This window comes from Ostrea edulis, chromosome 6, assembly GCF_947568905.1.
Source record: "Ostrea edulis chromosome 6, xbOstEdul1.1, whole genome shotgun sequence".
In the NCBI taxonomy this organism is placed as follows: Eukaryota; Metazoa; Mollusca; class Bivalvia; order Ostreida; family Ostreidae; genus Ostrea; species Ostrea edulis.
This window is the reverse complement of record NC_079169.1, coordinates 25,188,888-25,243,527: the sequence shown is the minus strand read 5'-3', so window position 1 is coordinate 25,243,527 and position 54,640 is coordinate 25,188,888. Positions and strand designations below refer to the sequence as shown.

Here is a 54,640-nt window from a genome sequence, read left to right as displayed (position 1 = left end):
AAATGAACGTAAAAATCACCTTTTATAACGAATTTATTTTTTTCATTTTAAACTCTTTGTGATTTTTAACAATCGTTTTCCATTGACATAAAGGATCCACACTTATTACAAAATTTCTGTTTGTATTTTTTCAAAAAATGTTGTTAACGCAAAACAATACTTACACATACGATTAGGAAATATATTGTCGGTATTGTTTACTATTCTCATTAATTAAATTTGAAGTTTGATTGCATTTATTTTATTGTACACTCCTTTATTTGTGTAAAGCAACAAGTGAATGACAATTGCAATAGACTGTACATGTATGTATTGCGCAAAATTTTGTTGACATTTCTCTCTCGACATGTTCTTGCATGACTTAATAATCCATCAAGATAAATTTTCATATATAAATCAATTTGAATATTTCTTGTATAAAAATATTTCTTCTCGAAAATATATAGGCTTCATTTCACTTAAAGACAATACAAACGCAAGTATATCGATTGCTGCTTTCTTATATAACTGGTATACATGTAGAACAAATCAGTTTTATAACGAATTCGTTATATTTGAATTATGAATTCGCTATAAACGTATAGCGAATTACGCTTATAGCGAATTTTTATAGAGGGTCCCCAGAAATTCGCTATATCAGAGTTTTACTGTATATCGAAATCCCGGCGGCGACACACCTAAGTCGTTAAAATAGGTAGTGACAGTTCCATCGCCAAACGCTCGGCATCAGACGTGAATGTTAAAAAGGGATGACCGGTGTCACAGTAGGTGTGGTACGCTAAAGAACCCTCACTGCTCAATGGCCGTAAGCGCCTAAATTTGAAGCCTTTCACCGGTCTTCGTGACGTCTCCATATGAGTGAAAAATTCTCAAGTGAGACGTTAAGCAAGATACCATCGAATTCAAAGATTGACTAGGTCAAGAGATAAATTGTCACCCAAATTTACTTAAAAGGTGGAATGAAAATGGTGAGGTAAAAAATCTTATAATGTCTTTAAAAATGTTCCTGGATTAAAAGATTAACAAACAGTCACAAAGTATGGGTAGATTTTTTTGGCAGTCAATGTCAACGAGGTTGTAAAAATGATATGAATGAAAAGTGAAGAAAACAAACAGTGATAAATCTCACAACTTCTATAAGCAATACAAAGTAGAGAGTTGGGCAAACACGGATCCCTGGATATACCAGAGATAAGGTAAACAGAGTTATCTGTATGTAGTCAAAAGGTAAACGGAGTTATCTGTATGTAGTCAAAATAAGTGTGCCGAGAACGGCCTGACAATCGGCATGAAACACGTCAGACATCATTTGACGGAATGATAGGTTGTATTGGCAAACTAGATGGTTATAACGACTATAGAATTTGCGAAATGCTGATTTTAAACGAGACTGTTGGAACCCCTACACCATCAACTTGTTTGTTAGTAGCCTGGTTCGATTTAAAAACTGACTATATGCAAAACAAGCTCGTGCGCATCGAATCTGTTGAAAGATATACACACCATATGCAGATGATGATGGAATATTGCTATATAGATATGGGAAATTGACAATGAGAAGTTGAAATCATCCCGTTTGTCATAGGTGCCTGGGTCAAGGATATTCAGGGGTGTGATTTTTTCTCTTCTCAGAGGAAATCCTCTGATTTGCTCAATTTTCGAAAAAATGAAAAATTGATATCAATTTCGCAAATTCTATGGTCGTTATATCCATCTAGTTTGCCAATACAACCTATCATTGCGTCAATGATTTGATCTAAAATGGCAGAAAATGATATTTTTCCAGGTAAGGTAAGGTGTTTTCCTCCCTTTTTGACCGGTTTTTCTCTGATTTCAGAGGAATGCAGTCACATCCTTGATATTGCACTATAACCTATATGTTAACAATGGAGGGAATTCGAACCACGAATAAATATTTCTCTCTGATCTATGGTGTCTCTTTTTATATTTTTTCATGTTCCAGGAAGCTTAAATACACGTGTCATTATCACAGAACACTAATTTATCCACGTTTTAAAAAATGTCATATCCCACTGATTCATAATATATAACAAGGCTTGCAACTCAATATACCCCTTTCCGTACCCCATGTCAGATATTTGTCGATTAAAAGTTATTTACACTGCTTACCAGCCAGTTTCAGGGCCCCATTCACTCCCAGTAATTCTTCTTTAATAATTAAAATCCTCTAATAACAGCTGTCTATCCGTTGTATATTTTTAATAAAAAAAATTCTGTCCAGAGTCATCTCATTCAAATCTCTAATAGATAAAGACTATCATAATTACCTTCATATCAATAATCCCAAAGCAAGAGATGAGGTGTTAGAAATTAGTTTATCCCACAATTTATCTGATATCTTAAGAGAACTTCATCCTGAAAAAATAAGGTTAATATGGTGCAAACAAATGGAAAGGAATTGTGGAAATTCAATAATTCTTTGTTGCATGATTTGGAATTTATAAAAACTATTAATGAGGCAATCGAACAGGTTAAAGACAATTATGCACTACCTGTGTACAGTAGAAATCATATCGCCAACATACCAAATTCGGGAATACAATTTAGTATCAATGACCAACTCTTTTTAAAAAAAACTCTTCTGATGGAAGCCTAAGGGAAAATCATATCTTACTCAAGCTTTGCCAAAAAAGGAAGAAATAATGAAAAGGAAAAAATCTTATATCAGATATTTTTTAAAAAAAATTATAAGAAAAATATGACGAAAATTTTCAACAAATATATGAGAAAAAGAAGGAATTAGAAAATATTCGAAACCACAGGTTAATGGGTGATATAATTAGATCCAGAGCTAAGTGGACAGATGGAGGAGAAAAGCCTACTAAGTATTTTTTTTAACTTAGAAAACAGGCACTATACAAACAAAATAATACCAAAATTGAAAAAGGATGAAGAAAGTTTGGATGAAATTACAAATCAAGATGCAAATTTGACTGAAATTGAAATTTATTATAAAAATCTTATGAAAAGAAAGATGAAAGTGTTAATTCTGATCTTAAAGACATTCTTAATGATGCAAGGTGAAGATAACGAACAGTGATCAATGTCATAACTCCTACAAGCAATACAAAATAGAGAGTTGGGCAAACACGGACCCCTGGACACACCAGAGGTAGGATCAGGTGCCTAGGAGGAGTAAGCATCCCCTGTTGACCGGTAACACCCGCCGTGAGCCCCATATCCTGATCAGGTAAACGGAGTTATCCGCAGTCAAAATCAGTGTGCCAAGAACGGCTTAACAAACGGTATGAAACACGTCAGACAGCATTTGACCCAATGCGAGGTTGTATTGACGAACTAGATCGTTATAACGACCATAGAATTTGCGAAATGCTGACTTCAATCGAAACTGTTGAAATCCCTGTGCCATCAACTTGTTTGTCAGTAGCTTACCTCGATTTAAAAACTGACTATACCCAGAACAAGCTCTTGCATATCGAATCAGTTGAGATATATAAACACCATATGCAGGTGATAATGGAATATTGCTACATAAATGTGGGAAGTTGACGATGGAGAAACTGAAATCATCCCGTTTGTCATACAGTTGAGTTGTCAGTTTGCCGTTAATGTCTACTTTCAATAAAATATCTAAGTATGAAGCAGAAGTGGACGACTCTGTGGTGTCGTTTATTTCGAGCTCACATGGATATATCAAATCGACATATGAATGAAAGCTATCATTGTTAATAGACAAAACGTCATCGATATTGAAGTAAGAAAATTAAATGATACCCAAAGATACTTTGGAAGGTGCAATAACATATCCTGAAGCAACAGATATTTTGAAAAATATGGCAAACAATAAAAGCCCAAGTAGAGATGGCTTAACAACATATTTTTATAAAGTCTTCTGCAGTAAGATAGGGCATTGTTTTGGTTCGATCCTTAAATTTTGGATACAGTATTGGGGAATTTTCAGTAACTCAGAAGCAAGATATTATCACCTGTATCACAAAAGAGGGTAAAAGCAAATATTTCCTTTAAAAAACTGGAGACCAAAGGTCATAGGAGACGGTTTTTAACAATACCTTTTATCTACATAATTATCAACTTTGTTTCATAGACTCCTCATAAAAATGCTTTTTTAAGATTAATAACGATATTAACTTGAAGAAATTGAAGTGCAAAGGTAGTCGGAATAAAAAATCGTTACCCGATTATCGTTCCTGATTTCCTGAATTTGTGACGTCATAAGAGACCACACTCATTCACAACTGGAGGAGTTTTTGAATGGGCAACCATAGTTTGTTATGCAAAGATATCACTTTGAACTCATAATTAATGCAAATGCCAGCCACATCGACGATTTTCATCGGAGGACGAATAAGATCAATCACTTGAGGTCCTATTTATTCCGAATCGGTTGACTTGAAATAATACTGACTGGTTAATGATAAATGTGTGATAATTTCATATTACATTCTCTGATGACAATAGGAGAAATACAATTGTATAGATAGTTATTACTTGCGCTATTTCTAACCCCTTGCAGACACGGTGACGCAGCATCGGGTTTTTTTTCAGGGGTGTGTGTCAAATTTAAGGTTGACTGACAAAAAAGGTGCTTTGGTTTTATGTGCCAAAGTCCCACCCTGACTCGGATATACTGTGTAGCCATATCAGAATGTCCTTTGCACACATCGTGAGCGACGTATTTTGAATTTATTTTCATAGGATTTTTGCAAGTATCGTGAACTATTTTAGTTTAACAGGTGAATATAACAAATATAAATCGCTTTAACATTCTTATAATACAATAAAATTTGCGACTTTAGGGCCTATATGAAGAATAATTTACCATCACTTTAGGGCTCTTTCTTGCGTGTAACTGGAAGCCAGAGGAAGAACGAATTCTTCGTCTGGACCAGTTATAGAAGGAGCTGTCGGAAAATCCGAATGTCCTGGCTGTTTTTGTTGGCCATGCGTTTTGGATGAGTCACACAGACAACTTTAGGTAGCCAAAAAATTCTGGTGTGCGGTCCAGAAAATCTAATTCAAACAGAATAAAACCTTCTAATCTAAACAGTTTTGGAATATGTTGAGTCATCGTGGGGTGTGGGAACATGATCAGTTCATAAGCTGTACATAGCCAGAAAATCTACACAGTACACAGGAACTCCCGTCGGAAACTGTACGTTTGGCAGTCATACATCGTCGGATACTGGGTATCCGACGAAGGATACAAGAAAACTTAGACAAAAGAATAATCTGCCTAATTTATCAATGGCTAACGTTCTCATTTGTACAAAATCAATTTATCGAGCTTTAATTTTTACATGTTGATTTATTAGATTTAATCATCAACGTTTCAATTAACCTGCGCAAGAAAAATTACTCCCATGAATTATTCAATCCTACAAAACGTACAGGTAATGCAGGTAACACAGATAACACTCCGTGTATTTGGGACGGTATATACAAGCTAGCAGGGTTCCCTCGGGCTTGGGGCTTCACATCTGCCTAAAATTAGTCCTGCCCCGCACTTAACTTACCGCTCCACCATTTGCTTTGAACATTCTTTTTCAGACAGAAAAGAGGGGGGGGTGTGATAATGCAACTTTCAACATATAAAGTTAGTAGACACATTCATCTTCAATTTATTTACTTATATACTCAGAGAAAAAGTTTTTGATCAGGAGAGCTTCATATGACTATTTCATAGTCAAATATCATTTCTAAACCAATCAGATCGTGTTTAAATACTAAATTATAAATATCTGTACTACCGTCATTATACAGTCAACGTTTTGCAGGATTTTCTCGTCTTCGCCGTGCTTTAAGTTGGTCTGTAGTCGAAAATAGTTAGAACTGCATCTGGTCGAAGATTTAATTTCATAAATCCATTACTTTTTGCCAAAGTAGAGTGTATACAATAACGAAACTGATCCTCATCAACCCCTGTAATCGCGTAAAATGATTGTCAAACAACTTCGAGTTTTGTGTTCTCATTGTAGATTTCACACCCAAGTCTTTTTGAACGTTGGATCATTTAGACAAAAGAATATAGAAATACCTGATTTGCTACATTACAGTTGAATGTAAGCACATTGAACATTTTGACGGCTGAAACCCGCAGTTGTTAGTATAAACAAATACACATTTGCGTCAGGCTGGTCTCTTTTGACGTCATCAAGAAAGGGAGATAAGTCATCTTACTATTTTGATACTTCACACCACAGCAACATTTGACGGTCTTGTAGCGTCTGTTACCTTACGAGTTTTTTCTGAATGACTTATTTACATATGTTAAGTAATTAAAGAAGAACACATTTTCTAGACTTACTCAAGTCTCTATGTTTAATAATCAGTGCTCTCTTTAATACTTTTTAATACATTTGTAATGCCAAACATAGAGACTTGTAAACCCTGCAAAATCACCGATCAGAATACGGTCGGTAAAGGAATCATATTACAATGCTGCAGTGTGGTGCTGCAGAATCGCTGATAAGTTGACAGGTGATGTATGGCTATAGGGATTTCCAAAATGTTACAAAGTTGAACAATTAAAACTTCTCTGAATTAAAATGAACACGGAAATATCTAATCTTCTAAAGCCATATCATAAGATATAAATCACTTCAGTTGTCTATAAGTGATTTAAAATTCAACCAGAAACTAATCTCTTAGATGTTCCATGTCCATAGAATTGCAACAGACTTCCTATTGTTCACTTATAGTTTGTCTTAAGTTTCAAAACACTTTCATTCACCTTATTGACTTTTCTTACACACTTAAGGCAAACTTTATTAGTATGGGTGTCTGTATTTATGTCAATGTGCAAGTAATATCTTTCAATTAACACACAATATTCTGTCTTTGATGATCCTTGGAATAACTTTGCAAAATTCACCATTTTTTGTACATTCTTTTCTGCTTTTCCAACTTATGCAATTAGTTTTTATACTGCATCAATAAACTTAAAGAAGTCCTTCAAATGAGATGTTTGTAAAACACATATGCCCCCCATGGTGCAAAATTGAAAAGGGTTATACACACACATCATTTAATTGAGAGTAGTATCATCAATTCAAAATAATGAGCAGACAATATCTTCCTATGTCAAGAGTGGATTGACCATAGACCTAAAAATCAATAGGGGTCATCAACTCCAGAAGATGTACCAGTGTACCAGGTTTGATGTCTGTTAAGCAAAGGGTTCTCAAGATATTGAATGGACAGTATATTCCTATGTCCAGTGTGACCCTTGACCTTTGACCATGTGGCCTCAAACTCAATATGGGTAATCTTCTCCTGAAGACGTATCTGTGTACCAAGTTTGATGTCTGTCAAGATAAGGGTTCTCAAGATATTGAGCAGACAGAATATTCACATGTCTAGTTTGACCCTTGACCTTTGACCATGTGACCTCAAAATCAACAGGAGTCATCTTCTCCTGAAGATATACCAGTGTACTAAGTTTGATGTCTGTCAAGCAAAGAGTTCTCAAGATATTGAGCGGACATGATATTCCTATGTCCAGTTTGACCCTTGACCTTTGACCATGTGACCTCAAAATCAATAGGGGTCATTTTCTTCTAAAGATGTACTGGTGTACCGAGTTTGATGTCTGTCAAGCAAAGGCTTCTCTAGACATTGAATGGTCAGTATATTCCTATGCCAGTTTGACCTTTGACCATATGACCTCAAAATCAACAGGGGTCATCTGCTCCTTAGGATGTACCAGTGTGCCAAGTTTGATGTCTTTAAAACAAAGGGTTCTCAAAATATTGAACGGACATTATATTCCTGTCCAGAATAGATTGACCCTTGACCTTTTGACCTGTAAAATACTAGGGGCCCTCTTCTACTCATAACCAACCCACATATGAAATATCATTATCATCAAGTGAATGGTTATCAAGATATTGAGCGGACATGTGGTCTACCGACCGACCGACAGGTGCAAACCAATATGCCCTTCTTCTTTGAAGGGGGGGGGGGGGCATAATAATCACTATAGTAATTTTGGCTCCACCATGAAACCAAACCCTTACCATCTAGAATCATGGAATTTACAATTTATGTCCCCCTTGTCCTGAAGATTGATTGATATTTTACGACATGTCCCGAAGATGCTTCATACCAAATTTGAAAAGAATTGGAACAGTAGTTATCAAGAAGAAATTAAAATAGTTGTATTTTTCACACATTTAATAACTGACCATTTTGGCCCCACCCTGATACCAAAACCCCTACACCCTGAGATCATCAAATTTACAATTTTGGTAAAGGACTATCTTTTCTTTCTAAATATCCATTGAGTTACAATTTAGTATCAATAGCACAAAAGAAGATGTTATCTAAACGTTTTACACATAAACACTATATATCACGGTTGGTTTTCCCTGGGGTCAGAAACTCTATCCCGGGGATGATGAAATTTACAGTTTTGGTAGAGTCCTTCCTGCTCTGTATCACAGTGCATTTAGTTTTTCTTACACATGTGTGGTGTTCTAAAGAAGATTTTTGAAAATTGGCCAATTTTTGCCCTGCCCTAAGGTCCCAGGGGTGTAGGAGTCCTGAAAATTACAATTCATGTCCCCCTTGTCCCAAGGATGCTTCATACCAAATTTGGAAAGAATTGGAATGGTAGTTATCACGCAGAGCAGTTGCAATAGGTCACTCGAGTTTACTAAGGTGACCTAATAAAACTGAAAAACTTTCACAGTGTAGAAACTGCCATGTGAATTGACCATATGGAAACACTACAAATGCAACAGCTAAACTTGGGGAAAGGTCATAAAACACCCTACAGAGGGATACATGATGACAGATTTAATTAGGAGGCTGATAAGCCCTGTGCAGGGTTTACAAGTCTCTATGTTTGGTGACATTAAGTATGGTAGAGAGCAGATATTTAGACTTCTGAAACACAGAAAAATTTGAACGAAATGATAAAGTAATAAAAACAACATAGAGACTTGAGCAAGTCTACACATTTTCGTGCAAAACAATTTTGTTTTGAAACCCGTCTCCTATGACCTTTAATGTTGCTTATAAAATTGGATCTAGATGTATTGCTAAAAGATTTAAAAAATATATTAGATATCATTATCAGTCCTGATCAAACGGGCTTCATACTAGGCAGATACATGGGTGAGAATACTAGACTGATTTATGATCTTATGCATTACACGGAGGAAAATGACATTCCTGGAGTTCTCCTGATGATTGACTTTGAGAAAGCATTTGATGCTGTTTCTTGGAAATGTATTCATAAATGTGTAGATATTTTTACTTTGGACCAACCATTCAAGCATGGATTACAACCTTCCAACACAATATAGTATATACAGTTACCCAAGCTGGATTCCTTTCAAGATTTTTAAAACCGGGTCGAGGTTGTCGCGAATGTGACTCAATCTCTCATTGCAGAGTGTACTTATTTTTATTATGCGCAGAAACTTTGGCTTATAAAATTAAAAATAACAAAAACATACATGGTATTAAAATAGATGATATTGAATACTTAATGTCTCAATATGCAGATGACACAGTATAAATTCTAGGTGGCTCTGAAGAGTCTCTAAAAGCCACCATAGATAAACTGACCAATTTTAATGCAAAATATATGGACTTAAAATTAATTTGTCAAAAACACAATTTTGTATGGATAGGTAGCAAAAAATACGCAATGAAATTTGATGTCAAGAAATGAAACTTTCATTGGACAACTCAAAGCTTCTAGATATCCTTTTTGATGTTGACCTCAGTAAAATCCTCAAACTCAACTATGATAAAAAGTTACTTAAAATCAAAGAAATTACCAACCAGTGGAACAAAAGACACATCACTCCTATGGTAGGATTACCCTAAGAAAATCCCTTATCATCTCCCAAATGAACCATTTATTTATCTCACTACCAACACCATCAAGTAAATTCATAAAAGACCTAAGTATTATATTATATAAATTTCTGTGAAACTCTAATATTGACAAAATGAAGAGAAAACAAATCACACAAGAATATTCACATAGTGGATTGAATATGATTGACATCAATAACTTTATACAAGGTCTTAAATCTTCTTGGATTAAAAGATTAATGAATGGTCAAACTGCAAATTAAAAAAAAACTATTGAGTAAATCAATTAATACTGATATGATTTTAAAAACTGGATCAGACTATATCAACAACAACAAAAACGCCTTTTAAAATATCCCTTCTGGATAGACACATTGCTTGCCTTTCAAAATATTCAAGATAACATGAAGTTACATACATGGGAAGATTTTTATATCCCAGCCAATTTGGTTATATATATATATATATATATATCAATGATCTGCTTGATGAAAAGGGGTCTTTTTTAGAAAAAAAAATGTAATATGAAAACCAACTTTCTGACATACCTAGGTTTACAGAAAGCAATAGAAGCTAGCATGAATAGTCAGAAAATTTTAAAGGAAGAAGTGAACTATAAGCCTTCTATACCTTTTCACATCAAACTCTTTTGTTCATCAAAAAAAGGTATTAGAGCTATGTACGATATCTTAAACTTAGATGAAAATGCCACATCATTCTACAAACCAAAATGGGGAGCAATATTTTACCTTGTCAGAATTAGATTGGAAAAATATTTTTTCAGTTACCTTTCATCAATACTAAGAATAACAAGCTACAATGGCAATAGTTTATAATCAACCATCATATACTAACAACTATTACCATTTTGTTTAAAATAGGATTGAAAGAAAGTAAATTATGCAGTTTTTGTAATACACAATCATGAAGAGACAATATGTCATATACTTTGGGAGTGTCCTGTTGTTCAAGACTTAATCAATATATTCTATGAGTATTGTCAGACAAGGGGAATTGTTCTTCCAAGAAATCCATTAACATTTATCTTTGGACTAAACCTCCATCCTAAAACTAGTGGAACATACTTAATCTTTCTGATTTCTAAATCATATACTTATAGAAAGCGCAGTTTAAATGAAAAATATCTATTCATGAATTACTTATAGAAATCAAAACACACATTTCAACATTAAAATATATGGCTACAAAAAACGGTAAACTCGAAGATTTTCAAAAGAAATGGGAAACTTGAATAAATATTCTGAATATAAACAGGGGATGCTTACTCCTCCTAGGCACCTGATCCCACCTCTGGTGTGTCCAGGGGTCCGTGTCTGCCCAACTATCTATTTTGTATTGCTTATAGGAGTTATGAGATTGATCATTGTTCGTTATCTTCACCTTGCATAAAACACTGATAGCATTTTACATCAAAACATACAGACCCTGACTATTTGAATGATTTATCTTGTATAAAATCTCAATGCTTCTAACTATAACAACTCTTATTATTTAAGTACCTCCAATTTATGAGAGACATGTTTACTCTCCAACCATGACAACCTCAACCTCTCTCTCTCTCTCTCTCTCTCTCTCTCTCTCTGTCTCTCTTTTCCTCTTGTATATTGTTATGATATGTAGATTGTGTTGAATTGACTCAGTATTATGTTTAATGGCTATACTGCATTGTGTTGACTTTTGAAATAAATATTGTCCACCAAAAAAAGAAGATTCGTGTCCATGGGAATTCCAACAGACTGTTGGAAGCCTGGAAGACCTGATCACCAAGGACTAAAGATTACGTCTTAAGGTATTGTCAATGAGAAACTCCAGCATATTTTCAACTTCGGAGTACTTGTGCGTGGAATCAGAGTGGTGTTCAACAAAGTAATTTTTGGATGACTGATCCCTGGAGACGAATATTTCCTTTTCCCATTTTTGTTAAAGAAGCAACTGTCTATGGTGTCGAAAAGTCTAGTCTTTTATTTATCGTGAGGAATGGTCGTGTAAAGTGTTGAAAAGTCATAAATTCATAGGCGGATCCAGGACTTTGTGAAAGAGGGGGGTAGCATTTGGTCTTTTACGTACTTTCTACATCCTTCACCATACCCCTTTTTCACCCATTTGCTAGTGTATGTATAAACGTGAGAATGAAAATGCTTTGTTTATTTACTACTTGTTTCCAAAGTTCTAGTAATACTAATCTCCATACTCAACTGTATGACAAACGGGATGATTTCAGCTTCTCCATCGTCAACTTCCCACATTTATGTAGCAATATTCCATTATCACCTGCATATGGTGTTTATATATCTCAACTGATTCGATATGCAAGAGCTTGCTCTGGGTAAAGTCAGTTTTTAAATCGAGGTAAGCTACTGAAAAACAAGTTGATGGTACAGGGATTTCAAAAGTCTCGATTGAAGTCAGCATTTCGCAAATTATATGGTCGTTATAACGATCTAGTTCGTCAATACAACCTCGCATTGGGTCAAATGCTGTCTGACGTGTTTCATACCGTTTGTTAAGCCGTTCTTGGCACACTGATTTTGACTGCAGATAACTCCGTTTATCTGATCAGGATATAGGGCTCACGGCGGGTGTGACCAGTCAACAGGGGATGCTTACTCCTCCTAGGCACCTGATCCCACCTCTGGTGTGTCCAGGGGTCCGTGTTTGCCCAACTATCTATTTTGTATTGCTTGTAGGAGTTATGAGATTGATCATTGTTCGTTATCTTCACCTTGCACTCAGACCGTATCTGGCAATGACAAAAAAGGAGAAAAAAATAAGCTGATTTAAAAGTTACTCCCAAGAGGTTTCGAGTCTGGGGGCTGCCTAGACCCCAGAAGCTCTGGGGTAAATGGTGCAAAATCCTGCATTCTGAACATTTCATGCCACTTCCTTTTCATTTTCAAATCGCCTACTTCTTTAAAAAACATTTATGTTACATATACTATTTAAGAATTCTTAAGTGATACTTGTATCTGGTGAAAATATCGTAAATATATATCTGTGGTCTCATTTGTCGTAGAATTAAATGATATACTATTGTTGATAAATATGAGTGATGAAAGTACCCCATATCATTTTGACTTTAAGATTCGTTAATATTGAATAACTCTTACACTTTTTGCTCCGCAAAAAGGGGAGTTCCGGACCGCCTGGACCCCTCTGGATCCGCCCTTGCATTTGATGTTATTCATTTGAGAAAAGGTTTGCGATTATAAATTCACTAAAAGTTCTTTGGAATCCACATTTGATTTACACCACTTCTGGCATATGTAGTGGCAAAGTTTGAAGTTTCTCCTTCACAGCTGTTAATATTTTCGTGACAAGCAACGATAGGGACTAGGTAGAACATGTACCCTATCCAGCAATATATCTTTGTAAGAGATTTGTGAAGTTTAGGAATTGAGTATAGGTATGGTAACTCATATTCATCCATCCCATTGACTGGGATATTAAATGTGTCTAAAACTGAAGCCTGGTTTTGAAGAATTCCATCTTTTGAAAGGGCAATGGGAGTATAAGTAAGATTACCAAATGCGAAATTAATGTCAATCTCGTTTGAAATACAGTTGTAATAATAAGCCTTACAAATAGAGACAATGGTATTACAAGCTATGTCAGCTCAAACCAAAACATTTTCCTCATGTAACCTATTTAATTCTTTGATCACTTCTGATTTATTAAACACAGAAGAATAGATGATATGTACTTTTGATTTGATATGTGTAATTCGGGATTTTAATATTCCACTTACACTTATCGATTCTGATAAGGTATCAAGTTCTTCCTTTTTTAAGCCCATCGACAGGATTCGTAATAGAGATGAAGTTATGTCGACAATTGAAAGACAGAGGTTCTCTGAATTTAGGATATTTTAAAATAAGTTATTCCAGGCTCTTATTTTCAAATATATCAACATCACTAGTAATGTCATGTCCAGATGGACTATAGTTGAAAGAAGACGAAGAATAAGAACACATAGGTTAATTAAGGTATTCCATGTATAATGAAAGAATAATGAACAATTTTGAAGGATTTAGTTCAACATAAATGTTTATTGTTAAATAATGATGAAAGTGAAGCAGATGAAATTCACATGACTGGTAAATGATTAGAAGCTGACCTTTTTGCACTCAAGACTTTTTGGAAGAGTTGTCTGCCCTTTGTAAAAATAAGAAAAATCTAATTTTCTAAAAATGTGTGTGGTCAGTGATTAATTTTATTTCATATTTTCACTAAGAGAAAGTGTTTGTAATTTTCTACCAAGAGATTTGTATGAAAATATAATTTCTTTTTAAAATATTGTAATAAAACATGCTTTCCCCATATACTTCAATGTTAAATTCTAGGTGAAATAAATCAAGCAGAAAACAAAATTTTGAAAATTTCTATGATGGATTATTTCTATTTGATGAACCCTTCAAAATGATACCATGATTACAAAAATTCCACCATCCATTTATTAGATATGAAATATGGTCATTATACATTGAATACCTTAAGTATAAGATGGTCTACATCTAGGCACTGCAAAGTTTGTAATTAAGGTTTCCATTGTATAAATGGGTAAAAATAGACCCCTGGTAACCCTATGATTTTATGTTCTAAAATTCATATATGGGTCATGACAGATAAAAAAAAATGAGGTCATCAAGGATAATAACTCACAAGGGGAGGTAACTCTTGATTAAAATCAAAATATACCATAAATTGCAAAAAACCCGATATATTTTACTGTTCTAAAGTTTACTTATTCCTGGGCAGCATTCATCACATCCATTGAAAGAGTAACAAACGTGATTAATTTCAAATTATGATCCTGTAACACTGAAGGACGTCGTATTTTTCTGAAACGACCCTTTCGTATGCGACCTTTCATGGCATCTTGGATTGAAAAAAAATACATTATGTATGAAAACACATTTGTTCGGAACATTTTACAAATCTGAGTTATCTAATTTAGTTTTGCTATAAATCTAAACATTAATATTTAGATTTCCAATTTTAATAGTGATCAAAGATTTAAAAGAATTGCATTCCGGAAATTCCCGCGATCTCACCGATGATTACCGATAATTTTACCTCATTTTTACAATGGATACCTTAATATAGAACAAAATATGTTGGCATGTCAATATCATGAACATTGAACGACTTTACAATGACCACAATTCAAAGCGGAGAGAAACATAAGTACTTTTATTGGTATATACACGCACTGCTCATATCATACAAAGCATTTTCCATACTTGAATAAATTATAAATCATAACCTATTTACAGAAACAAAGAAAAAAATATTAATGCCGATATGCTGGTATTATGAATATTTCATTATCTTTACACTAACTTCTGCCTTCTTAGCAGAACTTGCAAAAAGGGAACTTCAAATGCCGGAGTTACGATTGGTTTTCAAGAAAGAAGAATCTTGATAGAATTTGATGGAATACTGGGATGTCGACAAGAAGCAGATCAACTAGGTAATCATGGGAACATCCGATGATTGAGTACAAGAAATTCGATTCAAGCATTCAGAAAATCCATAAACGTGCTGATTTTTTCTTTTCATTTTTAACGTTAACAGAACATGAAATTAAAACTTCCTCTGTTGATTATAAAATTAAAACCTCCTCTGTGGATTATAAATCTTAAACTGCACCAAGTTACCTCATATCGTATAATATAGGTCAAAATTAGCTTCATTCCTTAAATAACGTTTTTGTTTGTTTTGAACATATTTTATTGATGAAATCAAAAGGATTGGGAACAAGTTCTGACAACTTACAAGTCCCTCTCCTAGACGTACAGAATGAACAGATGAAAACAGCGCTATGCGGTTTTATATCGTAATCCTTATTCTAAGATACTTAAAAAATATGTACTTGTGAGATCCAGACCAAACAGTTTACTAGTATCTCATGATATTCACCACAAAAACACTGTTATTGTTTCATGTTCAAACTATTTTCTGGCACACGTGTTTCCGGAATGCTTTCACATTTGTTTCGAAGTTCGGTCATCTTTCCATGAGAGATTTCTAAGATAGGTTGTATTTCATTTACAGATTTCATTATTTTCGATATTATATTCAGTCTCGACTTCTCTTTTATCCAGTCTGGTAGCTCATGCCATGAAGAAAATCTGACTAGTTTTTCAAAATGATACGTACCAAATACTACGAGTACCATTCTTTGTATGACGTCATGCTGAAGAACATATACTCCCTCTCCTTCCCTGAAGACAAATTCTTCAGGTATGATTGATGATAATTGGACGTTCTTAAGAGAAATGTCACATGCCATAAAGAGTTCATTGAGCTCAGTGTTTGATTTGTTTAGGTTTATTGTCCTTTTATTAAGACTCATAAATACTAACATCACAAATTCAGAACGTTCCATCTCCTCCGAAGACTTGCATTTTCTTTCCAAATACATCTTCAGATATAACAGCGGCCGATTTGAAAAGAGAAGGGGACCAGGCTTGGTCTGAAAGATCCTGCATCTTGACAACAGTGTATATGTTTCTGCGTAACCAAGATATAGTTCGTTACCACTAGCTATGTTTTCTACTTTCCCGAAAGCTTGTTTAGGATTGTAGTGACCAAATATGGAATGTAGAATTTGATTCCTGTCACCTGGACTCAAACTATCGTAATTTAGACAAATGTCATGCAAAGGCCCAATTCCTAATTCCAATAAGATTTTCTTGATTTCATTTATAACTTCTGTCCATTCTTCATCAGACATTGTAAAAATTGCAAAGTTGTCTTTTGTATTACCAATGTTTGAGCACAGGGTTTTAATCTTAAGCATTATATCTTCTACATTTGACAAATGCTTTGAAAATGGGTCTTCAACTATGACGCAATCGGCACATGAACTAACATCAAATTCAGCTATGTCCTCTATGACCACTGGCTTCCTTCCGGTTACAGACAGATAGACTTGTTTTGCTGTTGTCGTTTTCCCAGATCCCCAGCGTCCATGGAAGCACAGAAATTTTCCTCCATTTTGTAATATATGTACTGCGTCATGAAAGGCTGATGTTTTAAAGAAAGGTACTTCTGGAAAACAATATGATTAAAATACATAGATATTTGCACTAAATATAGGGGGAAATGTATTTGCATATAATACTTTAAAAAACGTATGTTAAAACTTAGTTATTTTTAATCTACACTAATACCACTTCTATGGAGTAAAGAGACTTCCTCTTCCTGCCGTCTCCCTGGTTCTGAAATAATAGATTTGCTCAGTATGACCATGACATGAAATCCGCAGCTCAAGTTTTGAGTCGGCATATTAGATGAACTTGATAGATGAAATGAAATTAAAGACATATTATGGTCGTAATGCTGTAAAGATGCTTCCTCTGCGATTAACTCTAATGTCCAAAATTAAGCTTGTATTAATTTAACAGAAAACTGGCTTGCTCCTCGAATGTATAATAGGAACAAATGACCACTAGTTTTCCGAAACTGCCAAGAAACACAGGATGTATATGGTGGACAAAATTTTATTGAGGTTTTCACTATAGATAACATTAGCAAACAAATCCCATATTTACATAATACAATTGTAACAAGTCGGCTGACGCGTTACGTTTCACACAATGTCATAACAAGCACACACAACAGTCTGAGTGTCTAATTGAGAGAGTGGATGGTATGGCCGCATTGTAAATCCGAACCAGGGGAGATAACCGGATACCGACATAACGATGTAGAACGGGCAAACCGGTGGCCCCATGGTACACACAGGCGCCGGAAGTCCAAATGCGTGTATGACATAATGGACTTGGAATGGTTTTGGACCTACCTGATGTCCCTGTTCCTCCGGGGGATTGCTGCTAGGTAATAGTGCCGGTACTTCCTCGTACCACACAAGGCACTCCAGACACAGTCTCCCCTCCGTTTAAAAGAGGTGGAGAGAGAAACCAAGCCGTACTGAGGCTAGCGATTCTTCAATCCATATTTTACTTTGTACCGTAGACAAATTCACTGACTTAGAATGGCGACCAGCTTCGCACACTGACAGCCCTCCGTCGTAACAGACAACTGGGGGAGGAACAACAGGCCAGATGAGATCCAAATATTCCTTTTTATCTCCCCTGGTCCGCAGCACACCGACAATGCGACGAAGAAGGCGGTTAGGGAATGCCAAGGGCATTTTCTTCCCTGGTTTGTGTATATTGCTGAAATACCAGAGGCGATGAATCTGTAAAGATAAAAATGCTAGGCGCAGATTACTGCAATACACGTGCAAAGTAGCATGTAAAGCATTAAAATGGTAAGAGGGTGGGTGGGTGGGTTTTTGGCTGTTCATGTTTGACGATGATGCCGAAAAAGGAAACGTTGGGCAAATGAGGTTAGACAACTCGTTAAGGGTTTGGCTGTGCTAACCTTAAGCTGTACCTTAGCTTATTCCGCTTAATATCATGAATTGATGACGGCCGGTATGACAAAAATACACATGCTTTATCGTAAATTAATAGAGATTATTTTGATACGAGGATAAAATAATCGGCATTAATTTAACAGAAAACTGGCTTGCTCCTCGAATGTATAATAGGAACAAATGACCACTAGTTTTCCGAAACTGCCAAGAAACACAGGATGTATATGGTGGACAAAATTGTATTGAGGTTTTCACTATAGATAACATTAGCAAACAAATCCCATATTTACATAATACCATTGTAACAAGTCGGCTGACGCGTTACGTTTCACACAATGTCATAACAAGCACACACAACAGTCTGAGTGTCTAATTGAGAGAGTGGATGATATGGCCGCATTGTAAATCCGAACCAGGGGAGATAACCGGATACCGACATAATGATGTAGAACGGGCAAACCGGTGGCCCCATGGTACACACAGGTGCCGGAAGTCCAAATGTGTGTATGACATAATGGACTTGGAATGGTTTTGGACCTACCTGATGTCCCTGTCCCTCCGGGGGATTACTGCTGGGTAATAGTGCCGGTACTTCCTCGTACCACACAAGGCACTCCAGACACAGTCTCCCCTCCGTTTAAAAGAGGTGGAGAGAGAAACCAAGCCGTACTGAGGCTAGCGATTCTCCAATCCATATTTTACTTTGTACCGTAGACAAATTCACTGACTTAGAATGGCGACCAGCTTCGCACACTGACAGCCCTCCGTCGTAACAGACAGATGGGGGAGGAACAACAGGCCAGATGAGATCCAAATATTCCTTTTTATCTCCCCTGGTCCGCCAACAGCCATCGATATGATGGACTCGCCATGACCCGAGTACACATTTCACAAAAATATACACCCCAATGCAGGGGGTTAAGCTTAAAAAAGGAACTTAATGACCCGAGACACATTTCACCCCCCCCCCCCGAAGCGGTTAAGGCTTAGATTAACTGGTTAACCTAGTACATGTACACTGTAACACAAAACCACTGACCCCCCCCCCTAATAATGTGTGTTAGGGCTCACCCCCTCCCCCCCAATAAAGTGCGTTAGGGCTTATATTAACTTAATTAGCGTTTGTATTAGATCCTGGACGAAAATGTCATTGCCAGAATTAGACAAGTGAGTTCCATCGTGCCTAAACAAATTGTGATTAAGTATTGAGATATGGGGGTGGCTAATGATGGATCCCCCTACCTCTTCAATGGCAGTAGCCGCTCTGCGGTTGACCTTTTTTCGCTTCTGATCAATTTTCTTATTTCTGGCCAGAGGCACACCGTGCCAAAAAAAAAAGTCTCGGCAGAATATGGACCAGACAAGTATGGTTTGGGGCATAAGCGCATGATACCTGAGAAACGTGCATTGAATTTCCTGTCCCAGAATTTTGTTGTTTAGCTCTTCTGAGACCAGAACATTTGATCCCAGGTGAATCACCAGGATATATGGAAGTGGGAATGATTTAAGCAGATGAAGGACGAAGGGATCGAGGTCATGCCACTTCATTCCACGCCTGGCGTGCCACTGGACTGTTGCTTGCAGACCCAGGTTTCTACTTCCGTGTTGACTCGCATACTCGCCTGTCCAATATGGAATTGAGGATCCCATGATCCAGATGGTTTTGTTGCCTAGAATGACTTTGTATGGGTCAGTGAAAGTAGTATATTACTAAACTGTATAGAAGGTAATAGTATATATATGCCGTGAGTAATTATATTCTAATATATGTGGTAAATGCATTTTATTTCCATCCACCGGATTTCATTATCTCAGAATCATAGGCCCCTCATAAAGCCATGTCAGTGGCCCTGCCGATTCTGAAACTATGTGTTGCAAAATGACCCTGAACCCCAGCAATTACCAAAGGTTTTAGTAGAATTGCGTTAAATTGATATCTAGTAAGGGGAGCTGCATTTATTGGCAGGATGGTTTCCGCCACATTCTCTGCATTTGTGGTTGAATCTGCAATTGGGGGGAAAATTACAAGCTTTACCCTGGTTGAAAAATTTGCATGTGCCTAGTGGTTTGCTGTCGGCCATGTTAGTTGACCGAGACTGGCTCTGTGTGGGGTTTTGTTTGTACCTTGCTTGCTCAGTGTTGCTGCTCTGGGAGAAGGGGTTGGTGATATACAAAAGCCAGAGCTCATTATTTATTTGACCCCAGGGGATACTTGGGTTACTGGCCATTCTAAGTCGGAATTGTTCCTCGTATTTGAACCAACCAGATGAACGGTTTGCTGCCAGGCGTATGTCCCTAATATATTTAAGTAAGCCTTGAGCTTTGGTGGGGAATTTTTCTAGCAACACGCTAAAAAATATCAAAAAAGCCGACGTCCATCTATCTATTTTAAGATAGACGTTGGACCTTTGTTTTACAAGACACATGCGGCCATTTTTTATCTGAATTTCCCCTTGCGAATCGGAGTAGTCTTGTAACTCGCGTGCAGATTTTAACAACAAAGATATGTCAATAAATTTTCCTTGCCAGATTTTTTGTTTTAGATTGTGGGGTACATGGGCCGACAAGGGGTCAAAATAACTAGGGGTTGAGAGAGGTTGGTAGTCATCAATTTCGAGGGCGGACTGAATGGGAAGAAAATTATCGGAGTCTAATTGGGGGATGTCAATTATTGACTCACCGCTTGAGGTGTTATCCCCCGCCGGTGGTTCGGCCACGTTGACAATGGCGTCTGGCGTGGGTTGTCTGTGATGCTGCCTAGGGGGCGAAATCCGAGTTCTCGGTCGGCTCCGGCCTCTGGAAGGGGAAACCCTCTGCTCGGCTGCCTTTCTTTTTGAATGCGTTTGCACTTTTGTGCGAATTGGCGGCATGATTGGGAGGATTTAAACTGAGAAATTCTCTAAGCGATTTTTTGGCTGTTGATGTTTGACGATGATGCCGGAAAAGGAAACGTTTGGGCAAATGAGGTTAGACAACTCGTTAAGGGATTGGCTGTGCTAACCTTAAGTTGTACCTTAGCTTATTCCGCTTAATATCATGAATTGATGACGGCCGCTATGACAAAAATACACATGCCATATCGTAAATTAATAGAGATTATTTTGATACGAGGATAAAATAATCAGCATTAATGGATGCAAATATGGCATTCATTTCTTCCAGTTGTAACCGATGTTAATATCAACAACATGTAAATTATCAGTATGCAATTGGATTTTGTTTTCTAGCATTTCACTCTCACACTTACTTTGTCGTCTGCGAATATAACAGACGATAGCTATCACAAAGATAATGGCCACTACTACTACTACACTGATTCCAACAGCGGTAGGAAGGGGGAAGTACACGGCATCTACCTCTTCCGCAGTCGGTCTATAAAATAGTGAAAAAATCAAATTAAGATTAATCGATTATATCACTGAAAATGTGTTCACAATATTGCGATGCAGTGACCAGATATTTTTTTAACTCATTAATTTTTAATATAAATCCACAGTCTATTGATTAATATTAGACATGTCTTTTGTTAATGAGGGAAAGAATCGTTTTGTATCTTTAAAAAAATGCAGCCTTCGTTCTGTTGTACAAATATCCATACATACATGTAATTAAAATAAATCCTTTAAAAACTCGATAGGAGGGTAAACTTGGACTGGTCGTCAACGAAGTTGAATAGAATATTTGAGAAGATTGATTCGTAGACCCTTTATAGACTCGAACATTGTCATCGGAACGGGACAGGAATAAAGATTATATTACATCTTTCATTACATCAATAATATGCTTGTATATATGTATGGCTCAGTCTTTGTCCGTTATTCCCTTATTTTCCGTCAAGTCGGGTAAAAGTATTAAAAACCCGTGTTAATGGAAATTGATTATTTACCTTGCTCTCAATCATAGTGTTTACAACACTAATAAGATTGATCTCTGTTCCTCATCTCCACGTGTTTTTCACGTACAGTTTTTAATGTCCTTATATACATACAAATCTTAAAGAATATTCATCTATCAATTTTGTTAGATTATTTGTCCTAGATAGTAACGAAACAGTTGCCTCACCTTTTTATTCATGACAAAAGAATTAACACATAAAACTAAAATAATGCACATTATCAAGCGCACTTGATAGCTAAAATACAATGAAGTACAGGTAGTAATACCCTTTGCAATGCGTTTTCTATAATTAATTAATTCACATAAACTGTCGTCTGCGAAGTACAAGATAAAGAACATAACGAACATGACCACCACTACTGTCACACTCAGTCCAATAACGATAAACCGGGGGGGGGGGGGGGGGGGGGGGGGGGGGGGGATGGGGATTCTAAATTGTCATCTGAAATCCTTAGTCAATTGTAATTATTTGTTTTATAAATATGACCATGTTTTCTATCTTTGATAAGAAATGAAAAGGTGAAGATAACGAACATTGATCAATCTCATAACTCCTACATAAAGCAATACAAAATAGAGAGTTGTGCAAACACCGACCCCTTGGCATACCAGAGGTGGAACCAAGTGCCTAGGAGGTGTATGCATCATCTGCCGACCGGTCACACCCGCCGTGAGCCCTATATCTTGATTAGGTAAACAGAGCAATCCGTAATTAAAATCAGTGTTTAAAGAGTGGTCAAAAAATTGATATAAAACATGGAATGCTACTCAAATGGCTTTTATTGACAAGTTTCAAACGGTGTAAAGATAAAAGGTGTACTTACTGACCATGATACGTTTTATTGATACAAACTGGATCTGAAAATTTAACATAAAATATATGAAATGTGTTTACGGAAACCAGGTAACAACTCTCATTGCAAAATAGTGTGTTTAATTACCTAAGAATATTTTATGATACACTGTATATTCATTCAATTCTGGGGTTATCAGAAAGATCTAAATGATATCAGTTTTAACATTTGCAAAAGACATGTGAAAAGTCTAAGATTTGGACATTGACGTGAGGAAACACAAGCGCAATCCAACGTTATCTTACATTGGTAGACCTCATTGGACTGGAATGGGTCCTCAGGACACCCAGCTGACTGATCACAAGGGACTGTGTCCACTGTGTTGGCATCGGTGTTATACTCCGGACAGTAACCTGTACAACGACATAATCCATCCTCAACAGTCTCAAATGGTAAGGTAAAGGGTGGGGGTATAGGAAAAATTTTATCCGAAGGTTATTTGTTTAAATGATAAGAACTGCCCTAACGCAGATAAAGTTTTCATTCTGGCATATACATTATATTATAGATAGATGGATGGAGTGAGATTGACAACACATTTCTTCGCAATATTCAGAATTATGGTATATTCCAAAGCTTATATAACAAGCCATGTTGATTACTTCCGTGAAACTGTCCATTACTGTAAGTGTAATTAATTTAGCGGGATTCAAATTTTAGCAGTTTTTGGTGGTGAAACAAGAGCACTAATTCATAGTTGTGCTAAAATATGAAATTCCCAATTTGTCCATTATCATACATAGAATAAGCGCTAAATCATTAATATGTCAAATTGTGCATCATTGTCGAGTGTGCCAAATGTTGAATTCGCTAGAATAAGTACATATACAGAACGTTTCAAGTGTGTCCGGGTGATTTAATCAAAATCTGATGCAGTTTAAACGAAACATCGCAAAAATACTTTTTTAAAAAGCATTGCCTTTCAGCCGATATACCCAGTTTGTTTATAAAATCATTTTTATATAGATTTTACAGACATTATTGGTCTTTTCACCGCTTCTCAAGACTAACAATTCCTATATCAGTAATGCATACATGTATACCGTATAGCCTAACGTACATCTCGTGGCAGATTTATCATTTCTCGTACGAAGTAATAATTTCCCCGAAAATCTTGACAACACGGAGGCTACGTGGAATTTAGGGAGTTTATATGTAAGGTCAATTGAATTCGACATAGACCCCATCCTTGCCAACTTATCAGATGAAATGTTTGTGACTGAATTCTGACAGAGACTCCGCCTCTCCACAGTCAGAAACCAAGCCCTTTTACAATGAGGCAGGGCGGAAGTGAGCGTAGAATATTCATTCAGTTCAATCATCAATGTTGAATGTTCTACATGTATCTGTATTCAAATATTTTCTTTAGAATGCATTTCATTTTCACTTTCGATTAGGATATTACCCGCACTGCAGGACAAATTATAAAGCATTTCTGGGATAATTGATTGATATTAATGTCAATTGCAAATTACTATTCCGGTTTACTTATTATATTTTCACACTTCAGAACAATCTCCAAAACGAAAGCAACTAAGTAATATTTATGTGTATCTGTACATGATAACGAGATAAAATATGTCGTACACCGCCCCGATACGCACCTGTCTGGACCCACACGGGCTGTATACAGATCTCCCCGGACCGGTTCCTCTCGTCCACGATACAGTGGTACACATTGGTGGCACTGGGACAATCAAACTTTTCCTTGTCCCGATTCCAATTGTCTCTATCAAATGCGCATAAGTCTCCCCGAATTTTAAACATGGTTGTCTAATTTTCAATCTATGTAATGTAAAACATAGTCGGCTTTATGAATTAATTTCCTGTTATGAGCATATAATACAAAACTCAATAGTTGTTGCCCTACATATCGCTGGGCTTTAAATAGCACATTGTATTTTAAAGATTCGTCCTCTATAACTTGAATTATGAAGTACCTCACTACTGCATAGATAATCACAACCCTGCCCTGTCCTTTCAGCGCTTACTGTCTATCTGATCAGCATAGTGATTGATGTGCTTGACTGTAAACCTGAATAACATTGTTACAAGTTCAGCAGGGATTATTATTTGTTCCTCTAGTTAGTCTGTTTGCTTGTTATTTCACGTCCAGGTTCGAGCATTTTTCACTCCTGTAGAGACGTCATTAGGTGAAGTGTCACGAATGCTGGCCTTTACAAAGCACTTACAGCCGTAGCAGTGATAGTTCTTTATCGTATCATCGTCTCTTGTTTTCAAGGTCATATCCAATAGATATGTGATTGGCAAACGAACCTCCATTGCCAATGTTAAACGTCTAATGTTGCCTATTGCATCATGTAACATAACGATTTGGAATAATCTGAATTGCTGTTTCCCACTGTGTGTCTATAGAGAGGAATAACAGATAGGAAGTTTTATAAGCACATGTCTTATTCATATGGTAGAGTGTGTAATATCAATTGTGTTAGGAATTGGGGATAAAGTACTGTCAATCAGATTTATAGGTAATGAATTTACGTACTCATTGATTAATGCATCATTAGTGTTATTCATCCGATCGCTTGATCTACGTTGTGTATGTTCTGTGTTGGTGTCCTGTCGAGGTTATTCTGTGATCATTTCAAAACACTGCTGCTCCAGACACTCCATATTGCAACAAATATCCTGGCTACAAGTATTCTTTTAAATGACCACACTTCGTGTAATTGGCTTTTAAAAATGTATGAATACGCGAGTCACAATGCGATACATTATTGGTGTTTTATAATTACATTGCATTTTATTGAAATCTACAAAAGCAGGTAATTCAATCCATGTTTTACAAAATGCCGATCTACGCTTTATAAAAAAAGACACGTCATGATAAGTCACATGCCTCAAATGTCACGAGATTAGAGCACGTGTCTGTTACAAAATCGATATGCAAGGCATGACTCAACGTTTTTGAAAAATCATATTTAATAGCATCCTTAAAGTAATGATTTCCGATTGTTTGACTGAATGTGTCTACTTTCAGTTTCGTTATCATCCTGTTCTTTTAATCCAGGAAGAGAATGCTTCACATAAACGCGTAGTAGTTTTACAACATTTACGCATAGGTGCTTGTGTCAAGGATATTGCATTAACCTATATGTAAACAATGAAAGAAATTCGAACCACGAATAAATATTCCTCTCCGATCTATGGTGTCTCTTTCTACATTTTTTCATGTTTCAGGAAGCTTAACTACATTTTGTCATTACCACAGAACACTAATTTATACACGTTTTAAAAATGTCTTATCCCACTGATAATCAAGTGGGGGATATTTGAATCAAGCAATCGATGAGCAAGTCGCAAAAGGTGAGCAAACTACTGTTCAAAGCAAAACGCCATAGCGAACTGCTATTAAAACTTTGTTTGAACTTTCCAAAAAAATTGTGAATGGTAAAGGCGCTCTATTTGCAAACTGCACGGCATAATGGCCATTTATATGCGACTTGTTCTATTATGAAAGTACTTTTGTCAGAGATGAAAAGGGCAGTGATTCTGTGTTTCAGCCTATCTATAAACCATATTCAAATGAATATCGAAATTATTTTGAAGTTAAGAGTTGTGGATGGTACATACATTAAAACCAAGATAATATGTAGCGGATACAAAGGTGTAAACATTGAAACTTGGGAAAATGTTGCTGTCAGTCAAAAACTAATTTATCTCTAGAAATGTTAGCCTTTCAAGATAACTGGGAGATTGTGCATCAGTAAAGTGATCCATTTGTTCGTACAATGTTTGCATATGATGCAGAGCGATGTTTGCGCAAACAGGGAGATCAGTGAATCTGAATTTTGTAACTCTCTCGGGATTGGCACGAAGCAGAAGACATGACCAGATTAAGTGCGATGGAAAGGTGTAAGAGAGCAATGTCACGGCGGAGATGGATCCTTGACGGCTATAACATTTATCAGTTCCCTCCACCCACTAAGCATAAAAAAGGAACTCGCAAAGTTACTTTTGAAGGTTTGACGCAAGACGCTCGTGTGTTACTTTATGCGATGTTGAAGATTGGGACATAAAATTGGCGATCTGTTTCAACTTTGGTTGCAGAAAATTTTATGAATGAACTTGCTGAATATGCGAGATCCAATAATGGTGTTCCAAATGGGGCTATGTTGAATAATGATACGGGTAAAATGTCCCAACTTCATGGAATGAGGATGAATCCCAACAGGTGAATAGCAATCCTTATCGAGTGTCTCATAAGACTAAAACTCGCAATCTACCGCATTAGTAATTCTATTGGCCAGAAAACAATTATGATACTAGCACACTTAGATATATGTTTATGATATGATGTTTCGTTAATCATGATATCATGTCATATCTAAAACCTGTAGTTTCTACTGATGTACTTTTACTATCGTATCCAAACTTTTTAATTACAAACTTTGCAGTGCTTAGATATAGACCACCTTAAACATAACCCACCTTCATGTTCTTCTGTCAACTATAGTCCAGTTGGACATGCCATTACTCCCTGGTGATTTCGAAATAGTTGAAAATGACGAAACCACTGATTTTAAAACATCATAAATTCAGAGAGCCCTGATCTTTCAATTTGCGCCAGAACTTCATCTCTATTATAACTTCTTATGACAATTGTGCCAAGCGGCTGACTTAATTTGAGAAGGAAGAATTTGCCACCTTGTCAGAATGGATATAAAGTATAAGAGGAATATCAAAATTCCGTATTAGACACATCAAAACAAACGTGTGATATCTATCATTATGTGCTTACTAAATCTCAACTGATAAAAGAATTAGAAAGGTTACATGAGGAATATTTATTGGTTTCATCGGACAAAGCTGGTACAGTCACAAAATTTTAGGCTCATCATTACAACTGTGTTTTAAACGACCTATAATTCCACATTTGGTAGTCCTACTTAGACTCCACGTTCCCTTTCAAAATATGAAAAGCTCAGTCATTTAATATCTCAGTCAATCAAAAATAGATTTTGTCACGACAAAAGTTACTTTTGTCCAATGGAAGATAATTTTTGTGATATGTTATACATTTTGATAACCTGAACTTGTTGGGGAAAATCACTTTTGTCCTCACAAACTTCAATCTAATTGAAATTAGATGTTAGATCCGCTCGCGTACTCGCATACATATACGTTATGTACGCGAGCGGATCTAACATCTAATTTTAATTAGATTGCACAAACTTGGATTTCGAGTACAAAATCACGAGAGTCTCATTTGGTGCCCCGAAGTGTTTTCCCAACTCTACATTTTGTATTCCTTATAAGAGGTATGAGATTGACCACTGTTCGTTGCCTTCACTCTTTCTAGAGACCATATCGGTTTGATGTATTCGACCTGACTAGACGTGGTATTTTGCCTTAAAATAGCTGATAAATGTAAAGTTAATTTATGGCTTTTATGTGATTTGCTAATACAACAATTCCATCGGTAGTTGATAATTTCATTTCATTATCATAAGAATTAATCAATCTATATTACAAACACATAAATGACCGAAGTACATTTTACATTTAACTAAAAAGCAACCGTCTATGTTCCTAGATCGATATACAGGTAAACAAACTTAGCAGTTGATCGTCATCCATGGGTGTTGTAATTTTGTTGAACTGCGTATCCAGAGCAAATAAGATAATTACATCCCATTGATATAACCTGTCAACATCAAACTAAATAATTGAAATATCTTTTGAAATATCTCCCCTTTTTCCTCAAAGCAAAAAAATAGATATTCCGTTTTGGAAGCTGCCATAACGTCACGAAGTGACCTAATTCCTACATGTAGCTGTATAGGGAAACAATCGGATGTATATTTCTGAGCCTTAGTAAAAGAGAAATTTCTTTTTTTATGGTTGATACATGATAACCTCCTTGGTCTCGAAATGCCGTGGTTATCTGATATTTCAAAACATTTCTCAACATCGGAAGTTGTAATCCTGCAACTTCCACAAAAACGTTGCCTTCATGCAAACGTGTGTGCGAAATATTATACGGTACTGATGTAGGGAAAATACCATAGATACGCAAAATTTCAATGTGGCATATCAAGTGGATAAAGGGTCTAGAAATCTGTTGAATCTGACTTATTCATTGGAGACCCTAGGGGTCTTTCTGAAAAAAAGAAAAGAGGGAGACTGGTGTAAAAACAGACACGAAGAATTAACTTTTACACTACTTGCTGCTAACTTGTGTGATATCATGAGAATTAAAACGATTTCAGACTATATTTTTATTTTGACAAGTTGTTTATTTTAATCTATTTACATTGTGCCCATGGTTATACGTGTTGAGCACATGATGACAAGTTTGAAATTTCATTCAATTTTTTTCCCTCATCCATTCATGCCTTGTGTACGTGGTGTCACGTGATTGTCTTGTGGACGGTATTTGTTTTTAGGGTGTGGTGCTTGTGTATGAACTTGTATAAAAAGATAAGGTATTTTGAAGACGATACTTCGTCAGCATGGTATAGTTAGCGGCAGTTTGAGTCTCACCACTGAAGTACCTAGTGATGCAGTTTGGTATTTTTCTTACGAGAAACCAACAATTATGTTACTGTAAAAACTAAATTCTAAATCATTTAATCTCTTTTTAAATCAATTCATTGCTACGTATACATTATCGTATAAAATATTCGAGAGAATTTGTATGTGCGAATAATTTATTTTTACTTTAGATCATTGTCATAATGGAGTTGCACAAATAAAATTATTATTAGCCATCTTTCTAACTACAAGACCCATTGACATGTCTATCTACAATGTATCTTAAATCTTTATGATATTCGCTTTGTTGAAAAAATCATATTTCAATAAATGAGTCTTATATTGCCACCACTCCCCTGTGTTGAAAGAGAGAGCAAAATAAATTGCTGGCGTCTGAGTTGTTTGTCTGTGCATTTCTTTCAACTCCTCTGAGATTTGCTCTAAATGATATACAGAATTTATTCCATCCAAGGGCTGTCGAAAAAAATATAAACTGGTGTCATCCTCCAGTTCCCACATACTGAGAGAGCTGACAAAAATCGATTTACCGAATCTTCCACAAGAATCTAAATCGGTCATCTTTATCCCGACGGAGGATTTGTTGTCGGATATATATAGAATGACTCTATTCTTCTCCAGGATATCGGCATCTGAAGCTTGGTGATCCTTAGTGTTACGTTCCAAGAGTTCTATAATGCACACAAAAATCGACGTAATTCAAAACTGCGAACATTTAATCATTGAATAACTATTGTTTGAAAAGTAAGGCGTCACAGCATGGTGGCCATACAAATTTTCAAAATGAAATAATGCTTATATTTCCATTGATATTTCAGCTGATAATGATAATTTCTACAGTTGATGCCATACAATTAGACAAAATTGAGAAATCAATAAAAAAAACGATACTGGTCTGTCATAAAAAAGACGCTATTTCGATTGCAAATAGTAAATTTCTATAGAACACTAAAATCATTTTACCTCAGATACAAGAACGTTTATATCGCAAAATATTGTAAAACCGTCCAAAGAAAACCACTCACATAAAATATCAGGCGTAAATTGTGGACTGCGTGATGCACTCCGGGACACATACACACGCATCCACACACATACACACGCATCCACGCACATACCCACGTACCCACCCACATACACACGCATCCACCCACATACACACGCATCCACCCACATACACACCCACACCAGTGACAATATCTCTCTTCCGTTCATAGCAGTGTCAGTTTATGTCTGCTCCAAAATGTATTAAGGTATTTTTCGTGGTAAAGAACTTTATTCTCCGATTTGTGTACACCGGTTTCTGCTAGAGCAAGCTTAACGAACATATGAACTTCTGTGTAATGCTTGGAAAAATGTGCTTCATTGCCGTGTACATACAAATACAGCAAACGAAACCTTCATTTAAGAGATTAAATGCATAACGAAAAGATAATGAACAATTTCGAAGGATTTAAATCAACACAAATATTTATTTACCAAATAATGATGAAAGTGAAGTAGATGAAATTCACATGACTGGTAAATGATTAGAAGCTGACGTTTTTTTTTCCATTGAGATTTTTTTGGAAGCGTTATCTGCCTTTTGTAAAAATAAGAAAAAGCTAATTTTCTAAACGTGTGTGTGATAAATGATCAATTTTATCTGATATTTCCATAAAGATAAATTGTATGTAACCCTACCAAGAGATTCTATGAAAATGTAATTTCTTTTTAAAATATTTTGATAAAACATGTTCTTTTCATAGCCTTCAATGTTAATTCTAGGTGAAATAACTTAAGAAGTAAAAAAAATGTTGAAAATTCCTAGGTGGATTAATTTTATTTGATGAAGCCTTCAAAATGATACCATGATTACAAAAATCCCACTATCCATTTACTAGCTATGAAATATGGTCGTTATACATTGAATACCTTAAATATGTTTATACACATGTCGTCTTTATACATCAATGTGTTAAAGTTGGTCAAAAAGTCAAAACGTATTGAACAAGATTGTTCTTGTTTGTTCATCGTTAGGCTACAGGTAAGTGATTAGGACCCACGTTGCAAATACACAACTAAGAATCCTAAAACTTTACAACAGTTGTGATAAATAAACTGTTGAATGTAAAATAAAAATGTATGTTAATAACATGTTTCTTCTTATAGAAATGAATGAAACATACATTTTCAGATGCTTAAAATGAAGACTTACTGCGTTCGTCTTTTATAATAGATGTTAATGGAATATGTTTAGCGTCATGGTTTTCGAGATTTGCTGTGCCTATAAAACAGAAATATGCAATTTCATAATTATACATGTATTTCTAATTCATTCAGTCATAAGGCCTTTCCTATATAAAACAGTCATGATTGAGAAATTGTTCCAAGAACGAAACAAAAATTGAACTCTTCGGACTATTTTTGCACAAAACTAATGAAAGCATTGATTACGTTTGTAACATATTCGTTGAATTTAGGAGTGTTCATTTTTCATTTCAGTAACCATGTGTCCTGATTAGTAGTTATGGAATATATCTACCTCTATTCCGGAGTGTGGGTTATATCTACCTCTATCCCGGAGTGTGGGTTATATCTACCTCTATCCCGGAGTGTGGATTATATCTACCTCTATCCCGGAGTGTGGGTTATATCTACCTCTATCCCGGAGTGTGGGTTATATCTACCTCTATCCCGGAGTGTGGATTATATCTACCTCTATCCCGGAGTGTGGGTTATATCTACCTCTATCCCGGAGTGTGGGTTATATCTACCTCTATCCCGGAGTGTGGGTTATATCTACCTCTATCCCGGAGTGTGGGTTATATCTACCTCTATCCCGGAGTGTGGGTTATATCTACCTCTATCCCGGAGTGTGGGTTATATCTACCTCTATCCCGGAGTGTGGGTTATATCTACCTCTATCCCGGAGTGTGGATTATATCTACCTCTATCCCGGAGTGTGGATTATATCTACCTCTATCCCGGAGTGTGGGTTATATCTACCTCTATCCCGGAGTGTGGAATATATCTACCTCTATCCCGGAGTGTGGAATATATCTACCTCTATCCCGGAGTGTGGATTATATCTACCTCTATCCCGGAGTGTGGAATATATCTACCTCTATCCCGGAGTGTGGAATATATCTACCTCTATCCCGGAGTGTGGATTATATCTACCTCTATCCCGGAGTGTGGGTTATATCTACCTCTATCCCGGAGTGTGGATTATATCTACCTCTATCCCGGAGTGTGGAATATATCTACCTCTATCCCGGAGTGTGGGTTATATCTACCTCTATCCCGGAGTGTGGGTTATATCTACCTCTATCCCGGAGTGTGGGTTATATCTACCTCTATCCCGGAGTGTGGGTTATATCTACCTCTATCCCGGAGTGTGGGTTATATCTACCTCTATCCCGGAGTGTGGATTATATCTACCTCTATCCCGGAGTGTGGGTTATATCTACCTCTATCCCGGAGTGTGGGTTATATCTACCTCTATCCCGGAGTGTGGGTTATATCTACCTCTATCCCGGAGTGTGGATTATATCTACCTCTATCCCGGAGTGTGGGTTATATCTACCTCTATCCCGGAGTGTGGGTTATATCTACCTCTATCCCGGAGTGTGGGTTATATCTACCTCTATCCCGGAGTGTGGGTTATATCTACCTCTATCCCGGAGTGTGGATTATATCTACCTCTATCCCGGAGTGTGGGTTATATCTACCTCTATCCCGGAGTGTGGGTTATATCTACCTCTATCCCGGAGTGTGGGTTATATCTACCTCTATCCCGGAGTGTGGGTTATATCTACCTCTATCCCGGAGTGGAACATCTTCGTCTTTATGTTGATCGATATCTATAAATCAGATCAATAATTTAACACAGTGCAAAATGATTGTATACTTTGAATTTGCAATGGTAGGTATACATCTGGAATGGCTGCGATATATGTCTGTGTAGTGTCAGTTAAAGTATCCCAGAATATATCCATGACTGTGATTAAATCGTTACTGATGATGACTAACACGCGAAGGTTCTGAGAACAATTTGTACGTCTTACAGGTGTCTGCTTTACATTCAGTTTGACTCTTTTTTTCAAATCACGAGGATGAGAGGTTTTGTTTTTACAGATATTCAAACCATGAAATCATTCATGCCAAAATATGAAAGCAATCTTCCAGAGACTATCCAATAGCAATAAAATGTTTGACATCTGGGTTAGTAATTCATTGAAAATGAAAACATCTTGAATTGTTAATAAACGAAAATTGGATTTTACGGATTTTTGTCAAATACAGAGTTTAGAAAACAGCATGTTTACCTCTTTGGTTCTTCCGCCGCCGCCGCCTCCTCCTCCGCCAAACAATATAAGTTAAAGATACACCGATTATTAGAATAATGGCGGGAACTATGATAGCCACAACTGTGTTTGTGGATTGGATGCTGTCGTTTGGTGTCGTCATTTGCGGTGAACTGAAAATGTAAAGAATTCATTTGGAGACCTAGGAAAAAATCAATTTGTAGAACATAAACTTTTGTGTGCTTGTTTTAATATATAAAAATATACTAAATGTACTAAAAATCATACTATATACCGTATCATTAGATAATAGTTATGTAATCTATTGTATAAAATAACAAAAGTTTAATTTGTCTAATAAATTAAATAGTCAGATCGATACCATTTTCTTCAGAGAAGCGGAAGGACATACATGTAGCCTACTAGGCTATGTCTAACCACTCCTCTAAGGAGAACAAGATCGACACGTGTAAATCATTTACTTTTTCGTAATGATAATGCTCTCTCTCTCCTTAAAACTTAAACTTAATTTATTTAAGGGTATTCAATCTTTTTGAGATTTCAAATGAAATGAAATCAACTAGATAACTTGTTTTGATGCAAGCGTTTGGCTATTGCGTAGTGAGAGACAATACGGAAGTTCCGAGTTCCCCAACAGTTATTTCCCTTTATCGAACTCTTCCGCAAATTATGACGTAAAATATGATGACAGTGGGTACATTTGCTAATTACAATCTTTGTATTATTTCTTAAAAGATGATATCCAGAGTTTCTGAGACCATCCTATCTCAGGGGAAAGGCAACTTTAGTGAGTTTATGAATATTGGATAACAAAATGGCTCAAACAAATATTGTTAATTGCCATCTTTCTTTGATAAAAGGGTCACTCATGTCGAAGAGGAAACGAATAATGATTTAATAGCCAATTTGATGATCTTATTCAAACAAATTATGCTTGATATGGCCAGAATATGCATACCAGTGATTGATATAAACAAAACTTACGCTTTCATTACATTAATCGTAAGTAATCATTATGTACATTGCCAGTCTACGATATAATGTATACATTGTGTACCCACCATACGTCATAAAATGAGAAAGAGTTCGACAAAGGGAAATAACTTTTGGGTAACTCGGAACTTGCGTATTACATGAATATACATACCTGTCTGTAGTTACAGTCCCAGTCTTATCAAGGCAGACGGAATCTGAAAGTAGTAAGTTTCAAGATGAGATTATCTGAGCATGTATATTCACATACATTTTTATTTGGAATCAATCCACGGTCGGTAGTGTTCCATTCCAAATGAGCTACACATAATTGTTGTCATGATATTGCACAATAGAATGGTGAAACAGCGCTGTTTATCTTTCGTGAAATACTGCATTTTGTCAAAGAGGTGTAGGAGCTATAGAACTGGGACTTTTGGTCTCAATCTCACTTTTCGCTATAAATCCCTTTAAAAGTAAGACTTATGGACCCAGAACCCGGTTTTAAAGTTTATAGAGTGGCATGCGTCTCTTTCCCTCCGCGAATGACAAACTACAACAGAAATTTCTTTTATAGAACGCAACATCAATGTACATTCAATAAATCCTTATTGTTTTATTTTGTTGTTAATTTTTTAACATTGTTGCTGTATTACTGATGGGTATTTCTTTTCCTTGACTTTTGTAGGTTTTTTTTTTTCCTTTTTATATGCGAGGTTTTTTTAGTATTATTATTTGCTTGCCTTTTCGTTTTTTGGTCTTTTTTGTGTGATAACATGAATAAGAAATTGTTTAAAATAGAAATAGAGATGTGATCATTGAGACACAAAATTTGATTTTAGTTCAATAATTCTTTGTCATTATATTACGTGTATCGATTTTTACGTTTTGCTTAAATCATTCTAGTTAATCTGATCATATATAGTGTTTCATTGGAAAATGTTTTAACAGCATTTGTCTTTGTTTTAAATGAATAAAGTGAATAAAAAAATTATGTTTACACAGTTTGATGTGAAGTACTTTCATTTACAGTTTTAAATTCAACAACTTATCCAGTTAAAACGTTTATCATAAAATATTCTCGATTATTGCCTGAATTTTCCTTGACGATTTACCTACATGTAACATGGCTACATGTTCAGGCAAGTTTTTTTGATTGTTTGGTGATAGTAGTGTTATTAATGTTTTACTGAGTGTTTAGCGATAGTAGTGTTATTAATGTTTTACTGAGTGTTTAGTGATAGTAGTGTTATTAGTGCTATACATGAGTGTACTGATAGTAGAGTTATTAATGTTTTACTGAGTGTTTGATGACAGTAGCATTATTAATATTTTACATTAGTGTTTAGTGGTAGTAGTGTTATTAATGTTGTTCATGAGTGTTTGGTGATAGTAGTGTTAAAAATGTTTTACATGAGTATTTAGTGATAGTAGTGTTATCAATGTTGTGCGTGAGTGTTTGGTGATAGTACTGTTACTAATGTTTTACTGAGTGTTTAGTGATAGTAGTGTTATTAATGTTTTACTGAGTGTTTACTGATAGTAATGTTATAATGATGTATATGAGTGTTTAGTGATAATAATATTATTAATGTTTTACATGAGTATTTAGTGGTAGTAGTGTTATTAATGTTTACATGAGTGTTTAGTAATAGTAGTGTTATTAATGTTTACATGAGTGTTTAATGATAGTAGTGTTATTAATATTTTACTGAGTGTTTAGTAATAGTAGTGTTATTAATGTTTACATGAGTGTTTAGTAATAGTAGTGTTATTAATGTTTACATGAGTGATTAATGATAGTAGTGTTATTAATATTTTACTGAGTGTTTAGTGATAGTAGTGTTATTAATGTTTTACTGAGTGTTTAGTAATAGTAGTGTTATTAATGTTTTACTGAGTGTTTAGTGATAGTAGTGTTATTAATGTTTTACTGAGTGTTTAGTGATAGTAGTGTTATTAATGTTTTACTGAGTGTTTTCAGTGATAGTAGTGTTATTAATGTTTTACTGATTGCTTAGTGATAGTAGTGTTATTAATGTTTTACAGAGTGTTTAGTGATAGTAATGTTATTAATGTTTACTGATTGCTTAGTGATAGTAGTGTTATTAATGTTTTACTGAGTGTTTAGTGATAGTAGTGTTATTAATGTTTTACTGATTGCTTAGTGATAGTAGTGTTATTAATGTTTTACAGAGTGTTTAGTGATAGTAATGTTATTAATGTTTACTGATTGCTTAGTGATAGTAGTGTTATTAATGTTTACATGAGTGTTTAGTAATAGTAGTGTTATTAATGTTTACATGAGTGTTTAATGATAGTAGTGTTATTAATATTTTACTGAGTGTTTAGTGATAGTAGTGTTATTAATGTTTTACTGATTGCTTAGTGATAGTAGTGTTATTAATGTTTTACAGAGTGTTTAGTGATAGTAGTGTTATTAATGTTTTACTGATTGCTTAGTGATAGTAGTGTTATTAATGTTTTACAGAGTGTTTAGTGATAGTAGTGTTATTAATGTTTTACTGATTGCTTAGTGATAGTAGTGTTATTAATGTTTTACTGAGTGTTTAGTGATAGTAGTGTTATTAGTACTGTACATGAGTGTACTGATAGTAGAGTTATTAATGTTTTACTGAGTGTTTAATGATAGTAGTGTTATTAATGTTTTACTGATTGCTTAGTGATAGTAGTGTTATTAATGTTTTACAGAGTGTTTAGTGATAGTAATGTTATTAATGTTTACTGATTGCTTAGTGATAGTAGTGTTATTAATGTTTTACTGAGTGTTTGGTAATTGAACGGGAAGCTTACATTTGTACACCTCATTGGACCAGTAGGTTTGCTTGGCACAGCTACTTGACTCACACACGGAAACATCTATTTTGCTGACCTTGGAGTTGTATTCTGGGCACATACCTAAAACCAGATATTGTTATTCCAAATAAATCACGATTCTGAACGAAATAGAAATCTGACAAATAAATAGTTCTATGCATTCAACAATGGGAATAAATGCCATCAATAAATATACTGCCCACAGTATCAGTGTACGTGACTAATTAATTTGTGTAATTATATGAAAGAATGTGTGTTTTCGTTCTATGATTGTAATTCCCAATGCTGTATATATCCATGATTGCCGAAAGATGACTGATCCTCTGAAAACAGAACGTAAACAAATACTTCGCATACTGTTCAATCGTTATTTAAGACAATAAACCTTCATATGCACGTTAAAACTTGTTCGCAAGACAAAGTTTAAAATCGATTGCTCGTTTGATCACGTTTATCGCATTGCTTTGAAACCACCCATTTCGTGTGACATACATGTGCAATAATCTAACCTTCCGGAATCCAGACCTTGCCAAGACAATGCTCAGTATCCTTGCCATTTTCGTCCAAAAGACAATGATATTGGTTTGGGTCAACACATTGAAGTCTCTGTGATGCCAGACTCCACTCGTCGTGGCGATGAGGACATTTAAACACGCCCATTTCTGCACATTCTCATCAAAAATACATACTCTCTGTTCAAAATAAAATGCTAAACTATAAAATAAGCGTATAATCTTCTTCGAGGTCCAATGCTCTGCTTGTTTGAACTAAAAAAGACAAATGATTTTAAATCCCCGTATCAACAATTACATTATGCATGTGTGGTAGTATATTATCTCTACCGGTATTTCATTATTTATTGAACTTCAGTTCTACCTACCTGTCAATGAAAATTCCTGTCGTCATATACGATTTGTTTATTTCATGGTACTGGAAGAGAGTTATCTTTTATTTTCAAACGCTTTTCATAACAAAAGTTTTCATTGGTTACTTCTGAATTTATTATCAAGTCATAATACAGCTAATTTAATTTCATTCTTTTTGTTAACAATTGTATTTAAACCGGATTACAACCGTGCTGGGGGCTTCTGCTAAACCAAACCTTGTAACAAGGTCAATATCAGGTGTTGTCTCACCCTCTATTTTGATTCATTCCCGGGGATTATCATTTTGCTATTTGGTATTTATCATACAATTGTTCAACTTTATTAAAGATTGAAAACTTTACTTATCTATTCATTATTTGATAACTAGTTTCAATCTAGGTGGATTCAAACGTACCAAGAAAAATCTAAAGGGTCAGATACTTTACATACATGTACAACATACGTTTAAAGCACAACACGAAGTATAAAAAAAAAAAAAAAAAAAACACGTTTCAATGGTAGTGGCAGAATGTCCAACTACTATACAAAGTACCGACAGGAGACGATGAACGACACAGCATGTCACAAAGAAGATGATGCCTATACTACAATGTATGTTGTTGTTTATTAGTCAAAAACAAATAATACTGATACTGTATATCTATTCCGTTTCATTTCTGTCCTGTTAGGGAAGAATTGGTGTTTTTTAAGGTGAAAAAAAAAGAAAAATAATAAGACCTAACTCCAAGTTTGAAAATCCACATACTGTCAATAAAACAGCATTACAGCCTGGATTAGCATTTAGCTTCACTGTCACGTGCATAAAGATCAAATACATGTATATAGAATTTCAAATCCACGGTAAATACAATGTATAGCAACTGAACTACTCTTGTAAAAATTGCACCTAGCCCTTTTAATTGATTTGCAAAACAGAGATTTGAGGTAGAAGGAGAAACAACCATTATCTTAGAACCAACAGCACCTGAGTATATTGATTATCTATTCATTGATCTTGAAGGTAGAAATGATAAGGCAAATCATGTAGATGAAAATATACAACAAATCACCCATGCTTTTAATGATATTTCATTAACCTTTTTATTAGCAATGCGAGCAAGTGAATTGGATACATATTGTATACCTCTGCTTCCTTCAGAAAAATATTCGATCCTTGGTGAATGTTAGCATAGAAATATCTGTTGTCTTGTTCTCTTGGATGTTTGTTGTCTATCGGCCGGATTATTTTCAGTATATAATCAAGTTTTCTTTTCATATCATTCATTTTTCCTTCTGGGGGCTTTATATAAAAACTTAAATATCACCTTTACCATACATGTAGCAGCAAACAGAAAACTATGGCTCAAATTATCGTCATATTCATTTTCGAATAAAGATTCTAACAGAGGGTTGCTTTTACAATTAAATTTGACTGTACTCATCAAGGCTCTTCAAATGGTAGGATATTTTCAAATACCCAGTGCTTGTTCTACGCCTGACAAATCTTTTTTTTTTTTTTAAAGAAAAAAACTACATGTAGTCAAAAGAAATTCTGCTCAAAATATTTCAAGAATTAAATGTAATATGTTGTACGGTGTGACCGTTGAGACGAGCGAAGCCCATTTTAAAACATCTTGCAACACGACTTATAGACATTTTACACGCCTCTTCATTTAACGCGGGAAATATATTGCGGTGAATGGAAACAGCTACATTGTGACGTCATATTAGCTGCAGTGATTTTTGGGAGTTGAACTATGTTCAATCTCCCTGGGTCATCACGCACTTTTCTGCGCAGTAATTTGTATTGATTTGTATAGTGGTCGTCAGCGGGGGTTCTGTGTCAGCTGATTTACTCCTAGGTAAATGAACATAAACTTTTATAAACATCCGCCATTAAATAATCCATGTAACTTTTCTGAATTAATCTAATTTTGATAATTGATATGTAAATAAATGCAATGATATTGTATTCAAATCAATTTGAATACAAGATTTCGATCAAATTGATACTGATAGACATAGAAAAATAAAAGATAAGGTTGAAAATTGTCGTTTGTTGTGCAGCGTCACCTATAAACATTGATAGGGAAACGAACGACAACTGCACACAAGCCCTATTGACACCGTGGCGCGAAATATCGAATATGGTGCGAAACCTCAGAAAATTTACAAGAAATAACTCTACAACATTGTGTATGTGTATATGTTTGGGTTTTTTTTTAATGTGATATAAAAAATGCTTACATGTTACATGTAGATTGAATTAAAACACGTCATTCCCAGTCAACAACTTTCGATTGGGATCGGAATACGAAATAAAATTTCTTATATCCGGTGGCAAAGTGAAACTGCTTCATGCTTCAAGTTATTGAATTACGTAGTAATTGCACGTTACACATTAGAGAACTGTTCCTTTTAATAAAGAAAGTCACAAAATAGATACAAAATGAGTGTACCTTATTCATTACTGTTAACGAGCTTTCGTCGACTATAATCTCGAAATGGCGTGTTTCGCTGCGCTTGATGACGGTAAGGTCCACATTTTCTACGTGACTAGTGTGATATTTGTTTATGAATTTTTTGCGCATACATGGTATGTCTCGGCTAGGAATAATGGAAACTTTCTCACCTATGTATGTAAAGACATATTAATCTCTATTTTTAAAAATGTAGAACACTTTTATCAAATGACAATGTTTGAAAACGCTTAGAGCCCCGATGTCAGAATTTCCTTTTCCAAGACATCAATATGTCAAATTCATTATCCTTTTTGAATAGTATGTACCATATTTTGTACCAGTTATCCATTTTGAACCCTATTACAATGGGATTTTGCTGCACTCTGTAATGTTTGAGTGGATGTCATGAGTGTGTGTCAAACAGAAATTTTAAGAGCAGGGGATAAGGTGCTGCCATGTATTACTTCACTATCAAAGTTTAACCCAGTTGCCACAATGTTGAATTTATGCTGCAAAAAGGATTGGAAATTGCTCTGGCCAAAACACATTGTTTATTTGTCTACAGATGAAAGAGACATGAGGATTCTCCCTCACAAACTGAAAAAAAAAATAGTTATGGATCTTGTACATGTATAGTTTATTAATCACTATAGATTTCCAGCATCACAAGTCTGATTCCACTATATGCTTTCCATACTGTCAGGTTCATTCACCCCCTGTTTGAGCCACAGTATAATATCCCAAATACCTTGGCAACAAATAACATTATTTGACTAGTGTTTCATTTTTAGCGGAGTTGCGATGAAGTCGAACTCGGCTTATGATCTGATGAAGTGCCTTTGGGCGGGCAGGCGGGCACGCATCAACATTTCATTTCCGCACCATAGCTCTTGAGCAAATTATAGGATCTCATTCAAACTTAGATGGATTGTCACCCTCAGTAAGATGAGGAAGCCTATCGATTCTGGGATCACTAGGTCAAAGGTCAAGGTCACTGGCTATAAATAGACTGAAATTTGGAGAAAATTTTGTTTTCCGCACCATAGCTCTTGAACGAATTATAGGATCTCAATCAAACTTAGATCGATTAAGTAAGACAAGAAGCCTATCGATTCCGGGGTCACAAGGTCAAAGTCACAGTGGCTATAAATAGACTGAAATTTGGAGAAAATTTTGTTTTCTGCACTATAATTTTTTAACAAATTATAGGATCTCAATTAAACTTAGATGGATTATCGCCCTTGATGAGACAAAGAAGCCTATTGATTTTGGTCAAGGGTTAAAGGTCAAGGTCACAAAGGATTTAAGTCGGCTGAAATTTATGTACGCAAAATTTTGCTCCCTGCTTGATAATTCTTGAAAACTTTTCTGCCGGTTCCCTCTATGCCCATTCCTTGCGCAACTTGGCTTGTGCATTTCCGATGCCCGACAATTTTTAATTTTTTTTTTGCATTTCATTTATTTTGAGTTATTATACAATTATTTACCATTCCATTGATCCTCTACAGGACTGTAGTATACTCAGGTGACAGTTTAGCATATTGGACTACCTTTTCAAGTAATGAATCCTTAGAATTAGCTATAACTAGGATTAAACTTGAATGTATATATACAGGGGAAAAACTTCTTCATAACTGCAAGGCATTGATAACCATATTGATTTGAAAGTTTGGGCCATAATATGTGGTCACATTTTTCATAAGAATATAAAGGGGTGAAATTCTAGAAAACAACAACACGACTTCAGTTACTCGAGGAGCGTTGTGGCCCATGGGCCTTCCATTATCCATGTTTGCTGTTGTAACGCTTTGAAAAACAACAACAGTTGATTTGTATCTAAAATCATGATAATATTCAGTCATTTATCCCCCTACCCTTCCAGTACTATCTTTTCTAACAGAATTTCCACAATGTTCAACTCCCACGAGTACTTTAAGTACTTTGATTTTCTTCTTCTCTTAAACCAATCAAATACAAAACGTTTGAAGCTATGAGAAAGCTTGTCTGGAATTTAAAAACGCTTATGGTACTTTCTAAATAATCTAATTATTTTAATACGGAATTGTCAATTAAGTATACCGCAGTGACGGCGACATTTTTCCAGAAGCATTATGGGTAATACTCATCTTTTTTTCAGCTGATGAAGAGCAAATCATGTGACTCATATGTGTAATCATTGTAGCGAGCTCGTCGCGTCGCGAAGCGCTTGCTATCATCTCTTTAAAAATGTATCTCTTATTTGCAAATCATTGATTCTTTCAACTCTTTCATTAATTGTTCATCAAATCACAAATCATGATATATGTCTAACCTTGAATTATTCAACTACTGCAAATCAAATTGATTGATATTTCATCCCTTGAATTGTTCAACTCTTGCATTTCTTAGATTTTTTAAGTGAAGATAACCAATAGTGACCAATCGTATAAATCCCACACACAAAATGGATCTATAAACAGAATATCAAAGCCCTACCTGAAATAGTAAAAGAAATATGGAATAGGTCAGTTTTTTTTAAAGTTTGTCAAACTCGAAGGTCAAAAGATCAAACACCATTGTGTCACAAGTTCTTGTCAAAGAGGACCTATATACAAAATATGAAAGCCCTGCCTATGAAAGGTCCAGATATACTTGATAAGTTATAATTTCTTAAAAGTAGCTCAAACCCAAAGCTCAAGGGAATCTGGGTTAGAAAAGATCCTCAGTACCCCTTGCTTGTCATAAGAGGCTACTAAATGGGGAGGTCCTTCGAATGAGCCCGCAAAAACCGAGACCCGTGTCACAGCAGGTGTGGCACGATAAAGATCATCCCTGCTCAAAGGCCGTAAGCGCCGAGCATAGGCCAATTTTTGCAGCCATTCACCTACAATGGAGACATCTCCATACAGGTGAAAAAATGCCCCACCCTACCACTGGGAGCCATGATTTTTACAAATTTGAATAGTCACTATGTCAGTAAACTTTCATGTAATTTTGAACTTTTCTGGCCCAGTGGCTCTTGAGAAGATGATTTTTAAATGACCCTATCGTGTTTTTACATTTTCGTGATTATCTCCCCTTTGAAATGGGCATGACTCTTCATTTGAAGAAACTTGAATCCTCTTTACCCAAAGATGCTTTGCACCAAGTTTGATTGAAATTGACCCTGCGGTTATGGAGAAGAAGATGGAAATGTGAAAAGTTTACGGACAGATAGACGGACAAAATGTGATCAGAAAAGCTCACTTGAGGTGAGCTAATAAAGTTATTGAAAATTAAGGGACTTGTAAATTTTCTATGGAATACAAAAGTTGAAATACATTACCCCTCACTAAATACATGTATACCTATCGAAAAATGCCCCCGACTCCTTTGAACTTTTAGAATTGAGAAACAATGGGACTCATTTTTTTTTTTTTTTTTTTAGTTTTCATTAATTTTCAAGAAAGGTTTGTTTGTAGCAAGCGTCGTTTATCCACTTTCCCCTTAATATTCATTACCTGTGTACACCTCTGCAATCGAAAAGCGCTCCTATCTTTCCATATGGATACAACTTCCTGATCGCGTACTAATACATGTTCAAACGTATATGCATAAATCGTTACATTTACATTTCCAGTGTTTTTGCCTTTGACATCTTTAGAGATTGTAATGATAGAAAAGTCCTCTTAAATGTACTTCAGTTGTGAACAATGCGCGTATGAATCTTGATGAATATGTACAATGTAGTAAGTCCATTTCAACGACTGGGAATTCCGACAGAAATGAAAGAATGTAAATATAAGAAATAAATTTCACGAGGGAATGAACTGCAACGCTTCACGCTGGCCTACTTCTCATGATGAAATAACGTCCTTCATTGTGTAGGTTTAATTCTTACATTCTTACCATGCATGGGCACTACAATAAAAGTGTAAGGGCAGTCACCCAATGTCTCTTACTTTGCATATGAACATAACTAACTTTACACGTACAAATAACAAAATAGGAATGTTGTATTTAAAAAAGTGGGAGCCAGACCCCCTCCCCCCATTCTACGCGACTGCAAATACATGCATAATTACAATCGTCTCATTAAATGTACACACACACACACGCAGAGAGAGAGAGAGAGAGAGAGAGAGAGAGAGAGAGAGAGAGAGAGAGACGGTCAGACAGACAGACAGAGACAGACAGTCAAAGACAAAAACATCAACACTTTTACATGTATGAATATATCAGTTTCATATAGCTTTTCAAAATGGCTTTTGGCTTAGATAAACTGTGTTTCTATAATATTTCTCAGCGTGTTTGTAAAATATGATATACACATGCAATTCACGGCGTTCATTAAAGAAATTCTTGATATATAGAATGTCACAACTTATCCAATGTCAGGCCTAGATTTCTATTGAAAAGCAATATTGCTTCTAATAGATTCCGACTCGTTTGTTGTTTTACTCTTACATTTTAAAAAGAAAGACGGCTGCGCATCTTAAAAGATCAAATATTGTATAAAGCTAGTTTCATTTGTTTTGACAGTGTAAGATACCGATACGATATGTACTTTATTCATCTTTTAATGTCATGAATAATGCCGTTTCTGTTCAAATCCCATTAACTTATGAAGTTTTAAAAACTAGAGTGTACCCCCACATCTGCAATGTCTATTTCCGCTTTTTCAACATTTCCTAGGCATCATAAATGTTAGACGTTTCCGGACACTATAAAAATTGACGAAAAAATGAACATTTCCCCCAATCATCTTCCTCTTCCCAAATGTAGAGCGTCTCCGAGACCAAGATTCCTATCGCTGTTAAACTTGTATATTTCAAAGATACGTACTGGCATAAATACCATTACTCTTGATATGCTTTTGAAATAGCACTTCAAATGATGTTTTTGGTCCTAAAAACTCATCTGGCAATGGTATACATACATGTATGCTTTATTTTGACTTTATGTCGGTAGAAAATAGCTTGAAACTTGTTATAAATATATTTACATCGTAAAATTGAAAAAAAAATTATACATCTGTTTCAAATCTCAGATTCAACCAAAATTTCAGGTTTTAGGGGGATGTAACTAATTTAACCCAAAACCATGTTTATTCCTTTGTGGCATTTAACCCATATCTCACAATCTTAGTGAATTATTAACAAACACTCTTTTTATTTAATTTTCTTCATTATCCATAGACAACCAATACAGAGAGAAAGGAAAGACATGTCATTGGAATTGACTTTCTTCCATCACAAAAACCTCAGGTATTATATAATGTTTGAAGATCCTGGATTTTCTTAACAGTTGCACATGTATACAATTATATGTTATCAATGATCATTTGTAATTGTTTAAATCAAACAAATTAAAAAATAAATTTTAAAACCAAAAAAAAAAAATCATATTTGACACTTGTAAGTTACGCAAAATCAAAACACACAAAATAAAGTTATACATATAAACTAAAGTTTGACATTAAAATGCTTAGCCACCTACAAAAATTACATAGAGGAATGTAAAATGTTTTAAATCATAAACACAAATTTCTCAAGATATAGTAAAGTATACCTGCGATTTTCATTAGTGTGAAGATTTTTGCAAAGGAGTACTAAATATTACATTATATTCATTTCCTTTCAAAAAGATTCCAGAATATCTACATGAAAATACATGCATGTTACATTTTTTTTTACCCAATAATCTGTAAATTATATAAAAGATTAAAACCTATTTTATATTGTAAACAAGATCACATATCAATTGGATCGTGTACGAATTTTCTTAATTTGTCACAATAATTAATATTTATATAACAGCAAATCTCTCATAAAATATATAATGGTAAAAACAAATTATAAAATCAATCATGCATCTGATCTAATGATTTTGCCATTGTATGTCCACAATTTACAGAAATTTCTTAGACAATGAAAATAAACCGTTCACTGAATAAGGGTTTTTCTTGTAGATATTCTTTATGCTCCGACCACACATTCAGCGGCATCTCCAGAATGAATTTCGACGACGGCTGTTGGTTTGCAGCAGTATATATGTTATCAAAAGCCTCGCGCAGCGCTTCTATGTCTGATCTATTATCTACATTTGCAAATATCTCCTGGAAAAAGAACACTTTAGTCCACACATCTAATTTAAACTCGGACATGTTTTTCACAAACTGGCATTTGTCGTATCTATTGTCGTAGACTAATGATTCGTAAGTCTCAGCTATTTTGTCTGAATCGTTCCCGACATACACGTGTATGTTATCTAACGGAGCAGAGGTCCTATAACTGCTTCCTGTAAAATTCAGAGTGGTATAAAATCATATCATAAGAATATCACATATTAATTAGATGATAAGAGAGAGAGAGAGAGAGAGAGAGAGAGAGAGAGAGAGAGAGAGAGAGAGAGAGATTTTTTACGAAAGCCCACGTACTCAGAAAGGGTTGTTTCTCCACATCAATGGGAGATCCGGCGTCGCTTACATTATTTCCATTAACAAGATCTGGAAAAAAATAATGTATAATGATAGATACCCCCACCAAATCAAAAGATACATACAAAGTTGCCTTCAGAAATATTTTTAAGTTACCCGAGGTTATCAAATCATCCCAGTGAGTCTCTTGTTTCTTGGTGTATTCAATCTTGATCTCGTGTCTGCGACCTAAAAAAGGAAAACAAACCCATAACGTGTCAATTTCCCGGAACTACTTTCCCCAACGAATATTGGAGTTGTAGCCTAACGGAGTATACTGAGTTGACCGAAGATTGAAAGGAAAGTACTAAAATAATGTTAGAGAGAATTCAATCAACTTGAGAACTGTTATATTCCAGGACAAATATTTTGATTTTTACAGAGGCGGATCCAGAATTTTTTCCAAGTGGGGTGCAACCCAAATTGAGGCCTTTTACCAGTTTTTACCATTCATATAAAGGGGGTTACTTTGATGATTGGTTTACGTCCCGTCAAGAATTTTTCATTCCTTGCGACGTCACCAGCGGCTGAAGGTGTAGTACCAAAAATGTAGACCTATACTTAGTATTCTGACAGTTCTTCACGTTTATATTGCGAACTTTAGTTGAATATCCCTGTTGTCATAAGGAAGGACGAGTGTTTGCTTGTTTGGTCGATTTTAGTGACGAGGCGTTTGATATTGTTAAACATGAAGGAATTAAGAGGAAATGTTTACAAGTTGGTCTAAGTTCTACAATGTTATAAAAATATGCAAAATATGAGTAGGTTATGCATCAAAATAAAGAAAAAAGTCATGAACAGAAATATTTCCTAAATTATCAGGGGTCAGACAAAGGGATGATTTAAGTCAAATTAATTTGTAAAAGATATTCATCAATTACTTTCTAGATTAATTCAAAGAGGTAACATATGACGGTTCTTGGCACACTGATTTTGACTACGGATAACTCCGTTTACCTGATCAAGATGTAGGGCTCACAGTGGGTGTGACCGGTCGACAGGGGTGCTTACTCATCCTAGGCACCTGACCCCACCCCTAATGTGTCCAGTTGTCCGTGTTTGCCCAACTATCTTTTTTATTACCTATAGGAGTTATGAGATTGATCACTGTTCGTTATCTTCACCTTTCATATGACACAATATGTTTCTAAATGGGTAATTAATTTTTTAATGTATGTTGGTGATGCTGTCTTGTATTCTAACTCTCCACTAGGCCTTCAACATAAATTTATTTGTCTTGAAAAGTTCTGTAAGGATATTGATATCCAATTAAAGCCGGAAGACATTTGAAACATAACTTCACAATGGATGGTGGTACTCTTGAATGCCTTACATCTTACAAATACCTCAGCATTCATTTCACTGCATCAGGTACTTTTTCTCTGGGACAGGATGAAGCCATAAAAACATACTCTAAACTACAAAAAGTGTTCCTGTCTCTGAATGTCGATACATGTTTCTGATCATACCACTAAATCCAGAGCACGATAAGGCTGTGGAAGTTAGGGATCCTTTCAGACTTTTGGTACACGGTTTAGAAATGGACCACTCAAACTGGTTAACATTTACAGTAAATTTTATGGCCTTACGAAAAATTAGATATTGCATTTTGTCGATTTCTGCTAGGAGTTAATAGCATACGTGATGCATGAGCTATATACGTTATACTTTAGCGTCCTGCAACAGATTCTTAATTACTAGCATAGTTTTGTCTAGAGCAGTCTTTATTAGTTTTAAGAAATCGATAATAGAAGAATTTTAACTACGTCTAGAATGCATCCCATAACGTCATGATTGAGAAAGGTAGATGTTCTGGACTTCCACCTGATGAAAGGATTTTCCCCAAGTGCTCATTGATAAGATGCATTACATTTTTAATTGCCAAAGAAATGTATCTTCGAGGAAAGGTATTGCTCTTCGTTGTCAGTTCTTTGATAATATGCCCTTGGATAACATGTTCCTGTGGTTGATGAATTTAGGAGAGACATTTGTGCAACCTTTATCAAATGTTTCACTTCCAACTATTCCATGTCTGTATCAATGGTTCTACTTATATGTGCCATCCCAATTGCTATTTCTAACTTAAGAATATTTGATCTATTTTGAACAGAAGTGAAGTGGATCAACAATTGTCCTGTAACACCAATGCTTACTGCTTGTTGAGGATAATACACATATGCGTGAATATGACTAGTAGTGTGATCATATGTGTACAGTTATTTTCTCACAATATGGCAGACACGCAATTTTTAGGCATCTCAAGTGGACATGGCAACGAAATTAACTTTTACGATATCCTTTTCAGAAAGTTCTCAATCTGTCCTTTAAGAAAAGTATATACTTCATCTAAAGGTAAATAACACCAAAACTACAGAGAAAATGCATCTATTGTATGTTGTTGGTTTACTGGAAACACATATGTCTGCCATCTAAAGGGTTAATATCAGGTGTGATTAACACTAAGCAGATGTGGATTGGTATTTCTCTTGGAGCACAGACTCTTGTTGCTTTTATAGATTATTCAAATAAATTTTGATTCATTCATAGTACGTGCACTTGTTTTGTATTATTGAGTTAGAGTGTATATGAAAGTTTGCTGTAAATTAACTTAAGGTTAAATGAGCATAAAACTGCATTGTATCATAATACAGACACTAAAGTTAACATTATTGTATGTTTATAAATAAATTATATATCAAATATTGGACCGTCATTAAGTAAGTAAAGGTATCTGTCTGCTAGTATCTGTCTATGCACGAGTATTTTAATCCCACCTTTCCGCCGTGATCTCTTTCGTCGACATAGAACACATATAAACACCAGAACGATGATCAGGATGAGGAGAATACTCCCCCCAATGATGAACGGCAGTAGTGCATGCAGGTCAAGGTCGGTGCTGCCGGTGGGGTCAGTAGACGTGGTGTTGGATGACCTGTACAATGACGTCAGGAATAAAAGATTTAAGAATCACCTGATATGTAAGGTCTATAATTTGTCAGAGTATTGACTCACACACACTGAATATCAAACATCCCCATACTGTTAATTAATTTTCAAAGGGAGATAATTTCTAAAAAGAAAAGAAAAAAAAAAGAAAAAAAATCTTAATTAACAAATGAAAACACTTACTGTGGGGTGACAGTGAAATATGAGGGCGGGTCGTGTGTGGAGTTCTGTAGACACTTTGGGTCTTCAAAAGATTATAAAACAATTTTAGTATAGACTGTAGTATGCGCTGTTTACCCATTTCATAATGTACATGTATTAATGTAGACAATTGCGCACGTAAGTAAACTTACAGAGGTAAACGGCGTTTGACCAGTACGTAGCATCCGGGCATTCGGTAGAATCTCCAACACACTGGTCAGCGTCTATTATCTGCAGGTTCCCGTTGTATTCTGGACACATATCTATAATAAATGTATGATTACATCTAGATGCTGTATCCATCATGCATACCGCAACATCATAGCGTATGACTTTTCAACACTTTACACGAGCATTCCTCACGATGAATTAAAGACTAAACTTTTTGACATCATAGACAGTCTTCAATGAAATTGGGAAAATGAAATATTCATATCAGTTATTCAAAAATAACAAAGTTAAACATCATTCTGATTTTAAGCACAGTTACTCTGAAGTTGATACTAAAAAGATGCTAGAGTTCCTCGATGACAATATCTTCGTAGTCTTTCGTGATCAGATTTTTCAACAATCTGTTGAAATTGTGCTTTTTTATTAGCCGACATATTTTTGGTTGGGTTGCACAACGTGCTTATATAATGGTGAATGACGGGAGTCCCTGTAATAGGGAACCTACTTTGTGTGATCAACTCTTCTCACACCTCTAACTTGACATTCCGCAAACTTGATACAATTATTATGGACACATTGAAGATGGGCATGTGTCTTTTTGGAAGTGATCAGACATTCTTTGAAAAAATTACATGCACATGATGTATTTGAACTTTGTCATTTTAAAAGAAAATTTAAGGATAGTACATATGTACTTTATGTAAACAACTCCTCCCACAGCTTTTACTTTACATTTTTCAGACCTTGTACATTATAGATGTTATAAAATTATTGAAGATATATAGGGCCTATGTGACATTTTAAAAGTGCTTCTGTTTTTTAATGTCATTTTCCCAGCATGTTTTGTACTCTTGTCTATATGATAGATAACATATTTAAAGCAACCCGTCTAATTCAAAAACGTCTACACGAGAAGAAAAATTCTCTTGCTGTGTCCTTCAACTCGACATATAGATATATTGACGACGTTTTATCTATCAATAATGCTAATTTTCATTCATATGTCGATTCGATATATCCCAGTGAACTCGAAATAAAGACACCACTGGGTCTTCCACGTCTACTTCACACTTGGATATTTTGTTGAATAAAGATGTTAAAGGCAAACTAACAACTCGACGTTATGAGGAACGGAATGACTTCGATTTCAGCTTCTCCGTTGTCAGTTTCCCATGTATATATAGCAGTATTTGATTAATATCTGCATATGGTGTTTATGTATCTCTGGTTTGCGTTCGATCAGTTTTTGAATCGAGACAGGTTACTGACACATAAGTTGATGTTACAGGGGTTTCAACAGTCAGCATTTCGCAAAATAATTTACCAGTACAACTTGTCATTAGGTTAAATGCTGTCTGACGTGTTACAAACCAATTGTTAGGCTGTTCTTTACACACTGATATTCACTACGAAGTACTCAGTTTACCTTACCAAGATATAGAGCTCACGGCGAGTGTGACCGGTCGACAGGGGATGCTTACACCTCGTAGGCGCCTGATCCCACCTCTGGTATGTCCAGGGGTCCGTTTTTGCCCTACTTTTATTTTTTTTTTTTTCATAGGAGTTACGAAATTGATCATTGTTCGTTATCTTCAACTTTTCACACTCTTTTATACATGTACATTATGGACATCACAGAGTGGAGTCAGTGAGAAAAAGTTTACGAAAAAATGTTCACTCTCAATGTTTTATATATATATATATATATTATATTTTAAAAAGAGTCTTCCTTTAAACAAATTATTCAATAATCACTGATATTGAATAATTTGTTTACATGAAGACGACTTTTTGAATTATATATCTAAAACGTCGAGAGCCTGTGGAAATTTTCTTAAGTGCGTGTATTCAAAATAATAAATTACAAGTATTTGCAAAAATCCTTTCCAAATTACTACGCACTTAATAACGTAATTTTATTCATGTCATGACACACGGTCAATAAAGATCTGAGAATTACGTCACTATTGACAATGCCTGGTCACATCGTCAATATTTACACAGCGTATGGTATAAATTTTCCGACAACACTTTTATTTTTACAAACCTGGCTGAATCCAAGTTTTATCCAGGCATTTTTCTACGTATTTGTCGTCTGCTGTCTTCAGACAGTGGTACACTGTGGGCGGGGTGCAGGTAAACCCCGCAGAAGCGGCGTCCCATCCATCCCGATCCTGAGGGCACGTCAGACTGTGACCCTACAAAAAAGTACATCCCCCACTACATTACACAATACGTCTATAATGTAAGGAATTAAGAAAAGAACAGGTACAGATGTATATATACAGATTATGTTATAATGAGAGGGCCTTTTTTCAATCGCAGAGAAAATTTAAAGTTCATGGGGGGTAGTCATTAAAGGCAAAGCTTTAATTAAAATGTATACGCTATGGAAATGAACTAGCAACATGAATGTACAAGAAATTGATAGGTGTTAGAAATATCAAGGTAGGTACACACATGTTACACACACAACTGATAAAGACTCGTTTGTAAAGTGATGACTAATTCATTCAATAACACAGTGATACACAATGTTTGTCAGAACAAAGGTAAACGAAGAAAAGTTTTAAAATGTTGAAAAAAAAATGTACGTAAACTCGCATACATACCGAGAGGGCCGCCATTTTCTTAATCAATATCTTACAATACTTTACTAAACCGTTTAAATGTCCTCCTCTATTCAACCATTTTACTTGAATGACCTCATGTAAATCGAGATATCTAAATATAGATTTGGAATTTTTATAGCATTAAACTTGATTAAAACTAGGGATCGTAACTCGCAAGAATTTGTCCCGTTCCCCCGTGTAACTGAAGGCTGATTCAATACCCACGGAATAAAAGGTTAGAATAATGTGTGAAATTGAAATTTTATCATTATTTCAATTTTTTTGTACTTCTTAGCTTTCACAACCCTGTATTGTCGACCGACACTTAATTTGCCATGCTTTCCTGTTAAATATGTCTATTTTTGATGGTTGGTGAGAATGTCCTAGTTTAGACAAAATCCTGCACCTGATTACAAATAAGCTTCTTATCCCATCCCACAGAGGTGTCCCATTAGAAATTGTAGTAAACACATGATAGAGGACGGGCGTGTTACTACCCAATTAAAACTAAATACACATCAAATAATTTCAATGTAGTACCAAAACGGTCCCATTATGAGGGCTACATTGTATAGAGGTTTCAAAATGTTTAACAATGTGAACATTTTTAATAGAATTCTAAAATTCTTTCAAATGGACCCCGTTCGACATTTTCAGCAGTAATATTAATAACGTACATATGTACGTATTTAATCTTGATACATACAGTTTTTACGCAAACATCAGTACATTGTACTCGTATGCATGTTCAACGCAACATAATAAACTAGTGGGTTCGATTGTCCATATAAAAAAAATGTACCGGTATCAGCACAGATAAATATACAGTAGAATCTGCTTTGAATATGTGTGTCCATTACAAAAAAAAAAAAAATGAAAAGATCTTTATATGGATATTACATTTAAAGAAAAGAGATATTCAAGATATAAATAAACTAGGGGTCCTCACTCTTTCAGCCAAAGAATTTCAAGTATACTACTTACCCTTCTCGTTCTCATTATATGACGCATGTATGAGGGAATAGTCGTTATATTTAGCTCTTCAATATCAGAAATAGCTTCTTCAACCTCTGCTTTCTCAACATGGTGTTTTAGGGAAAGATGACCTTATCAATCGTCAATTAAGTACGTGTAAACAGTTATAAATAGCTAGATAGATATTGCTTTCATAAATTACAGAACCTGCAAAATCTTAATGAGAAAATCAGGGAAAATATGCGATTGGCGGGGATAGTGCCTCATGCCCAGCTGTCCATGAATGGTCTCCAATTCCACGGGTTATTTAAACTGTCATTGAGTAGTATCAATAGAAAGACTACCC

At 35.3% G+C, this 54,640-nt stretch overlaps 3 protein-coding genes across 7 annotated transcripts; all 3 read right to left on the bottom strand.

The window, feature by feature from the left end:
- Positions 1–15,023: 15,023 nt before the first annotated feature.
- LOC125667376 (uncharacterized) lies at positions 15,024–25,080 on the bottom strand. The gene is made up of 7 exons (XM_056142153.1): positions 24,930–25,080; positions 24,594–24,774; positions 23,235–23,342; positions 22,960–22,993; positions 21,486–21,610; positions 17,028–17,075; positions 15,024–16,905 (listed from the first exon to the last, which is right to left on the bottom strand). Exons 2-7 carry the CDS (start codon positions 24,754–24,756, stop codon positions 15,785–15,787), a joined length of 1,599 nt encoding a protein of 532 aa, XP_055998128.1. The 5' UTR covers positions 24,757–24,774; positions 24,930–25,080; the 3' UTR covers positions 15,024–15,784.
- Positions 25,081–29,645: 4,565 nt separating this feature from the next.
- On the bottom strand, positions 29,646–38,566 carry LOC125683386 (uncharacterized). Of its 5 annotated transcripts, none has more exons than XM_048924531.2 (8): positions 38,506–38,566; positions 38,135–38,317; positions 37,602–37,706; positions 34,963–35,005; positions 33,816–33,967; positions 33,306–33,350; positions 31,703–31,771; positions 29,646–30,176 (listed from the first exon to the last, which is right to left on the bottom strand). In XM_048924531.2, the coding sequence occupies exons 2-8, from the start codon at positions 38,283–38,285 to the stop codon at positions 29,770–29,772; spliced, it is 972 nt and encodes a 323-aa protein (XP_048780488.2). In that variant the 5' UTR covers positions 38,286–38,317; positions 38,506–38,566; the 3' UTR covers positions 29,646–29,769. The 5 variants fall into 5 exon arrangements, with proteins under 5 accessions (XP_048780488.2, XP_055998121.1, XP_055998123.1 ...); XM_056142146.1 differs by having other exon boundaries at positions 38,135–38,392; positions 38,506–38,559; XM_056142148.1 differs by lacking the exon at positions 31,703–31,771.
- Positions 38,567–46,079: 7,513 nt separating this feature from the next.
- Positions 46,080–53,441, bottom strand: LOC125683384 (uncharacterized). The gene is made up of 8 exons (XM_048924530.2): positions 53,320–53,441; positions 52,755–52,905; positions 50,689–50,799; positions 50,519–50,579; positions 50,164–50,321; positions 47,507–47,578; positions 47,351–47,419; positions 46,080–47,211 (listed from the first exon to the last, which is right to left on the bottom strand). Exons 1-8 carry the CDS (start codon positions 53,332–53,334, stop codon positions 46,835–46,837), a joined length of 1,014 nt encoding a protein of 337 aa, XP_048780487.2. The 5' UTR covers positions 53,335–53,441; the 3' UTR covers positions 46,080–46,834.
- Between the last annotated feature and the right edge of the window lie 1,199 nt (positions 53,442–54,640).

What these genes read in the sequence shown, in the direction of transcription:
- LOC125683384 (XM_048924530.2), bottom strand. An exon ending in AAAGAGATCACGGCGGAAAG is followed by an intron (nt 47,579 to 50,163) that starts GTGGGATTAAAA and finishes TTCCTTTTTTAG; the next exon opens with GTCGCAGACACGAGATCAAG. An exon ending in GGATGATTTGATAACCTCGG is followed by an intron (nt 47,420 to 47,506) that starts GTAACTTAAAAA and finishes ATTTTTTTCCAG; the next exon opens with ATCTTGTTAATGGAAATAAT.
- LOC125667376 (XM_056142153.1), bottom strand. Translation starts at nt 24,756, where the DNA reads ATGTTTAAAATTCGGGGAGACTTATGCGCATTTGATAGAGACAATTGG. An exon ending in TTATATTCGCAGACGACAAA is followed by an intron (nt 17,076 to 21,485) that starts GTAAGTGTGAGA and finishes CTATTATTTCAG; the next exon opens with AACCAGGGAGACGGCAGGAA. An exon ending in CTCTTTACTCCATAGAAGTG is followed by an intron (nt 16,906 to 17,027) that starts GTATTAGTGTAG and finishes ATTGTTTTCCAG; the next exon opens with AAGTACCTTTCTTTAAAACA.
- LOC125683386 (XM_048924531.2), bottom strand. Translation starts at nt 38,285, where the DNA reads ATGGGCGTGTTTAAATGTCCTCATCGCCACGACGAGTGGAGTCTGGCA. An exon ending in CAAGGTCTGGATTCCGGAAG is followed by an intron (nt 37,707 to 38,134) that starts GTTAGATTATTG and finishes ATCTGGTTTTAG; the next exon opens with GTATGTGCCCAGAATACAAC. An exon ending in TGTTCCACTCCGGGATAGAG is followed by an intron (nt 31,772 to 33,305) that starts GTAGATATAACC and finishes TCTGTTTTATAG; the next exon opens with GCACAGCAAATCTCGAAAAC.